General features: G+C 40.8%; 8 protein-coding genes across 14 annotated transcripts; 5 read left to right on the top strand and 3 right to left on the bottom strand.

Annotated features, from left to right (window-relative positions):
- Positions 1-2,261: 2,261 nt before the first annotated feature.
- LOC115665277 (uncharacterized) lies at positions 2,262-3,924 on the top strand. The gene has a single exon (XM_030587147.2). The coding sequence runs from the start codon at positions 2,483-2,485 to the stop codon at positions 3,617-3,619; it is 1,137 nt and encodes a 378-aa protein (XP_030443007.1). The 5' UTR covers positions 2,262-2,482; the 3' UTR covers positions 3,620-3,924.
- Positions 3,925-7,637: 3,713 nt separating this feature from the next.
- LOC115668624 (uncharacterized) lies at positions 7,638-9,164 on the top strand. The gene has a single exon (XM_030590049.2). It carries the CDS (start codon positions 7,806-7,808, stop codon positions 8,955-8,957), a length of 1,152 nt encoding a protein of 383 aa, XP_030445909.2. The 5' UTR covers positions 7,638-7,805; the 3' UTR covers positions 8,958-9,164.
- A 3,783-nt stretch (positions 9,165-12,947) lies between these two features.
- Positions 12,948-15,577, top strand: LOC115682838 (transcription termination factor MTEF1, chloroplastic-like). 2 transcript variants are annotated; one of them, XM_056312166.1, is made up of 2 exons: positions 12,948-14,295; positions 14,884-15,577. In XM_056312166.1, the coding sequence occupies exon 1, from the start codon at positions 13,148-13,150 to the stop codon at positions 14,282-14,284; it is 1,137 nt and encodes a 378-aa protein (XP_056168141.1). In that variant the 5' UTR covers positions 12,948-13,147; the 3' UTR covers positions 14,285-14,295; positions 14,884-15,577. The 2 variants fall into 2 exon arrangements, with proteins under 2 accessions (XP_056168141.1, XP_056168140.1); XM_056312165.1 differs by having other exon boundaries at positions 14,603-15,577.
- A 941-nt stretch (positions 15,578-16,518) lies between these two features.
- On the bottom strand, positions 16,519-24,396 carry LOC115682834 (sucrose nonfermenting 4-like protein). 2 transcript variants are annotated; one of them, XM_030607191.2, is made up of 14 exons: positions 24,134-24,396; positions 23,564-23,778; positions 23,339-23,426; positions 22,443-22,619; positions 21,897-22,031; positions 21,745-21,804; positions 21,266-21,355; positions 20,754-20,888; positions 19,947-20,091; positions 19,695-19,868; positions 19,160-19,223; positions 18,967-19,036; positions 17,834-17,948; positions 16,519-17,127 (listed from the first exon to the last, which is right to left on the bottom strand). In XM_030607191.2, the coding sequence occupies exons 2-14, from the start codon at positions 23,671-23,673 to the stop codon at positions 17,036-17,038; spliced, it is 1,455 nt and encodes a 484-aa protein (XP_030463051.2). In that variant the 5' UTR covers positions 23,674-23,778; positions 24,134-24,396; the 3' UTR covers positions 16,519-17,035. The 2 variants fall into 2 exon arrangements, with proteins under 2 accessions (XP_030463051.2, XP_030463050.2); XM_030607190.2 differs by lacking the exons at positions 23,564-23,778; positions 24,134-24,396 and having other exon boundaries at positions 21,897-22,040; positions 23,339-23,497.
- A 10,472-nt stretch (positions 24,397-34,868) lies between these two features.
- On the top strand, positions 34,869-45,169 carry LOC115682832 (cysteine-tryptophan domain-containing zinc finger protein 7-like). Of its 4 annotated transcripts, XM_056312115.1 has the most exons (14): positions 34,870-35,021; positions 36,149-36,221; positions 36,309-36,436; positions 36,548-36,931; positions 37,041-38,401; positions 38,524-38,936; positions 39,039-40,993; positions 41,101-41,258; positions 41,763-41,923; positions 42,709-42,866; positions 43,441-44,240; positions 44,332-44,448; positions 44,559-44,633; positions 44,822-45,169. In XM_056312115.1, the coding sequence occupies exons 1-11, from the start codon at positions 34,914-34,916 to the stop codon at positions 43,657-43,659; spliced, it is 5,118 nt and encodes a 1,705-aa protein (XP_056168090.1). In that variant the 5' UTR covers positions 34,870-34,913; the 3' UTR covers positions 43,660-44,240; positions 44,332-44,448; positions 44,559-44,633; positions 44,822-45,169. The 4 variants fall into 4 exon arrangements, with proteins under 4 accessions (XP_056168091.1, XP_056168090.1, XP_056168089.1 ...); XM_056312116.1 differs by having other exon boundaries at positions 34,869-35,021; positions 37,041-37,653; positions 37,732-38,401; positions 43,441-44,633; XM_056312114.1 differs by having other exon boundaries at positions 43,441-44,448.
- Positions 45,170-46,579: 1,410 nt separating this feature from the next.
- On the bottom strand, positions 46,580-48,547 carry LOC115682833 (pentatricopeptide repeat-containing protein At4g15720). The gene has a single exon (XM_030607189.2). It carries the CDS (start codon positions 48,502-48,504, stop codon positions 46,678-46,680), a length of 1,827 nt encoding a protein of 608 aa, XP_030463049.1. The 5' UTR covers positions 48,505-48,547; the 3' UTR covers positions 46,580-46,677.
- Positions 48,548-52,741: 4,194 nt separating this feature from the next.
- Positions 52,742-54,443, top strand: LOC115682928 (protein SRG1). The gene is made up of 4 exons (XM_030607296.2): positions 52,742-53,080; positions 53,166-53,413; positions 53,496-53,823; positions 53,905-54,443. Exons 1-4 carry the CDS (start codon positions 52,820-52,822, stop codon positions 54,163-54,165), a joined length of 1,098 nt encoding a protein of 365 aa, XP_030463156.2. The 5' UTR covers positions 52,742-52,819; the 3' UTR covers positions 54,166-54,443.
- A 6,696-nt stretch (positions 54,444-61,139) lies between these two features.
- LOC115682890 (cullin-1-like) lies at positions 61,140-68,063 on the bottom strand. Of its 2 annotated transcripts, none has more exons than XM_056312539.1 (20): positions 67,937-68,063; positions 67,285-67,456; positions 67,073-67,172; positions 65,945-66,130; positions 65,727-65,774; positions 65,432-65,635; positions 65,268-65,345; positions 65,061-65,150; positions 64,884-64,964; positions 64,738-64,800; positions 63,784-63,819; positions 63,610-63,696; positions 63,384-63,533; positions 63,243-63,298; positions 63,023-63,143; positions 62,762-62,923; positions 62,444-62,587; positions 62,076-62,294; positions 61,826-61,993; positions 61,140-61,720 (listed from the first exon to the last, which is right to left on the bottom strand). In XM_056312539.1, exons 2-20 carry the CDS (start codon positions 67,416-67,418, stop codon positions 61,619-61,621), a joined length of 2,229 nt encoding a protein of 742 aa, XP_056168514.1. In that variant the 5' UTR covers positions 67,419-67,456; positions 67,937-68,063; the 3' UTR covers positions 61,140-61,618. The 2 variants fall into 2 exon arrangements, with proteins under 2 accessions (XP_056168514.1, XP_056168515.1); XM_056312540.1 differs by lacking the exon at positions 67,937-68,063 and adding an exon at positions 67,880-67,904.
- Positions 68,064-68,881: the final 818 nt, after the last annotated feature.

Raw genomic sequence — 68,881 nt, 5'->3', positions numbered from 1 at the left:
AACGTGGATTTAAGCATTGTTCATCGTCTTTGCCATAGAGTCCTTGTTATTCCCCTTTTTTTTTGTGGCGTTTTCAGGGTTTCTTGTAATCTTGAGGAGCTGATTTAGGAGCCACGCTTGACCAAGAGAATCAAATTAGTTCTATTTTCCCCTTTGATTCTGTTTTCAATGCTTCACTTCACGATCTTTTGGTTATCCTCCATGGGTTTTGAGGTAGTCAAGCCCCCATGAACTCTATATGAGGTCGTCGTGCATGGCCACTCGACCTTAAATTCAAGGTCGATGAAGCCTCACAACCTCGATCCGAGGTCGTGGAAGCCATGGACAACCTCGACCGAGGTCGTCATGCATGGCAGCTCGGCCTTTTCTTGTGAAGCTCATAGGCCGAAAGTGTTGTTCATGAAGATATGCCACGTGCTCGCCCCTTCAGCTTTGCTCGTGGAGATTTCCCTTCATTTCGAAAAAGAAATAGACAAAAGAAGAAGAAAATGAACAGTAGGCGCAAAAGGGCAAAAAAAGAAGCTATGGAGAGGTCGAAGAGTGGAAATGAGCAGTACTTAAATTCATGTCGGCTTGCTGGATTTATCGTTAACGTGGAAATGCTACGTCGGATGCGTTTGGACTGAAGTTTTATGTCGGGGTAGATTTGATATATGAGTAAAAGTTTGAGATTTTTTTTATACAAAAAAAAGCATAGGGTAAAATTAAAATTGAAATTAAAAATTTGGGGCTTTTTAAGATTTCGGCATGCAACTCAATTAGAGACACATTGAATTACCATCTAGTTAATGCACTCTAGAAGCAGAGAAAATTCGTTGGTGATCCAAATTTAACATGAAATCTGTTCTATCAAAGTTAAAACTAGTCTTGAATTTTTCGTGATTTTTTAGAAAGATATGGAATTTATTGCTTCATGTCCATATCTGTCTTTGCAAAAAATAACAATGATAATTTGCTATTGAGGTGGTATGAGTGTGTACATCAATTAAAAACACTTAAACGTAGTTTTACATCACGGCTTTATTAAAAACACTTAAAACGGAGGTGGTATGAACGTGTACATCAATTAAAAACACTTAAACGGAGTTTTACATCACGGCTTTATTAGTGAGAGACGATGAAAATAACAATTTTTTTTTATTTGAGTACGCAACAAGTATACCAGATTTACCTGTTAATAAAATCCTTATATTAATTTAGTGATTTGTGATTATTAAATATTGGCTGTGGAATCTTTCCGCGACTGATAATATCCGTATTGTGCTATAAATGATAAACTGAATTCATGAATTAGCTTTTGAATTCGCAAAATATATATATTTTTCGTTTGTGTACATCATATTTCGGCCTAATACCCTAAAAAACCTCAAACTTTAGTTTTTGTCCCAATTTTACCTTTTATCTCATAAAAAAAAACCCCAAACTTTAGGTCATGTCCCAATTCTACCTTAAGTTTTTTTCTATCCTATAGAAAATCCCAAACTTTGGATCCAATCTCAATTATACCTTAAACCTTTTTTGTATAGTAAAAAACCCTCAATTTTGGGTTCAGTACCAATTCTACCATAAATTTTTTTGTCTCATAAAAATTCCCAGCTTTAGGTATAGTTTTAATTTCACTTTAATTATTTTTTTCTTATAAAAGATCATTAACAATTACTTGAGTCCCAAATTTGCTCTCCATTAACTCTTCATCAAAATAGCTCTTAGTGATTTGGCACTTATCGATCTCTCATGCTTAGGAATGTTTCATCTTTGGCGATTGGAGAGCTCGCACTCGGAATGCTCAAACAGCTCGTGCTCGGGACACTTGAATAACTCGTGCTCAGGAGTTTTCCATCTCTTGGTATCCAACGAGAAATTTTGGAAGAAGGGTTAATGTGTGCAGATTTGTGACTCAAGTATGTTTGTGGTATTTTACAAGACTATAAAAATTTTAGGGTAAAATCGGGACAAGACCTAAAGTCAGAGGTTTTTCATAGGACAAAAAAAAGTATATGGTAGAATTGGGACATAACCTAAAGTTTAGGGTTTTTTATGAGACAAAAAAAAGTTTATGGCAGAATTGGGACATGACCTAAATTTTGAGATTTTTTATGAAATAAAAAATAAAATTGGGACAAAAGCTAAAGTTTGAGGTTTTTTAGGGTTTTAGGCCATCATTTTTCGGTTCGTAACTTTTTATAAATCCAAAAAATATTTCTTAAAATTTTTTTATCTGTTTTGAATTATCTTTATATGGATTGCCAATTTCCTCAGCAGAGGTGAAAATTTCCAGATGCTGTAGAAGGACCCTTTACTTGGTCAGTCTTCTCAAGAAGCTCTGGAGCCTTTTGATGGTTCGTGACCGGAAGTTCTCTGTTCAACGAAGGTCAATCTGCGAGGGAGGGAGCGCAGGAAGAAGAGAGAGGTCAGTCGAGTCGAACGTGTGCCTTGAGATTGTGATTTGTACTCGCCGTCGTGTGTCGGTCTTGTAAGTCCCATGTTCAGTTCGCTCTCCAGAACCCTACTTCGCCGCCCCCTGTTCTTGCCCACCACCACTCTCAGATTGATCTCCACCACCGCCTCCGCCTCGAACCGACCCTCTTTCGCAGTCTCTTACCTCGTCAATTCATGTGGGTTGTCCCCGGAATCGGCGTTGTTCGTTTCCGAGCGCGTCAACTTCGAAACCTCGGCCAGGCCCGACGCGGTCGTTGACGTCTTCAAGAACCATGGCTTCTCTCAATCCCAGATTTCGGGCATCTTTAGGAAGTGGCCTCGGCTGATAGTGGCGAGTCCTGAGAAGACCCTCTTGCCCAAATTGAAGTATCTGCGCTCTGTCGGCTTTTCCGGCCCTGATCTGGCGAAATTGATCACTGTTGTTCCCTACATATTGACTAGGAGCTTAGAGAAGCACATCATCCCCACTTTCGGTAGGCTTCGGGACTTTCTTCGGTCCGATAAGAGTGCGGTTGAAGCTATTAGAGGCAGTCCGAGAATATTGTCACAAGGTTTCGATGCCACAGTTGATGCTTTCGTCAAGACTTTGAGAGATAATGGAGTGCGTGAATCAAGCATTGTGTATTTAGTTAAGTGTCAGTCGAGGATGATGATAAAGTGGTACGATCGCCTCGAGGAAATTGTGGAGAAAACCAAGGGGATGGGCTTTGATGATCCTTCTGCGGCAAAGTTTGCTGTGGCTATGTTAGCGGTCCTGGCAATGAGCGAATCGACTTGGGAGAGGAAATTCGATGCTTATAGCAGGTGGGGTTGGTCTAGAGATGATGCCATGAGTGCTTTTGTGAAGAGTCCTTGGTGCATGACATTGTCCGAGGAAAAAATAATGGCAGTGATGGGATTCTTTGTCAAGGAAATGGGGTTTGAATCTTCATTTCTTCTGCGACATCCTCGGTTGATGTCGCTGAGCTTAAAAAAACGGATTCGTCCTCGATGTTTGGTTTTTAAACATCTGTCGTCACATGGTTTGATGAAGACGAAGATTGGTTTGACTACCCTGTTGACGATTTCGGAAGAAGGTTTCCTGGAGAAGTTTGTGGCCCCTCATATCGGGGTTGCTCCGGAATTGCTTGATATATATTGGGAGAAGAAGCATATAACTAAGGGGACACTGGTTCCATGAAATGGCACAGGGTACCAAATAATTCGTTTGTCCCTCTTTCATTTAAGGTTGTCATTCTGTTTTTTGTGTGTCTCAACTTTTAGCTGCTAATTCTTTTGAACTGTATGGTGTATCGATGGAGAATGCCTACCATTTTTTTGTGAAACCATGGGAGAATGTCCATTGTTTCATATTCTCCCTTTAAGTTGGTTCTTTATTCGTAGGCTTCCTGTACACCTTGCCTTGAGGTTTAATGTTTATTTGAAAGCATGGCCTATATGATCCCTGATTGTAGGCTTAATATGATCAAATAGTTAAGTTGCTTATGCTGGTTCATTCTTTATTTGTGCAAAATTTTGCCAAATTGAGAAGCTTGAGGAAAGTGCCCAAAAGAACCATAGCTCAAAAGGCTTGGAAGTCTGAATCTTCTGATTCACAAGCACTCTTCAGAGTGACAGGTTAAAATTTGTATGCTTTGTTACAACTACTGTGACTGTAATGTGCATTGATGTTCTGCATAATGGTTGTACCGCAAAGATAGATCGTAAGTTTGCTCTGGCAAACCCTGCTTCACCGCCCACCATTTTCACCTCTCACACTCAGATTCATCTCCAGCGCCACCACCTCGAATCAACCCTCTTTCACGGTCTCTTATTTCATGAATTTGAGTGGGTTGTCTCCTGAACCGGTGTTGTTCGTGTCCAATCGTGTCAACTTCAAGGCCGCGAGACCCAACTTGGTCATTCATTTCTTCAAGAACAATAATGACCCGCTATCGATCCCAGACCTGAAAGATCATTAGGGACACTTCCTCAGCTGATTGTGGCCAGTCCTGGGATGACCCTCTTGCCCAAATTCAATTATTTGTGCTCTCTCGGCTTTTCCCGCTATAATTTGACCAAAATCATCACTGCTCTTCAGGTATGTTGATGAGATCTTGGAGAAGGGCCTCATCGCTCTCCGCTCTTTATGGAACAATTCTTATCAGAGTTTCATTTTTTTCATAACTCTCCATGCTGCACTCACACCGTAAGGATGGACGATGCTACCCAAAAAGGCAAATGGTTCAACATAATTGGTATTTTGCAGAATGTATTTTGTAGAACAGAGCTCTTTATATAAGCTAGAGTAAGTAGGACATGGGCATTAAGCGAATGAGCGAAAGCTTTACTGTCCCTTGATGTAGCAATTGGAACGTCCAGATCCAAGATAGGTCTTGTTGTAGAGACGAATGTCGTCTTCACGTAGCTCAGGAAAACAAAGGGGACCGCCACGAGGGAAGACTACCATCTATCAACACTACCCGCATCCATTAATAAATTCAGAGCGTATGGACATGTGCCAACTGATAAGGTGGTTAAATAATAGCCAAGATTACACTTAGCAATCAGAGGTCGTAGCCCATCAGGGTTGCGTCCTATGGACTCCTTCGTATCCACTGAACTCCAAGGAAAACATGGATTCGAGTTGGCGGACACGAATCGATTGGGAAATGTTGGAGATTCCTTGATATCTGTCTTCTAGAGTGATATTCTTAAGAAAGAAAGTAATGTCAAATTGGTCTATGGGGATGAGCTTGATATCGGTACTATAGGCTTCATGAGGATCAGTGGTAATGAGAAATCAAGTGAGAAAAAGGGGAAAATTACCAAAAAAGTCATAAATCTATTGTAATTGTGTCAATTTAGGCATAATTTTTTTTTTTGCTAATTGAGTCATGAACCTTTTACATCTATGCCAATTCAGTCTATCCGGACAATTTTGACTGAAAATCGCAGACATGGATGTTGGCCGTCCTATGTACATGGACAATTTTAATAATATTTTACTTTGTTTTTCAAATTTTTTATTAATTTTCCCCTTTTTTTTCTTTTCTTCATTTTTCATTCTTTACTTTTTGTTTTGCTTTATTTTCTTTCTTTTTCCCCTTTGCCACCCATCACTGGGCCTCGTCGATGGCCACCAGAGGTCCCCGACCTCAAGCAAGGGCAGCCCTTGCCGGCCCTAGCAAGGGCCGCCCTCGCCAACCTCGGGCAAGGGCTTCCTTCACCTAACATCGACGAGGCCCAACGATGGGCGGAGGAGGGAAAAAAGAAAAAACAAAGGAAAGAAAAGAAGAGAAAATAAATAAATAAATAAAGGAAAAATGCAAAGAAGAAAAAGAGAAGAAAAGAAAAAAATGGAAAAAATAAATAAATGATAACTCTATAAACATAGAGTTATTTTATCTACTTTAGGCAATAAATAATGCAATATTTGTTAGAATATATTTGGATTTCCTTTTATTTACTTAATTTTTCCTTATTTATGCAGAATATTGAGATATGGTGAAAATAAGGAAAATATGGCAAAAAGAAGGAAAGGAATATGCTACCCAGAGAAGAGTTAGAAGGTGGATATCACATCGTAAATTTTGCGATTTATTTCCTAATTTTATGCGAAAAAAAAGCAATTGCCTTATGAGAGGAGTCTTGGATGTTATCATATAAATAGGATAATTTGAGGGAATAGCTAGTTTTTTTTATATCATTTTTGTTTTCAGTGTTCTAGGAGTTTTTCAAGTATTTTGAAAAGAAGACAAAAGTGGTAACAGAATTCTTATTCTTTGATTCAAGATGTTTAGTTTAATTTATATTTTCATTTCTTCTTCTATTATATTTTAATTTTCTTTGTTAGAGCTACGACGTAACCTAACCATGATGATATGAATTTCATGTTTTTTATGCTTTGCAAGTAATTTCATTCATATGAGTTATATATTATTATGCTTAATGCCTTTAAGTGACTGGCCATCACTTGAATGATCTGATGTGCATGTTTGAGATTGAGAAGTGATAATATGTAATTGCTCATTATAATATATAACCATGAATTAAATGTAGATAGAAATATACTATGTTATTTATGTAACTTTCGGTGATAAGGTGGTCTAAAAGATTTATTGTAAACTGGGAATATTTACAGATTTTAATGCACTTATGTTTATTTAAATTCACATAAAGATATAGTGAATTGATAAACTGAGTAGGTTTGTTATACCTAAAAATATGATAGTAAATAGACTAGGAAATTTCGCTATCACATGTTTGATATTGTTCTTGTATGCATAAAATCTAAAATTCATATATAGTGGTTATGGTGAAATCGGATGCTCTAACATATTTTATCTGATTGATTATCTACCTTTAATTTCGAAAATTTCGTCTTTTAAAAATTGTCAATTTTTATTTACTCTCAATTCTATTTTGATTTGTTAGATAAATTTTAGAATTAGTCTATTTTTAATATTTAATTGATTTATTATCATCAATCTCTGTGGGACAATACTCTTCTTATCATTGTATTACTTGTTCAACACGTTCGTTGATACATGCAGAATTTTACGAACAATAAATATTTCGAAAAATATTTAAATATTATTAAAAATTATCCACGTTAGTGCCAACTGTACCACATAGGACAGCCGGTGTTCACGTCAACGATTTTTGGCTAAAATTGGCCAGATAGACTTAATTGACACAAATACAAAAGGTTTAGAATTCAATTGACAAAAAAAAAGTTTATAACTAAATTAGCATAAAATTTTTTTGGTAATTTTTCCTGAGAAAAGCACTAGAGACAGGCACTTCAGAATGGATCATACAAGGATCCCCTCAAGTTGCTAATCCTTTCTCGCTCCTAATAATTTACTTTGAGACAACAATAAATGCAATACCCTCTAGTTAATGCACTCTAGATTAGAGAAAATTCGTTTTTTTTTTATCTGTCATATCTTTAATTCTCTTCGCTCTTTGACTTTTGTTCTGTCTTTTACAAAGCGTGAAAGTCAAACCCGGTATTTGTTATACTAGCGTCTCTACTCCCTAATTCTTTTATCAGTGGGGCGCATGCCTATTGGCAAATTTGTTAATGATATAGATTTAACGCGAAATATGCTTTTTCAAAGTTAAACTAATCTTGAATTTTTTTGTGGTTTTTAGAAGATATGGAATTAAGTTGCTTCATTTCCATTTCTATCTCTCTCTCTCTCTTTTCAGGAAGCTCTGGAGCGAGTCTTTGATGGTTCGTGACCGGAAGTTCTCTGCTCAGCAAAGGCGAATCTGCGAGGGAGAGAAGGAAGAAGAGAGAGGTCAGTCGAATCGAACGTGATCTTGATTGTGATCTTGACTTGTCATTGTATTCGCCATTGTCTCAGTCTCTAAGCCCCATGTTCGGTTCGCTCTCTAAAACCCTCCTTCGCCGCCCCCTGTTCTTGCCCACCACCACTCTCAGATTGATCTCCACCGCCGCCGCCGCCGCCGCCGCCGCCACCTCGAGTCGACCCTCTTTCGCGGTCTCTTACCTCGTGAATTCATGTGGGTTGTCGCCGGAATCGGCGTTGTTCGTTTCCGAACGCGTCAACTTCGAAACCTCGGCGAGACCCGACGCGGTCATTGACGTCTTCAAGAACCATGGTTTCTCTCAATTCCAGATTTCGGGTATCATTAGGAGGTGGCCTTGGCTGATTTTGGCGAGTCCTGAGAGGACCCTCTTGCCCAAATTGAAGTATCTGCGCTCTGTCGGCTTTTCCGGCTCTGACCTGGCCAAATCGATCACTGCTGCTCCCTGCATATTGACTAGGAGCTTAGAGAAGCACCTCATCCCCAATTTCGGTAGGCTTCGGGACTTCCTTCGGGGCGATAAGTATGCGGTTACAGCTATTAGACACAGTCCGAGAATATTGTCACAAGGTCTCGAGGCTACAGTTGATCCTTTTGTCAAGATTTTGAGAGATAAGGGAGTGCGTGAATCGAGCATTGTGTGGTTAGTTAAGAATCAATCTAGGACGATGATAGCGTTGTGTGGTCACCTCGATGAAATTGTGGAGAAAACCAAGGGGATGGGCTTTGATGATCCTTCTGCGGCAAAGTTTGCTGTGGCTATGTTAGCGGTCGTGGGGATGAGCGAATCGACGTGGGAGAGGAAATTCGATGCTTATGGCAGGTGGGGTTGGTCTAGAGATGATACCATGAGAGCTTTTGTGAAGTGTCCTTGGTGCATGGCCACGTCCGAGGAAAAAATAATGGCAATGATAGGATTCTTTGTCAAGGAAATGGGGTTTGAATCTTCATTTCTTCTGCGACATCCTTCGTTGATGTCGCTGAGCTTAGAAAGACGGATTCGTCCTCGATGTTTGGTTTTTAAACATCTGTCGTTGCATGGTTTGATGAAGACGAAGATTGGCTTGACTTCCCTGTTGACGTTTTCGGAAGTAGATTTCCTGGAGAAGTTTTTGACCCCTCACATCGAGGAAGCTCCGGAATTGCTGGATATATATCGGGAGAAGAAGCATATGGCGACGGGGACACTGGTTCCATGAAATGGCACGGGCTACCAACTAATTCGTTTGTCCCTCTTCCCTTAAAGGTTGTCATTCTGTTTATTTTGTGGCTCGAGTTTTGGCTGTCGATTCTTTAAAGCTGTATTGTGTATCGATGGAGAACAGCTGCCTGCCATTTTTCTTGTGCAACCATGGGACAATGTCCATTGTTTCGCATTCTCCCTTTAAGTTGGTTCTTTATTCGTAGGCTTCCTGTATACCTTGCCTTAAGGTTTAATGTTCATTGGAAAGCATGGCCTATATGATCCCTGATTGTAGGCTTAATAAGATAAAAAAGTTGCTCATGTATGCTGGTTGGTTCATTCTTTATTTGCACAAATTTTTCCAAATTGAGAAGCTTGTAGAAAGCGCGAAAAAGAACGAGGAAACCATAGCTCTAAATGCTTGGAAGCCTGAATGTTCTGATTCACAAGAACTCTTCAGAGTGACAGGTTAAAATTTGTGTGCTTTGTTACGACTACTGTGGCTGTAATGTGCATTGATGTTGTGCATAATGGTTGTACAGCAAAGATAGATTGAAAGTTTGCTCTGGCAAACCCTGCTTCACAGCCCATCATTTTCACCTCCTGCACTCTGATTCGTCCCCAGCGCCGCCGCCGCCTCGAATCAACCCTCTTTCACGGTCTCTTATTTCGTGAGTTCGTGTGGGTTGTCTCCTGAATCGGCGTTGTTCGTGTCCAACCGTATCAACTTCAAGGCCGCGAGACCCAACTTGGTCATTCACTTCTTCCAGAACAATAATGGCCTACTATCGATCCCAGATCTGAAAGATCATTAGGGACACTTCCTCAGCTGATTGTGGCCAGTCCTGGGAGGACCCTCTTGCCCAAATTCAATTATTTGTGCTCTCTCGGCTTTTCCCACTATAAACCTGGCCAGAGTCATCACTGCTCTTCAGGTATGTTGATGGGAGCTTAGAGAAGGGCCTCATCGCTCTCCGCTCTTTATGGAACAATTGTTATCAGAGTTTCATTTTTTTCATAATTCTCCATGCTGCAGTCACATCATAAGGAAGGACAGTACTACCCAAAAATGCAAATGGTTCAAGATAATTGGTACTTTGCAGAATGTATTTAGTAGAACAGAGCTCTTTATATAAGCTAGAGTGAGTAGGAAGTGGGCATTATGCGAATTAGTTAAAGCTTTACTGCTCGTTGGATTCGTCATGAGATGATGAATAGGAATTAGATTCGCAGTCCGGCAGGTCCACTTCATGTATTCTCTAGAAGGCGACGGATAGGCGCACTGCGCTTTCCGTTGCCCAAATGTTCGCCTTTCTAAGTCAAGTAATGGTGACCCACCGAAGGCTAGAACCTCGTAACATGTTGACGAAGACCTCCGAACTGAGCTGACGAAGACCTCCGAACTGAGCGAGCAAAAACATGAAGCGTATTCGATCTTTAAAAATATCCTTGCTCAGCATCCTGCCTAGGAAAAGAATGCTGCTTATAATCCGGAAGAAGCCTTCGTGGAATTTTTAAGCGCCAAGCGAGATGAACATGACCAGACTGATTGGAGGGGTTTGAGGGGGAAGGCTTTAGCAGTTGTCGGTAATGTTGCTGGCGGAATCTTGCCTTCTTTCGTGAATGCATAAATAAAGATTTACCAAGCCACACCTTGATAAAATAAAGAGTGTTCTCTATTTTTTTTGTCCTTTCTTTTTAAGTTGAAACACAGTACAATCTTTTCAACAGGCTAGGCATCGGCTTAAACTGCAATCAAAGGTTAGCGCTAACGAGCAAGAAAAGGCCCCTTAGCCTATCTATCTAAGGGGCCTTTAATAATATTATATAATAAGAGTTGGCCCGACGATATTGATCGTGACCTTGATACGGAGCTGGAGCTTCTAACTAGGATGAATGCGCTAACTATGGATATGAAATCTGATTTTGAAACTGTCTTTCGTTTAGTAGTACATGTAGACTAGTAATTGACACGGAAGCATCTCCATCTCGATCCAAATTCGCCCCCCGCGGGGAGGCAGCGTGTAATCTTGAATAAGTATATGTCGGTGTAGATTCTAGAACGTATGAATCCCATCTCTCAAAAGCGCTACGCACCTGTTAAAAGGCTAAGGCAAGGAAGTGATTTAGAACCATTTTTGATGTTAACAATGGAAATTTCTCTTTTTGAATCATTTGTATAAAGGCTTCTGCCTCTTCATTTCATTGACATATTACATATATATTACTCACTGCCCAAAGCCCAAGCCAAATATCCCGGCTACGTAATTATTTTGTTCGCTCCTCACCCAATACATGTCGTAGTTGTCTAGGCCGTGACCAACCACGGTGATGGAGATCCTTCGGGAGATCCCCTATCGTGCTCGAAGGTGAACGGGTTTGACCCGGCTTATCCCCTGCTGTAGCAATTGGAACATCCAGATCCAAGGTACGTCTTGCTGTAGAGATGAATGTCGTCTTTACATAGCTTACGAATACAAAGGGGACCGCCACAAGAGAAGGACCTGTATGATTTTCATTGATTTTCTGCTGAAGCTAACTTGCCTTATATAGAAGCAACAGGTGCATCATTCACATAACAACCATGTATCGACACTACCTGCATCCATCAATAAGTTCTAAGCATATGGATAGGTGCCAATTGACGGCCATTAAAGAATAGATGAGATTCCACCTAGGAATCAGAGGTTGTAGCCCCTCGGGGTTGCATCCTATGGACTCCTTCCTATCCTATCCATAGAACTCAAGGAAACCATGGATGGGCGAACACGAACTTGATTGGGAAATTTTGGAGATTCTTTGATATCCTTCTTCTAGAGCGAGATTCTTAAGAAAGAGAATAATGTTAAATCGGTCTATTGGGATGAGCTTGATGCCGAAACTATAGCCTTTTTTTTTATTGTTTCCAGTTTATTGGTGGTGTTTGTATGCACTTCAGAATGGATCATATAAGAATCCCTCGCGTTGCTAATCCTTTCTCGCTCCTAATAGATTAAGTTGGGGAAACATTAAATGCAATAGCTCACGCACACATGTTAGAAATACATGAAATTTCCTTCTAGTTAGTGCACTCTAGAAGTAGAGAAAATTTGTTAAATGATCTAGATTTAACATGAAATCTGCCTTTCTAAAGTCAAACTAATCTTGAAATTTTTGGGATTTTTAAAAGATATGGAATTTATTGCTTCGTGCTCATATCTCTCTGCAAAGACATGACAATTCTAGTACGGCTATGTTAGCATGTGTTTGCTAGGATGGTGGCTAATCATACTCATGAGAGAGACAATACGTGCAACAAATTTTTAGTACTCTTAAATCGACTCGCTAGCAAACTACTTATATCAATTTCGAGATTTGCGTCCATCACATATCGACTTTAGAATTTTTTATTGTTTGACTTGCAACCGCTGATAATACTCTTAGTTTATTATAAATGGTAAATCGAATTCATAAGTCAGCTTTTGGATTCTCAAAATAATTTTTTTATTGGTGCACATCATATTTCGGTTTTGAAACTATTCATGAAGGCAAAAATAAAATTTTTTAGGGATAATGACACAAGCAGTCCCTGAACTTTAATCCAATGTACAATTTGGTTCATGAACTTTTAATTTATCCAATGCAGTCCCTGAACTTTATTCTAACGTTCAATATGGTCCATGAGCTTTTAATTTGTTTAATGTGATCTCAGTATTTTTTGTACATGTTCAATTTAGTCCCTGAACTATATGAAAATATTCAATGTAGTCCTTCTATTAATTCAAGTTCAGGAACTACATTGAACATTTTCATATAGTTCAGGGACTAATGTATCAAAAGTTCAGGGATAATATTGAATAAATTAAAAGTTCAAGAACCACATTGAACATTAGAATAAAGTTCAAGGAATGCATTGAATAAATTAAAAATTTGGAATTTAAATTATATATTAAGTCAAAGTTCAGAGATTATTTATGTCATGTTCTCGACTTTTTACTTGGTTAGTGTAATTTTTACCATTCGCTGTTTCTTCCTTCTCTTTTTCAGGAAGAACCTCGCGAACGCTCGCAAAGAACCTGCGAAGTTTTGATCGTTCGGGACTGGAAGTCGTCTCTTCAACGAAGGTGCATCTGCGAGGGAGAGAAGGAAGAAGAGAGGTCAGTCAAATCGAACGTGTGCCTTGACATTGTGATTGTACTCGCCGTTGTGTGTCAGTCTAAAAGTCCCATGTTCAGTTCGCTCTCTAGAACCCTACTTCGCCGCCCGCTGTTCTTGCTCACCACCACTCTCAGATTGATCTCCACTACCACCTCCACCTCGAACCGACCCTCTTTTGCGGTCTCTTACCTCGTCAATTCATGTGGGTTGTCCCCGGAATCGGCGTTGTTCGTTTCCGAACGCGTCAACTTCGAAACCTCGGCAAGACCCGACGCGGTCATTGACGTCTTCAAGAACCATGGCTTCTCTCAATCCCAGATTTCGGGTATCTTTAGGAAGTGGCCTCGATTGATCTTGGCGAGTCCTGAGAGGACCCTCTTGCCCAAATTGAAGTATCTGCGCTCCGTCGGCTTTTCCGGCCCTGACCTGGCGCAAATGATCACTGCTGCTCCCTACGTATTGACTAGGAGCTTAGAGAAGCACCTCATCCCCAATTTCAGTAGGCTTCGGGACTTTCTTCGTGGCGATAAGTATGCAGTTACAGCTATTAGGCGCAGTCCGAGAATATTGTTACAAGGTTTCGAGACTACAGTTGATCCTTTCGTCAAGATTTTGAGAGATAAGGGAGTGCGTGAATCGAGCATTGTGTGGTTAGTTAAGTGTCAGTCTAGGACGATGATAACGTCGTGCGATCACCTCGAGGAAATTGTGGAGAAAACCAAGGAGATGGGCTTTGATGATCCTTCTGCGGCAAAGTTTGCTGTGGCTATGTTAGCGGTCGTGGGGATGAGCGAATCGACGTGGGAGAGGAAATTCAATGCTTATGGCAGGTGGGGTTGGTCTAGAGATGATGCCATGAGAGCTTTTGTGAAGATTCCTTGGTGCATGACGTTGTCCGAGGAAAAAATAATGGCAGTGATGGGATTCTTTGTCAAGGAAATGGAGTTTGAATCTTCATTTCTTCTGCGACATCCTAGGTTGATGTCGCTGAGCTTAAGAAAACGGATTCGTCCTCGATGTATGGTGTTTAAACATCTATCGTCGCATGGTTTGATGAAGACAAAGATTGGCTTGACTACCCTGTTGACGATTTCGGAAGAAGATTTCCTGGAGAAGTTCTTGACCCCTCATATCGAGGAAGCTCCGGAATTGCTGGATATATATCGAGAGAAGAAGCATATGGCGATGGGAACACTGGTTCCATGAAATGGCACAGGGTACCAAATAATTAGTTTGTCCCTCTTTCCTTAAAGGTTGTCATTCTGTTTATTTGTGGCTAGAGTTTTGGCTGTTGATTCTTTTAAACTGTATTGTGTATCAATGGAGAACAGCCGTCTACCATTTTTCTTGTGCAACCATGGGACAATGTCCATTGTTTCGTATTCTCCCTTGAAGTTGGTTCTTTATTCGTAGGCTTCCTGTATACCTTGCCTTGAGGTTTAATGTTCGTTTGAAAGCATGGCCTATATGATCCCTGATTTTAGGCTTAATAAGATCAAGAAGTTAAGTTACTCATGTCTGCAGGTTCATTCTTTATTTGCGCAAAATTTTTCCAAATTGAGAAGATTGAGGAAAGTGCCAAAATAATTTTAGGAAACCATAGCTCCAAAGGCTTGGAAGTCTGAATCTTCTGATACACAAGTACTCTTCAGAGTGACAGGTTAAAGTTTGCGTGCTTTGTTACAACTACTGTGACTATAACGTGCACTGATGTTCTGCATAATGGTTGTAAAGCAAAGATAGATTGTATGTCCGCTCTGGCAAGCCCTGCTTCACCGCCCACCATTTTCACCTTCCGCACTCAGATTAATCTTCAGCGCCACCACCTCGGATCAACCCTCTTTCACGGTCTCTTATTTCGTGTGGGTCTGTCTCCTGAATCGGCGTTGTTCGTGTCCAACCGTGTCAACTTCAAGACTGCAAGACCCGACTTGGTCATTCACTTCTTCAAGAACAATAATGGCCTTCTGTCGATCCCTGATCTCAAAGATCATTAGGGACACTTCCTCAGCTGATTGTGGCCAGTCCTGGGATGACTCTTTTGCCCAAATTCAATTGTTTGTGCTCTCTCGGCTTTTCCAACTATAACCTGGCCAAAGTCATCACTGCTCTTCAGGTATGTTGATGAGAGCTTGGAGAAGGGCCTCATCACTAATTTGGTGCAGTATGGGATGATCTTCGGTGCCATAAGCAGGCGGTTGTGGCTATTAGCCGCTCTCCGCTGTTATTATATGTAGATTTCGAGACTAGAATTGCTCCTTTTGTCAAGATTTTTAGGAGAGAATGGTTCTAATACTTTCATATGCTATATGGACTGGATTATTGGGGTCTGTCATCCTTTAACTCCCTTTTGAGTCTATGGAAAAAGTGCTTCATGATTTATTCATGGGCAAACTAAAAGCTTTTCGGTATCTTGTTCTTGCGAAATGGTTGTTCAACGACAACATAGGCATTTGTGCTCATTAATACTATCTAGATGGAAAATTTCCAGATTTTTTCTCTTCAAATGCTTGCATGGGCTTGGCATGAATTTGTAAATGCAGAAGCGGCGTTGGAGTGTAGATTTGGTATAAAGTCCCGTTTTGCACGGGGAAAATAGCGCAACCCTTTGCTACACCGCATAGTCAGAGAATCCGAGTGCTCTTCATAGTTCTCGACACGCCATTTGCGGCGGTGGATAATACGGGAAGATCCATCCCCGGGCAATACCGAAGTCGTCATAAGACCCTAGGTTGTTCATAACACGTGAGTTGAGTATTGTGCAATGCAACCACCTATGGTTTGCTTCGTACAAACTGAACAAGGTCTCCTTCAGAAGAAACTTTAAAGGTCGCCTTTCTTGTCGAGCTTCAATCAATAATCGGATGGTCGCTTCGCAACTGCTCTTCATCTGCCATGAAGTGAGAACTGGATTAATCAAATCCTTGCTCACACGAGCTCAGAAGTACAACACATGAACCGCATCAAACCATGAAAACATAAGTTTTCGTTTGACGTCGATGTCGTGCTCGTGCCTTTTAGCTTGGGTGGATTGTAGTACATACTCACGACACGTGCGGAAAACTATCATCACCCACCTTCGATCAGCAGCCGGTCAATCTCGATGGAATTTCTCTTTGGTTTTGTCAATTGCAACTTTGGGCCGACGAAACTCTTATTGCCTCTTTCAGCAAAGTAGGAATAGAAAACACCTACTGTTTACTATTAGCCATCAATTAGACCACGGGGTATCCTCATCTTCAATGTCAATTCGGTCGCTCCATCTAGCCACATCCCGCTTTAACAAGACTATGATTGACTTCGTAATTTAACGTCACATGGAATGCGCGTGCTAGGAACGATTGGATTGACAAATGTATGTTACACATCACAGATCGGAGGTTGTTCCCCAACGCGAAATGCAGACAGAAATCGACTCAAATATGCATATGCATCTTCAGTTCAGTTGTTGAATTGTTTCCTTGGCATATTCAACTGCGACAAGAATATTCACAAACCTGGAACCCACAGACATCAAAAGTATGCACAAATACACAATGACTAATAATTCAATGTCCCTCTCCATATGATTTGCTTTGCAATTTTTTTTCCTTCTCTTTCCTGACTATTACATGCCCCAATGCTCCCAAAACATATACAACCACATAAATAATCAGCACATTGGAGACAGAAAACACCATGGGAGGGTGGAATTACCACAAATCTTGAGAGAGAGAGAGAGAGAGAGATGAATTCTCCAAATTTTCTGAAGGACTTCATCTTAAGCCCGAAATAATTTTGAAAAAGCCAGCTAGCAAGAGGCTGACCCAATTTTAAGGATTGAAGAAGTGTAGTTTGATCGAGTCAGCCGTGGTAAGTCTCCCGTGAAGAATGGCCAGCCGTTGGAGTCTAGACATTGTGATCTCTGCATGGTCGGAACATATACCTTTCCGGATAATTCCACTTGTCGCCTCTCAATTAACCAAGTAAAAACTTGAAAACATCACCAAGTGTAACAATACCTTCCACGCACTTGCTGCCAGCCTCAATAATGACAAGTCGTCTGATACCTGAAGTAATAGCCATCTCCTTTTTAGCACAATGCAGGGTTCATATCTAGATCTCGCTGTAATATCAGCCATGACAATTACATGCTTCCATGTCATTCTACATCCTTCCATGTAAATATATATAATTGTCCAAGAAGCAGCCCAAGGTTTTCTAAGTACAAAAAATAGAGTGGAGGAGAAAAGACAAAGCAGAAAACTACATCTCCAGGACACGACCCAAAACCGATCCGGTGAACACGCTGATCAATTTGGAAGCCAAATTTTCACTTTGTCTAAAACACAGGCATGAAAAAACAAGAACAGCTTATCTGGCTATCCCAACCGAGGACAACCACAACATGGGAACCATGAGCACGTTCCAAACTTACTGCAGAACCCAAGTAGACCAAAACAGTAGACACGCAAAATGAATTTTCCAGAAGATGTGACATATATTTCCTTCTTTGAAAATTCAACCAAAAAAGCATGTCCAATCATGTCACAAGCAAAAGCTAAGATTAGTCTTCCTATATTAGGAAGACTTGAGCACTACATGAGGCCGCTCCACACATGTCAAATTTGTGTTTGTGCACTAACGTGTGTTAATAAATCGATGCATATTAGTAAAGCAACGAGTAGCTCAACAGACCCTGAACTCACTTCTCAACTATGTGTACAGCAGTGAGAGCAAGGACAATACGTGATATGACTGACAAAACACACATACCTGGGTTTGACAATCGCTCCATCACTTTGTGCAGTGAATCAGAGGGCAGACACATTTGACATCTTTGGCTTCTGAGATCATAAGGAGCATACGAATCTTGTCCCAACTGCAGTGCCTAATAATGAAAAAGAAGCAAGTCGCTGCAGATGAATATTTTCAAACAAAAAGTCTCATGTTTGGACAGATTCAAAAGAGAACTTCTAAATGCATTGATAAGAGAACTTCACAATCCAACAATAGAACTATTCCATGTACCCCACTCAACATGGCAAACAGAGTACTCGAGCTGTGCTGCAAACTGGAAATAGATTCATGTAGTTGCACATCCTATTGTGCTTCACATTTCAATGGTAGCTGTCATACTGAATTCCGTCTATAGATATCTACTGAATATATTCAGCTCAAGAAAACCAGCTGCAACAACCTAGTTCCTAAACATTCCATCAAAACCCTAACCCCAGAGCTACAAGAAGTTTGATTTATGAATGAAGAGAGAATGCAGGGGGTTTCACATAGCTCACTTTGTCGCCAGTACAAACTCTTCAAGCATGATCAAAAAATGGAACATAGAACAGAAATCATCATTGATATGGGGATATAACCATCACTTGTATGCATATTAAACACGTCCTACCATGGTACAATTAACCACGCAATCAAATGTAATGAAATCCTTCATCAGATACTCTTTCCTTCAAAGAAAAACTAGTTTGGTTTTTTCAATAAAAAACCAGACATCAGAAGTGGTTCTCTGTTTAACAGGAAGAGGCACAAATCAAGCAGCGATTAGTATTCCAACTGGCATGGCCACCTTAAGCATGTGTAACATTCCAAAAATAACCAAAGTAGATGATGTAACTACCCAAATCCAGGGCTCATACAAGGATAATAACCTTAGAAGACGATCAAACTACTCAAAGCCAGGGCTCGCACAAGGAAAATAAAACTTAAATGACAATCTGCTTCCTTCTAGACAGAAAACAATCGCCATTCAATTGGAACAAGTTTTTTTCTGTTAATATCATCGAAAATATACCAACTCTGAGCATACACAAGATCGGTTTATTCTTTGCTAAAAAATTGACAGGTTAGGAACTTATGAGAGCTAAATAGAAGACAAACAAAAGAAATACCTGATGTATGGTCATTTCGTTGAGATTAATGTGGGTATAAGCTTTGTCCTTTGCCAAAGCAGTGATATCACTGCCAAAGTCAAAGCTAAATGTTTAACATAAAAGCAAAAGAGGAATATGATTCCAGGAAATGCTAATGTCATTCTCTATATAGAAGGAAATCATGTACTCCTGGTGGAAAGAAATGACATACCTCCGTGAGTAAATGTCCAACAAAGAGTCATTGTCATCCACTATGGGAATTGAACTAACTTGTGCTGTCAAAGCATACAGTTACATAGCATAAGAACCAAAATCTAAAAGCACCTAATTAATATTTTTTTGCCCTAGAACATCCACATTACATCAGCAACCAAAACAAGAACTTACGGACGCAAAACACTTTTCCAAGGGTCTTACAATAGTTTCTGCTTTCAAAAAGTTAAAAACAAATAAAATACAACAAGCATGGCTTAAAGTACTCTGTTAACCTTTTTGCATTTTACCATAGGCTGGGCTTTTCCACCTTCAAGTACCTTCCACAGGTGAAGGGAGAAAGTCCACCTCTTAGCAACAGCTTTGAACAATTAAGTAGAACGAAAGTTTCGAGAAGCATATATCACAGTGAAACTTTTTTATCATGAGAATGCAGAAAAGTATGTATCCATAATTAACTGGCAGTAGAAAGCACATACTTTCCAAATTGAAACAACCAGGGCAGTCAAAACTACTTAAAACTAAGGTAATACCTTGAATTAACAAATTGAGGGCCGAACTAAGTGAATCACTAGGTCTCAACATGGCTAAAGGCCGTCGATTAGGTTCACCAATTTTCGGAATCCAAGTGCCGATTCGAATTGCATATATTGGCAACTGAAGCACAGGCAATGAACTAGAACAATGTCTGAAATAACGGCAAAGACCTGTACAAAGAAACAAACATTTCCATCAGTAAACGAATGGAATTATTATGGCCATACTCACTAACAGATGCAGCTTACATTTTAGAATCCCAGAAAGAGAAGCCATATGCAGTAGCTGCGAAAATGAACCATCTTCTGAAGAAGAATGAATAACTGGAACTGAGGCCACGTCATTTTGCAAAATTTTCAAAGTGACATCTTTCAAGTTATCAAATGGCCCAGCCTACACATCAGAAAAGAAAAATCCTATCAAACAAGAAAACACAACAAAAAAGTCGGCAAAGATGTAGAAGACACAAGGTTTGAATCCATGCGAGCTGTCAGTCAAACTCACTCTACAAGCCAAATGAAAAGGTCAATGACACATGAACTCAAGCAAGAGACAAGGTAGTTCATGAACATCATATTCAACAAAAATACACTCGTCCACCAACCATCAGTGGACAAGTGTATTTTTGCAAACGAAAAACTGACAAGATAAGGATATCATACACCGGCCACTATTTCTGGATGAGTTCAGGCAAACTATAAAGATGGGCTGCTGGTAAGTATCACATGCAGTTCACATCAACCTTTTTTGGTAGGAAGCAACACTCCAGCCACTATTTTTTCAAGTGTTCAGGCTAACTTTCAAGATGGCCCGCTTGTAGGTTTCACATGCAGTTCAATTTCAGACGCATTATTTCATCTACCTTTTCCATATAAGAGAAATCCCTTCTCAAAGGGGGGGCTCTGGAAAGGCTCCGCAAAATATAACATTATACAAGAGCGATTCATTGCCAACCAACTTGATTTAACATATGTATATCCAGGAAGAACATAATCAAATTGCAAAGAACTATAGTCCAGACCAAGACTGATGATCCAAGATGTTGAAGAACTCACATAGACAAGAGGCCTTGAAAATGCTCTTCCATGCCCATCAACTTGTCTGCTTAAATATGCTTTCCCCTCTTTCCATGCGGCTATTGTGTGTGTTTCAAGCTCCTCCTCTGTCAGATTTGATCCATGATTTCCAAGCTGAAAAAGCAGGACAATCTTATGGAAACTATAAAAATTGAGGCAAAACTTAATCAAAAGGAAGAAAGTGAGACTAACATTCAACAGGGGCTAACAACTTTCAATGCCCATCTAATATTTGAAAATCGTTACTATCCTAAAAACTCAACGGTGGAAAGAAGATTTATAGAATCCCCTTATTGATCAATACATATATAATGTCACATGGCTGGTTCTGATGAAACGAGAAAAATCTTAAGCCAGCTCTCAGGACGTATAAATCTGCATAATGTTTGATTGAAACATTTGGGCTGGAAGAAGAATACTAAAAACGAATATGCTTAGAGAAAAATATGCAAGTTGAGCGAACATCAACTTCAATTCGATTTAGTACTTACCTCTCTTAAAATCAAAATAAAATCCATCGCACTTAAAACTCCAACAAATTGTCCCCGGCGGAAGTCCCAGAGAGGAGCTGTAGGGATCCCCTGCAGACATTGAGCAAAAACAAAGAAATTCCAGATTCTTCATCTTCAACAGAAAGATAAACATGATTTACAGGATGGCGTCAACAAATGGTCATAAAAAGTCTAAGCTATGGATGTTGTCATGAAAAATCTAAACAAAAACTGTCTGAAAAACACAAATGCAATGGCTCTTTGATCCTGCAAGACATCACCAAAAAAGAGCACTTTAAGAACGCTGTGAGGGCTACAATCTTTATTAAAATACTCTACTAACTCAGGTGAGGACAATCTTTGTGGGATCCTCACGGACAACATTTACATACCCTTAGTCAATTAGTCCAAGATATGTAAAGTCTAACTAGAACAGCACCCAAAAAAACGAAGAAGAAAATTAATGTGGAAAAGAATACCTGCTCGTATAAAATATGAAATGCTTGCTTCACGGGTAAATCAATGTCCAAGGCAACTACCTGTCACGCATGTATATATTTGGAGAAAGTCTGACTAAGAAAGCTCAAATGGCAATTGAAGTTGCATATAGCCAGAGATCAAGCATCCAAACCTTGCCTGACTCCGGAAGTAACTCATATGCAGTGTGGCTAGTCAAGAATGCAGTAACGCGGTGACGAGAAACCACTAAGTCAGTGTCTGAGATCCTTGGTACAGCCTCCATTAATGTGCAATCCGTTACGCGGACCTGAGTTTTCTTTAATCAAAAAGCTAATTAGTCTACTTGTAGACCAGATATATTAGAAAAAAAAACCTGTAGGCAGATGTAAAAACAAGCAAAAGGAAAATTGGAGCAGCCTTTCGGCCATGAATTAAGACAGAGGGAGAACCGGTAGTGTCGAATACTTTTGAAATTCTTAAGGGACATCTGAAAGACATAATGCACATATCAACTGAAAATTAAACAAACACAAAGTGCAACGCACACACTCAATTTAATCATCGGATTGAATACAAGAACCTAGCTCTCTATGGAAGAATCTCCATAGAGAGTTTCCCCCCGACACAAGATGTGCCCCTACAGCCAGTTAACTTCAATCAAATCACATAAAACAGAAGCCGGGAGGTATAACAATTGCTGTTGGTCACAAGCTCTCACCAAACGCCGTGCCTGTTCATCAACCTCCATGTTCGAACCCGGGGGGGTATCTGGGCTGGGAGTCCCTGGAATATAATTAGCCTCTGTCAAAAAGATAGTGTTCACTATCCCGTAGTCGCTAGTTGCATAAGGTTGGTGTTCATCATGTCTCCATTCTCCATCAACAAAAAATTTATACTGCGCCAAAGATGTGCAAGATGTTTAGTCTGTTGAAATTGCATCTTTGAACCATAGAGAAACGAACTATGCTGATGCAGCAAGCCCCGCATGCACCACATCTCAAATTTAACACGTCCATAGGCATCACATACTTGACTATCTTATCGCCAGTCACATGACACTAGCATAATCGAAAATGCTTCCAATAATGAGCAAAGAAAGGAAATCCACTTCTCAAACACCGCGAACTTATTGCTAGTGCTAGTGGAGAGAAGTTCCCAAATCAACCTCATTCCCCTCACATTTTACACCTCTACGTCTCCCTTCAGAATATCTAAATCTGCTGCAAACAAAAGATTTGCAAGCTCAAAAAGGAGATGTCCAAGTGGAAGTATTCATGGATCTTTCAGGTGTTCTCTTCCAGAAAATCTAAATCTCATGAATCTAACACTTCCTATAGAAACAAAACCTCCAATAATCATCATTACATGACAACAGATCAAAATCACATGTTGAGAGCCTAACACAATGTCCACTATCAAACTTCACTACAGTACTTTGGCTCTACACTAATCTTCGAACGTGTGGTGCAGAAAATTCAGAGCACATATGCATTCACAAGCTATGAAAAAATGCATATCTTCTTCCATTCATCTCACGAAGGTACAAACAGCCAGAATGTAAATACGCGTTCCAGATAACAAGAAGGAGAAGCAAGCATAGTATAGCAATCTGACCTGGTGGTACCCAGGAGGTATGCTGCAAAGAACCTGAAAGACTGTGGGACAACCCTCAACTGGAGTCATCGGCATCAACTCAGACCATCTTCACATAATTAACAAGGACAAAAGAAACAGACAACCAATTCATCAAATTCAGCAGCAGAGAAATACAACCCCATCAAGCCACTCGAAGTAATTCTTCTCTTCAGATTCGAAATCAAAGATTTTTTTCAGCCTTGCCTGTAAAAGGAACCGCACAGAAACACGCTCGCACCGCCGTAAGGCCACACGAACCTCATCGGAATCAGAACCACGCCCCCGATTCCCCCGGATTCCCTCGCGGTGTCCATGCCCGGACCCTCGAATCGACCTCCAATCGGGCAATAGATTTTCGATCAGCACGCTCCACCCCGCGGCGGCGAGAGCTCGCGCCTCATACCACCACCTCCTCTTCGCTGCAAGACAGAGAATCGAAAACAAGCTCAAAAAGACCCCGCGAACCCCGCCAGCGAGAAAGGAGGAAGAAAAAAAAAACCCAGACCCGAATTCCCACCGATACCCAACAGCTCCAGCTCCAAATTCACCGCCACAGAAGCGAAACGCGCCCCTACCCAGCATTCTTTCCCCCAGACCCAGATAAAAAAAACCCATCTTTAAGGCCATTCCGCACCCGGCCAATCGCGAAACGTACGAAAGCCGCCCAATTTCTCACGACCCAGTACGCACTACATCCCCCAGAACAGCAGCGCGCATGCGCGAGCTCGAAAGACACCCGCAAAAAAAACAAACAAGACGACGACAACAACTCACCCGCGGCAGAATCACGAGCAAGAGAGGGGGGGCCCCGTCCGCTGCGAAGAAGAAGGACAAGAACAACAAGAACAAGAACAAGAATCCGCGAGAATGCGAGGTGGGTGTGGTGGGGGGAGAACGGGAGGAATCAGCTCGTGAATCAATGGAAACTCCTGAAGCGATTGGGACGATAGAGAGAGAGAGAGAGGGAGCGCGAGAGCGAGAGGGAGGAAGGGGAAGGAAGGGGGGGAGACGTGAAGATCGAGAGACGCAGAGAGTGAGAGAGAGGGAGAGGGAGAGGGAGAGGGGAAAAAGACCCAGCTGCGATTACGATCGAATCTGAATTTTTCGAGCCCTAAAATGCAAAAAAAAAAAAAAAAAAAAAAAAGAAGGACGAATTTTTTTTGCCTTTTTTTTGTTTTTTCTTCTTCCTTCTTCTTCTTCCTCCTCCTCCTCCTCCTCCTCGTCCTCTTGCTCTTTCGATAGGCTCGAGTATTTCGGGGTTGCGAAGCGGAGGATTGAATAAGTGTTTGCTGTAATGTTGTTCTTCTTGTTGGGTCGTCAGGTTAGAGAGAGAGAGAGAGAGAAGGAGAATGGGAAGGAGGGGTATTTAACCCTAGCTTTTTTTTTCGCCATTTTTTTTTCTCTCGGGAAAAGGGGGAATAATGATTAAAAAAAAGGGGGGGCAGGAAAAATAAATTAATAGTTAGACAAATTGGGGGAAATTAGGGGACGGGGGGGGGGATTTGTGTGCGCGCGCTTGTGTGGCGTGCGCGCGCGCCCGCGCGTGTCCTGCGATCGGAGGAGCTGCGGAAAGCGCAAAAAAAAAAAAAAAAAGAAAAGAAGAGAAAGAGAGGGGGGGGAAAAAAAGCGAAAAGAGATGATTGTGTTTTGTTCTGTTGCGAGGGGCCACCCTCCCCCCCTCCCCTCCCCCGGTCCGTCCTGTGTTCGCCGCACCTGCGGATGTGCCTTTCGGAGACAATTGAGGGAAAACAAAAGGGGGGTGAAAAAAACAAGAGAGATATGTTCCTAAATACTTATGATTTAATATCACGAAAAATCTCAAATCGATACGCCCGTAATAATTTTATCTCGTATTAATTTTTTGATCACCGAAAACCCAAAACTGATACTATCGTGACAGATTTAATCTCAGTTTGGTTCTGTTAAATTTTACTGTCGAATTGATCTGTTAAATGACACGCGACGGTTAACTGATGTACCGGTTTTATGTTTTACCCTCCATTTGTCACGAGTGTATCAGTTTGTGATTTTTTATGGTATTAATTCAATTTGACGGAAACTAACGGAGGGTAAATTTGTCACGGGTGTACACGTTTGGAGTTTTTAGTTGTCAAAATATTAGTTTTGGATAAATTTATCACAGGTGTACCTGTTTGAGATTTTTTGTGGTAAAAAAATAGTTTTGGGTAAAATTGTCACAGGCGTACCATTTTGGGGTTTTCCGTGGTATTAACCCTAAAACTTATCGAGTCAAAAATTATAATTGAGTTCTAAAACTTGTCAAATTGGTTCAATCGAGTCTTAAAGTTAACATCGTCAATTTAGCTAACGGAAAATGTTGACGTGACAATTTTTAATCATTTTCTCTCTCCTATGTGGTGATTTAATATTATTTTCTCTTCTAAATTGAACTAATTTTTTTTACCAACAAAAACCCCAAACCGGTATACCCGTGATAAATTTACCCCAAACTAATTTTTTGACCACCAAAAATCCCAAACCGATACACTTGTGACAAATTTACCCTGTGTAAAATTAGATTAATATCGCGAAAAATCACAAACTGGTAAACCTGAGACAAACCAATGGTTAAAATCTCAAAAATAGTACATTCGTCAACTATCATGTGTCATTTAACTCAGCAATTTGACGGTAAAATTTAACGGAAACTAACGGAGGGTAAATTTGTCACGGGTGTACACGTTTGGAGTTTTTAGTTGTCAAAATATTAGTTTTGGATAAATTTATCACAGGTGTACCTGTTTGAGATTTTTTGTGGTAAAAAAATAGTTTTGGGTAAAATTGTCACAGGCGTACCATTTTGGGGTTTTCCGTGGTATTAACCCTAAAACTTATCGAGTCAAAAATTATAATTGAGTTCTAAAACTTGTCAAATTGGTTCAATCGAGTCTTAAAGTTAACGTCGTCGATTTAGCTAACGGAAAATGTTGACGTGGCAATTTTTAATCATTTTCTCTCTTCTATGTGATGATTTTTTATTATTTTTTCTTATAAATCGAACTAATTTTTTGACCACTAAAAACCCCAAACTGGTATACCCGTGACAAATTTACCCTAAACTAATTTTTTGACAACCAAAAATCCCAAACCGGTACACTTGTGACAAATTTACCCTGTGTAAAATTAGATTAATACCATGAAAAATCACAAACTTGTAAACCTGAGACAAACCAATGGTTAAAATCTCAAAAATAGTACATTCGTCAACTATCATGTGTCATTTAACTCAGCAATTTGACGGTAAAATTTAACGGAAACTAACGGAGGGTAAATTTGTCACGGGTGTACACGTTTGGAGTTTTTAGTTGTCAAAATATTAGTTTTGGATAAATTTATCACAGGTGTACCTGTTTGAGATTTTTTGTGGTAAAAAAAATAGTTTTGGGTAAAATTGTCACAGGCGTACCATTTTGGGGTTTTCCGTGGTATTAACCCTAAAACTTATCAAGTCAAAAATTATAATCGAGTCTTAAAACTTATCAAATTGGTTCAATCGAGTCCTAAAGTTAACATCGTCGATTTAGCTAACGGAAAATGTTGACGTGGCAATTTTTAATCATTTTCTCTCTTCTATGTGATGATTTTTTATTATTTTTTCTTATAAATCGAACTAATTTTTTGACCACTAAAAATCCCAAACTGGTATACCCGTGACAAATTTACCCTAAACTAATTTTTTGACAACCAAAAATCCCAAACCGGTACACTTGTGACAAATTTACCCTGTGTAAAATTAGATTAATACCATGAAAAATCACAAACTTGTAAACCTGAGACAAACCAATGGTTAAAATCTCAAAAATAGTACATCCGTCAACTATCATGTGTCATTTAACTCAGCAATTTGATGGTAAAATTTAACGGAAACTAACGGAGGGTAAATATGTCACATGTATACCAGCTGGGGGTTTTAGCTGTTAAAAAATTAGTTTTAGATAAATTTATCACGGGTATACCAGTTTGGAGTTTTTCATGGTATTAACCCAAATAAAAAAAAATAGGGGTTTGAACTGGAGTCTCGAAGTTAAAGGTAGTAGACCATTGAGAGCCACTATAGTTACGATGGTCAGCCCAATGACCACCACCAACTCAATCGTGACCACCGCAACGAATGGCAACCACCACCACCTATTTAAGTGGCAACAATCGCGAGGGTGGTCTCAACAGCAAGTGTGACGATCGACCATCCACAACATAGAGAGCACTGTGGTCGCCAACAATTTTTTTTTTGGTCGCCAGCAATTAGGTCGTGAACATTTTGACGATTTGTCAATGTAGTTCATCCAATCAATTTTGGTCGGAAATCATTGACATAGACACTAATCGTCCTATGTGGCACCGCTGGCACTAACGTAGACAATTTTTGCAATTTTCCCTTGCTGGGCTTTGGCGAAGGTCCTGGCCCTCGTTGACCACGGGCACGGGCGGCCTTGTCTAGGCCCTCACCAATTGTGGGTGAGGCAAACCTCGCCCAGCCCTTGTTGGCCATCACCTAAGACTGGCCACCAATGTAACGAAAAGAAAAAAAAACAAAATAAGGAAAAAAAATTAAAAATTGTCCACGTCAAAGCCAACCACACCACAAAGGATGGTCGGTGTTAACTAAACCACCACGTCAACAATTTCCGATCGAAATTGGCCGAATGAACTACATTGTAGGGGTGAGCAGTTATTAAAACCTGGAACCTACCCGTTGTAATAAGTTCCTTATTTTTTAAATTTTGGAATCTATCCTGCATATTCTGGAACCTATAATCTACCTTGTCATAGGTTCCACATGTATTATTAATTGAAATATTTTATAATCATCACTTACTGCTATAATCAACCGACCACAACTTATATATAGACACATGAAAAGTATGAAACATTAACAAAATAAAATTCTTAGTCATATAAAGGAAGCTTATACTTATGGTTCCATATTATACACTAATCGTCGAACACCGAAAAATACCGCAAAAACGCTTGAAGACATTGATCAAGAAAAGAACAAGTTACAGATTCCACCTACCTAGAACTTGGAATCTACCAGTCGAAATAGGTTCCTACCAGTTTGGTTCTCAAGTTCCAACCCTACTATATTGGCAAATCGTCAAAAAGTTTAGTACTCAATTTACACACTTGAAAAGTTTATAACTGAATTAGTATAAGTTCAACAGCTTTAAGATTTTTTTTATACTTTTCACAAAAATCACATGACGTGGTAACTTTATTCATCAGAGGCTTCACATCGAATCAAATTTGAAAGATTGAGGTATTTAATAGAAAAGAAAATTTTAGGTACTTGATTGTAAAACGGACAAAAATTTGAGCTCTTGATTATCCCTCCTGCGTATTGATTGAGTACCCAAGACATATGGTTCATATGCCAAGTCTATCATACTATAGTAAGAGCTCCTAACTATCATCTCTCCTTTTGAAATAGATGAAAAAGTAATTGGGAAAGATCTAATCGACCATCGATCCTAAGTAAGATCGAAAAATGCTTCATTCTGGGTTTTGCCCGAACTTCGGGATCCTCGAGATGTAAAGCAACAAGAGGTTATTTTCACTTACTAGGGAAGACAAATATTTGAGGGGAATGTGGGGGGAGAGGGGAAGGCGTGCAGATACCAGTATATTAAAATAATAAATATATTTGTGGAGCCCGCCGTTACTACAAAGCAAACGGATAGGCTGTAGAGGCCCCGATCGGAGCTTCGGTTCCCTCTCTTTGGTGAGGTTACACTTAACCAAATATCAAGGATCATTAGCTATGTAATTAAGTGAATATTTATCTTTATATAATCTATACAATGATAGACATTAATCAAAGGTCTATCCACGCATCAAATGTTCCGATTTTGTTTTTTGATAGGTGAGATATGCTTTTTCAATGATTCAAAGTGAGAAATGTGGGTGATAAACCCCATTACATGCCTCAAGAAAACCCAGCCAACAAAATTAACAGTCTCAGAAACCGAACCACAGGACCAAATTTACACAAACCCTCGAAGCAGGGTAGTACAGATGGCATAATCTCTAGGACAGCTGCATATGCTTGTCGGTTGTCGCCTTTTTCTTGATTCGTTGAAGACTCTCGAATCTGTTCTTTATGACAGATCGAACGGCCGTGATGGCGCTGCCAAATGGACGAAGAGCTTCGAGAACGTAACTTCCCTTTTCTGGCTTTCCCTACTCTGGCTTTCCCTTACACAATAACAGCAAGCATTCTAGCCAAGCTTAATAAGACGTTTCTTCAAATCTTTCCCCTTGACCCAACTGCATCAATCTCCAGTTGGATCTTCTCAGAATGGCAAAGTTTTAGCACCTCGGACCGGCTTCGAGAAGAAACGTGGCGTTCGAAGAACAAACGTGACCTTCGTTCAGGACACGTGTTACACAAAAAAACGCGGAGAATCGACAGCGGCAAACCCGTCGCCAATCCTATCGAATGTAGGCAATCTGTTCAGCATTGACAACCGAGAGATATAAAGCAATATGGAGGCGAGCTGGGGGAGAACCTGATAACCAAGAAACTAGCACAACTCTGTTCCTGCCCGCATTCCAAGGATCTACTTGGAAAACGACCCGTTGGAGGAAGATGTACAAACCACCCCAATCAGACTTGAGTATTGTCACGTAGAATGACTCCACGGATTGGTTCTTGAATAGCCACCAAATCCTCTGATCTTGCTCCTAGCCGTCTCCATTCACTACCTTCGATATTTAACTAACGAGTATTTAGCTAATGATGAGCTTGTATAATATGTCTAGATAAGCTTGTATGAAACTCAGATTTTGCAAGCGTTTTTATTTGTTCTTCAGACTTTTATTAGGTCCCCTTCCGGCATACAAAATTATTAGTATATTCATCGTTGGATGATTAGCGGGGAAAATTAACCAATCGGTCATAAGTCTATTGTGCAGATGTCAATCTGGTCCTAAACTTTCCAATCTTGCCAATTTAGTCCTAAACCTTTGAAATTCCAATGTAATCCGTCAGACCAATTTTCTCAAAGAAATCGTTGACGTGGTTAGTGTGCCACATGAGACGGCCGGCGATGACTGGACCATCACGTCAGCAATTTCTAGTGAAATTTGACCGGAAGAATTACATTGCAATTTCGCGTAAAGATTTACGACTAAATTGGCAAAATTAGAAAGTTTATGATCGAATTGACATCCGTGTAATAGGTTTATGACTGATCGGGTAATCTTTCCTCGATTAACATGTGAAAGAATTCAGTTACAGACTCAACTCTAATTACACATGCCACTCGTCCATCAGTAAATATGTAAAAATACTTTACATTGGCGATGGACTTATTTTTCTGGTTGAGGGCCTAGATCCCAAATGAATGTGATCTAATCTGGTCACGAATGTGCCCACTTGGTCTCTTGATAATAAAGACATCAAAATCGAGGGTACACTGCTAGCTTCAGAAGCTCTAGGAAATAAAAAAGCAAAATCTGCCAATCAATCAGCAGCACACGTGTTACCTTCTTGAAAACATGTCCTAATTAAGCGGTCCTATGATATTTCAAAAATATGATTGTTGATTTCAATCTTCAATCGTGTGATCCCTCTCTTTCTTTAAAACCTAAGAAAATATAAATAAGTCTCGTGATATTTCATAATAGCGTAATTCACATCGATTCGCCGAAATCAAGATAGGATAGGGGATATTTATCATATACTAATTAACAAGACTGAAAATCCCCTAGTGGCTATCCTTCCTACTTGGGAGGGGGAGGTGGGGAGTTCAAATCCTCACCTTCTTAAGAGGGTTAGAGGTGGGGACGTGTGGTTTTAGATGTGGATGGGTTTTACTCTCACGCCCTGCAAGAGATAGGGCAAAAGTATGAGAGTGAGTTGAGAGTTAGAGTAGAAAAAAAAAAAGACTAAAAATCTGTATCTTCCATTATTTCAACTATAGTAGACCTTTCTTAATGTGGGTCAAGTCGGGTAAAAAATACATCAACTCGAACCGAACTCAGAAATTTTGAGTTAGGGATTGAACAAATCTTTCTTTGTTCGAGTTGGAAAAGGTCCATCCGTACCCTATTTTTCCGAGAGGGTTTGGGCAGGCTTGCGAGCCCGGTTCAATTTTTTAAGCCGGGTCTACTCGAAGCTTATAATTTGATTTCGAGTTTATTAATTTATAACATTAAATTGACATGAGAAATGCAAATATAAGGCCATTTAAAACATTGTGTTTGCAATGGAGAGCATTAAGATATTTGAGAGTCTGCTTCATTCTCATATGCTCGGAACGTGTTTTGTGAGTTTTGATATATTAAGGGAGTCAATGGAATTATTTGTCAGAAGTTAGGTTAGAGGAAAAATTATTTAAATTGTTCGGGCCCTATTTGTTTGGACTTACTTTCCCCAAAATTTAAAATATAAAAAATCATGGAAAAAAATATTTGTGAATTCGCTTGCGAAAAGTGGGTGTTTCGCGAGATTCAGATTAAATACATAGAAGAAGTAATAATTAATTTAGACAAATTACATATCCGTCCAAATGGGAAATCAAACCATGGCAAAGCTCTTCCTAAATGTTAGAGATCACAAGCCTACATAAGAAGGACTCAAACGTAAACTCGTCAAACGAGTGGATTGGGTTAGATTGAATTTGGATTGGGTCGAAAATGGTCTCATCCAAATTGCCCCATTTAACCCATTTCGATCAATTTCTATGCAATACAAATTTAGCTACATATTCTGATTCAACTCATACTCAATCCAATCTATATTATTAAAACACTTCCATATTTAATCAAATTTAGGAAAACTCATACATAAATGAGAATACGGAGTGAGTAAGAGTGAGATTAAGTGAGGGTGAGAATGAGTTACAAAGGTAAGTTAGATCCTAAGTAAGTTGAGAATCCATTTAACAACCATATTATATTGGGTTTTGCTATTCTAAACCTATTTACGACCCGTTTGCTGAATACAACTAACTCATATAGCAATTTAGCCTATTATGCATGGGTTAAGAAATGGGTCTATGACCCATTATGACATATCTATTTAAATGCGAATTTGCCACATCAACAGCCGCATCAGCCGGTTGTAGCCTAGTCTACCCACATCAAACCCAAATGTATATCTGCCTCGCATAATCCGTCGACCTTTTCTCTACCATCATTTGATCAGTCTACTGATGTCTTCACTAGAACACATTGACTCGAGTGCTTTGGTCTGAATTTTATCTCCAAACTACTTTTATGTCACCTTATATCTAATGAAAGTTGTTAGAGACATATCTCGGAGATTCTCTGTATCTTTCGTGATCCCCGTATCTCTTGGAGGGATTGTACATGCATCTCGCATGATTGGGTATTTTTTTTTTCGATTGATCTCAATTAATTATAATTGATACCGTAATTTTTTATTACTTTAGATAGTGATCTTACAAAGCCTATAAATACATCCCTCTCCTCCATTTCCTCATCTTTCCGCTTTTTTGAACAGTATTAGAAGATTGACTTCTATCCACAAGCTCTTATTCGTCTCTTCATATTTTACTTTCTCACACCTTCTTCTTTATATAAATATTAAATTACGTGTTCGAAGGTTCTTTTGTTTTACCATGATGGATAAAAAATCTTTCCCATCTATCCTGATTTTGAAACTGCATTTGTGTGGTGCTTGTTGCACTATTGTTTTACCAGTTTACCAGCACACTGAATTTATTTCAACATTTTTCAAGTGTCATCTAATAGTTAAAAAGAAGAAGAAAAAATCAGAAGAATTCCAAATAAAACAATCTCTGTGATGCCTTTAGGGAAGAGAACCATCCTCCTTAATTAGTACAAGCACCGACCAACGTGAATAACTTTTACATTTTTTCAAGCTGGCACATAGTGGGGAAAAAAAGAAAAAAGAAAAAAAGAAAAAAATTGCAAAAATTATCCACATCATCGCGGTCATGCCACGTCAAACAATCAATGTCCATGTCAGGCCGGAAGGACTACATTAGAAAATCATTAAAAAGTTTAGGACTAAAACGGTTAAATTGAAAATTTTAGAATCGAATTGGCATCTTTACAATAAATTTAGGGATTTTTTTTTGTAATTATCTCTATAATTTCTAGCTTATTAACCATTCTTAACTTTCAATTTGCTATCACAAACTCCTGACTGCGTAACTCCTCACCGTGTCGTGGCTAAATGAAACCGATGACGAACGGCTTAACTTCAGTAACCGACGAACATGCACGAGTGCAAGATCCTACCACGTTAGGAAAAAAATCTCCCCGGGTCCGTCTTCCGAAGTAGATCGGATCTGATTTATTCTAAAGATGCAATGAGATCTACGAGTTTTTTTAACGGCGAATCCATACCATTTAAGACTCGGGTATTTAACGGCTCAATCATTTCACACGGATAAAAAACTTGGCTGGTTAACCTCTTTTTTTTTTTTCACTTATTCAAACCGGCAATACGCACGGCAAATATTAAAAAAAAAACCGATATTTTCCGTCCGTTTCGCGCCGAAAACAATATATTATTCCCCGACCAGAGCAGCACCAGCAGCAGCCAAAAATAACTGGTAACGCCAAATCCTGCCCGAAACGCCGGCGTTTCGCCAGCAAAACCACCAACTTCCACCTTCCCCCCCCCTCCCTCCTCCCCCCCCACCACCACGCGCCGCTTCCCACGCGCCGTCTTCGACCCGCCCCCCCCACGTCCACCGCCCACCGCCGCCGTCCCCCGAAGCAGGAGCGGAGCGAGGCGCACGCACGAGCCGCCGCACGCGCGCGCCCGCAGAAATAAAAAAACGGATTTTATAAAAAAAAAAACGATCGAAATTTTCCCCTTTTTCGCTGCCCCCAGAAAGGGGAAAAAAAAAGAGGAAAATGGGGAAGGAAAATGAATGGAATAAAAAGCAAGAAAATTAAGGGGTAGGGGGTTGCAAAAAAAAATAAAAGGAGGCAATTAAATAAATTATAGTAATTAATTTGTGCCCGAAAAAGAAAAAAAAATAGGCACAGCTCCTCCCCTGCTGTTTGTTCGAAAACCGGAAGAGAGAGAGAGAGAGAGAGAGAGAAGAAATTCGAAGAGATTTTTCGAAGTCTCGCCAATCGCGAGCTTGGCTCTCGAAACCTCCCTCCTCAATTCCGAACCATCGCCGCCGATCGGCGCCCCCTCCGATCCTCTCCGGCGACGAGCCTCTCCGGATTCCGGCCAATCCGCCGCTGCCCGATAATCTCGCCGGTCGCTTGTCCGGTCGCGTGGTTTTTGGTTTTTTTTCTCTTTTTTTTTTTTGGTGTACGCCCCTTCCGTCCGTGTTTGTCGGAGCTGCCGCCGGCGGGCGGTGAATGAGGGTTTCGGGTGGGGGGCGGTGGAATTGGGGCGGCGGAGGCATTGGCGGCGGCGAGCTCTGGCGGTTCTCCTCCTGAGGGTTGGAAAAGTTTTCCGTCCCGGGGCGGGGGGGGGTGTGAGTGATGTTGGATTTCAGGGAGGGGGGGATTAGGGTTAGGGTTTTGGGGGTAGCTTGGCTTTTTTAGGGCGGGTCGCGGGGGGGTTGCGTGCGAGATGGATGAGAGCAATACCGAGGTCGAGGAAGGAGAAGCTTGCTATTACGGCGCCGGGGGCGCCGGCGTGGACAGCAACATTGACCCTGATATTGACCTCTCTTACATTGTAAGAGCCCTTTCGCCTTTTGATGTGCCTGCTGGAGTAAAGTTTGAATTTTTTTTTTTTGGCTTGATTGGAATTCTGGTTGATGCTGGAACTTTCGGTTAGTGGAGATTATGAGGGAAGTTGGTTTGGTTGATCAGGTGTTGTTTTTGTGCTTGATCAGTCGAGCGTCACCGGCAATTGGGGGGGTGAAGTTCTTTGATTGTCTTAAAGGAACAGGGGAGGCCGGCAATAGGGTGTGAATTGTTTGGCTCTTAATTTAAGCGGAATCTGGCGAACTGAACTTTCACTTTAAATGAGACTCGTTGAATTGGTTTTGTGGGAAGTGAAAATCATTTGCAAAGTGAGGGACAGGAAAAGTCGACTGTAGAAAGTGCCTATGAGATAGTGAGAACTCTGGATTCTCTTCTGCTGGCTTCATCATTGGTCTCGAATTATAGGCTTTTCAACACGAAATAAGGCTAAAAAATTTCACAAATCACTATTGTAAGGAACTTTTTTGGCAAGTGCTGTCATGAAGCATTCTTTTGGACGAGCTCTTGGTAACTGCAAAATTCTTTGATGATCTTTTCTCTCACGAGTTTGTAATGCAAATACAAGTGAGCCTCGAACATAATTTAAACCCAGAAGTGGAGACTTTCGGAGTACTGGGATTGTAATGCACGGTTCAGATATCTCTTCGGTCATTTCAGTTTAATAGCCATATAACGGGAATCATGCTCTTTAGGTTGTTCACGTCTGTGAGGGTTGACAGTCCTTGCAGTTGGTAGCCATTTCAATGACAATCATGCCATTTACTTTGTTCACCCAAATGAGACAACAATGAATACACCCGCTTCTGTAAGCCTGAGTAGACTCCCCAGAGAGTTCTATCTTAATCAAGAAGTGAGAACTTGGCTGATCTTCTGTTGGTTTGACAGCCAAGTTGCGCTAGCCTCATTTTACTGTGTACCAGTTAACCAATTTAATTTTCTGACAAGAAAGCTTTTGTAATGAAGAGGATATGTCTTGAGATGCCTGTAGCAATTCTCGTCATTTTAGAAAATTATAGAGTCCTCATCTTGATTCTTGCTTTTAATTTTGCTCTTAACATCTGGCAAAACTGATGAGAATGATATTTTTCACCAAAGGACGAGAAAATTCAAAATGTTCTGGGTCATTTCCAGAAAGATTTTGAAGGTGGGGTTACTGCAGAGAATTTGGGTAAGTGATGTTGATGGTTATAATCGTAGAAGCAGCAAAGCAGTCAATGACTGAAAGTAATGGCTTGACATGTATTTAATTTGACAGGGGCAAAGTTTGGTGGGTATGGCTCTTTTCTGCCTGCCTACGAGCGTTCAAATCCTATCCGGTCGCATCCAAGGACTCCATCAAGAAACAAGATCATGGCTAAATCACCAAATCATTCTTCCACAGAGGTTTGCGGACATTTAGCTCCTAATTTATCATCTTTGGTTGGAAGATGGAACGCATGTGCTCACCTTGGAAATAGTGTGCTAAATAGTGTTATGGATTCTGTTGCCATGCAGGGTGTGCATTTTAAAGCTCAAGCAGCTGTATCCCCCTTAGGGAAACCTGGAACTGCATCTGGTGCACCAACTTTACATAATTCAAAGGTTCCACCAAATGATCCTTTGAAGCAAGACTTGGCGTATTGCTCTGAGCTGGTTACTAACTGTATAATGAAAGAAGAAATTTCAAACAAGCCGGGCAATCAGTCTGATCAACGAACTCTAAAGGTTCGAATTAAAGTGGGTTGTGATCGGAATGCCCAGAAAAATGCTGCAATTTACAGTGGTCTTGGGCTGGATAATTCTCCATCTTCATCATCGGAAAGCAGCTCTGGAGAAAGCGAGGACCTGTCAGCATCATCTGGAGAGATTAGTGAGGTGTCTCCTGCTAGCATTCTTCAGGTGAAGGTTCCTTTTGCTCTGGTGTTCTTTTATCTAAGTGGGTTGACGGATGATGTATTGTTATGGACTTATGTATTGTCTATTTTGGTTACACTTATTTCTGGGACAGGTCATGACGTCCTTTCCATTTGCTGATGTCGGCTTGATATCTCCTCTTCATGAGAATTTGCTTTCCTTGACAAGAAAGGAAAAATTCTTTGAGGCTAGTAAACCTTTTCAATCCCTTACGGGCAGCAGAAAAGATGTCGCTATTTTGGAGGATCATTCAGTCATCCTTCCGGTTGATAAAGAGTTGTCTAAGGGGATTAAGACAATATTAGACAACAGGAACGAAAGTTTAATGCAACAGAGGTATGAAGTGGGAATTGATTTTGATGCTAATAAGACGATATCAGTGAAGAAAAAACTGAAGAATGGGATGGTAGATGGCAAGCAGACGTTCAGTGGCAATGTCAAAAAGATGCCTTTGGCTGATTCTAGCAATGCTGGCGACGTTGAGAGGCCGGCTTCTAAGCCATCTGAAAATCTTCAATTAAACAGAAAGGATAAGGCGAAAGGCAGATCAATAACAGTTTCGGCAAAGGATTTATCATTGAAGCCAATTACTAGCCAGGAGAATGGTGCACAGATGCAGAATGGAAGGAACAGTTTGACTGAGAAGTCGCAAGAATGTGGGCCCGTGAACTCCCTAAATGAGGTTTCGGGTCAACCCAAGGTCAATGGTGAGTGGAAAGGTGAAAAAATTGTTCTTTCAAAAGGTCGTCCTCATTTAACTGAACATAGGGATGATTTTGAGGCAGGGGCTGTGGAGCGTGCAAGATGGGATGCTGTGCAGGATGCTGCATTTGATAAGCAGACCGACACTGACATTTCTCATCATAAGGAAATGCCAGTAATGGAAGTGAAGAAAAACTCAAAGGATCTTGAGAGCAATGGCAGGGCAGCTGATCTTACGTCGACAGAAAGACCAAAGGTTGCTGATGGTGCTGGAGTAAAAGATAAAAAGGGAACTAGTAATGCTAGCCGTCCCGCTAAAAAGAAAAAGTTTAAGTTAAAGCCAGATAAGCATATTATTAAGTCTTTTGCTACTCCAAAAGATCCACTAGGGAGCATAAATATGGGACAGGCGGAGAAACCGATGGAATCTGTAACTGTGCCTTCCACTGAAAGGCAGAAGGCAACCAACTCTAGCAATCTTCCTGTGGCGCATGATATTCTCTTGAATAAATCCAAGGAAAGATTTAGTGGTGGAAATACATCTGTATCTGGGGTATCAGTAAAAGATGGTCCTGCACGTCTCAGTACAGAAAATGGACTCAATGTTGAAACTACGCCAGCTGTGGTTCAACCATATATGGAAGATTGGGTTTGGGTTGGTTGTGATCTTTGTCAGAAATGGCGGCTTCTACCCTTTGGTAGGAGACCTGATGACCTACCTGAGAAGTGGGTCTGCAGCATGCTCGACTGGCTGTAAGTTCTCTATACAGCTCTTGGATTGTCGACAATCATGAAAAAATTAGTATGTCTACTGGTATGACTAATTCTTTTATTCATAAACCCCAGTACTTTGTTCAACTTCTATCATCTTGCAGGCCAGGAATGAATCACTGCGACATTAGTGAGGATGAGACCACGAGGGCCCTTAATGCTCCAGTTCCCGAGATTCAAAGTCATTTGAATGGATCTGCACCTGCAGTCATTCCTATGAACGATCAAGCCCTTGGCAAGAGCAACCAGAATCTCGGTGGTCAAGCCACGGATGGTCTAGGAAAGACTAAACATAGTCTGAAGGATGCTCTGCATTCAGGCAAAAGGACCATTCAGCTTCCCAACCCCAAGAAGAACCAGTTCTCAGAGCCTGGCAGAAGCAGAAGCTTGAGTGACATGAGTGGGCGTCCTTCTGATTCAACATTGAAGAGATGTGATTTGCCTCAGTCAGGCAAGTCAAGTGTTGTGGTCGTGGAGAAACAGTTACCTACATCGAAAAAAAAGAGTGCAGATGGAGGTATTGATGTAAACAGTGGCAGTCTTTTTACGGGTCTCACTCAGGATTTTTCTGTCAAAGTATGTAATTTACTCATTCCCTTGTGTAATTTATGATGTGCAGGTGTTGCCAAACTAATAAAGGTGAAGGGTAAGAGGATGCCCGATCAATATGAGTCTGGACACTCTAAAAGAATTAAGCCAGATAAATCCATTTGTGCTGCTGAACGAGAACATTCGGCTGCTGAACTTGGGAGAATGGATCTTAGTTTGAGGACTCCAGGATCATCTACAGATATTAAGAAGAATAAGCATCTTCAATCCTTTCCTCCTAGGGAGGCAAAGCAAGATTCAAGAAAAAGAATATTGGTCTCCATAAGGACTCTTGGAGATCAACCTCAGGTTTCTGCAGGTAGTGCATCGGTAGATTCGAGAGGTGAAGGTAGCAACTCCCGTAGGAAGCGGAAATTTAGCGATAGCTTGGATGATGAGAATCGTGATGGGACATTTCATCACTCAGCTCAGAACTTGAAGGTTTTACCTGATGAGATCAGTGATCACATGCTTAGAAAGGAAAAGAAGCTGCGGATATCGGAGACTGCCCTAAAGGAGTCTGGTAGCAGCGATGGTAACAATAAGTCCAAAAAAGAAATTAGGGTCATGAGAGATTTGTTTGGAAGTGATTTCGCTGATTGTGCAGAGGATTTCAATGTGGATAAGGACCAGAAACGGAGAAAAGCCAGAAAGAAGCTTCAATCTGCACATGATTTGACAAGAGGCAATGGAAGACATGAAGAGGTTCCACTTGCTGCAGCTTCTAGCTCTTCAAAAGTATCGGGTTCTCAGAAGATGAAAGGAAACAATGAAGAAGTGAAAGGTTCGCCTGTAGAATCTGTTTCCTCATCCCCTATGAGGGTGTCCAGCTCAGTGAAGTTTAGATCTGTAGGAAGTGATGTCAGAGGTAAAGGTAATGCTGCAACTGGTGATTTTCTAGCGATGGAAGCTGCCAAAAAAAGCGGGGAGGAGAAAGCTAGTAGTGGTAACAAAATTCCTGTGAAGATAAAGAAAGAGAAAGTTTCAGGGGGCTATAATTCCGAGTCTGTAAGGTGTGGTACAGAAGATTACAGAGACAGAGGTGCTAACTACAATTTTACTGAAGATGCTAAGCCAACATCTGGATTGGGAACTGGTCATCTAGATAGAAAAGGTGATTATTCACAGAATGGTGAGTTTCACATGGAAAAGCGTGGTTCAAGTCCTAACTCTTACGAGAACAGGGCGCGCAAGAAGTATGCTGGCAGCACTTTGTTTCCTCAGAAGCAAAGGAATGGTTCTATCTTGCGAACTAAGGATAGTGACATGGATTCTGCTTCTGACTTTGACAGAGACAAGGTAAAGGCCATAGATTTCTCATCGAAGAAGGAGCCTGTGTATCAAACTAAGGAGCAAAGGCATGACTCGGTGGTCGTTCTGGACCATGTTGCAGTCAGCCATGAAGCAATGCATGTTGATAGATGTAGTTCTGTTGAGAGGAATGATAAGAACTGTATTAGCAGGAGGGGATCTTTAGGAAACCTATCAAATGGCAGTATAAGGGATGATCTTCTAAAGCAAAACGAGTGTGACTTGTCAGATGGGAGATTAAATGCTGAATATGGGACAAACATATTGTCTTCTCCACCGCCGAAGCTGGTCCAGGATTCTACAATAGGAAATAAAGCTGATTCCCTGCAGTTAGAGATGAGAAGTGGGAAGTCAATGTCATTTTTACGTCGTAATGATGATGGCAAACAACAAATATCCACTCATGATTCCTTACCGGAGGGACTGCAGCAAGGTTTATGCATTGAATCTCCACCTGATGCTTCTGGCCATAGTGGTCCATTGAAGGCAATGAGCAAATTGGGTATTGCTGGTAAAAAGAAAGGAGCCTACAATAGTTCTGGGTGTGCTACACCTGAACACCATGAACTCAAAGATGTTGCTTCAAGTCCATTGAGAGCTAATTTTTCCATTCAGACTGCTGCTAGTGTGCTGAAAGAAGCAAAAGATCTTAGAAATTATGGTGATCGTCTTAAGGTTGTGTTTATGATTGGTCTAGTTTTTTTAGTTTTCAGAAACAGATATGGCTATCTGTTTATTGTTGTCAGAAGACTCTTTAATAGATGTTCTACTATTTCCTGTAGAGCTCTGGATTTGGCTTTGAAAGTAACGAGGCGTGCTTCCAGGCTGCCCTGAAGTTTCTTCAGGGAGCTTCACTTCTAGAAACTTGCAATGGTGACGGTGGCAAACATGGTGAAATGACTCTAATGCAAGTGTACAATGCTACCGCCAAACTTTGCGAGTAAGTGGAAGTGAAAAGCAGTGAATGTTGAGCTCTTGGAATAGCAGAAGTCTTGATTTATGCCAGTCCGCATTTTCTTCACGAGACATTTTATTGTGTGAGGCACTTCTGATGTTTGTGTATAAACAGATCACACCTAATATAATTTCATTTATTGTCTCCATTGCTTACTTAAATTGGGCTAAACTCTTTATGGGGAATTTTTGCTCATAATCTGCTGTATATTATGTTAATACCCCCAAGAAATGCTTTTTACTAATAATCTGCTGTATGTTATGCTAGTACCCAAGAAAATGCTTGCACGGAGCATCTTTGCCTGTTTCATTCATTATATCTATGTAAATGTTTTGAAGCCCCCATTTCTCATCTGGGGTTAATTCGAACATGCAGCCGTGTGTTGCTAGTTTAAATTATCAGGGCAGGTTGTAGGGTTGAGAATGGGATGGTCCTCTTATGTATGGTGCATGAGTTTTTCAGCCTTTTGCTGAAACTTTTGGTTTGCAGATCATCTGCTTGTGAATTTGAGAAAAGCCGAGAAATGGGTGCTGCTGCATTGGCCTACAAGTGCATGGAGGTGGCGTACATGAGGGTCGTCTATTGTAAATATTCAAGTTTGAGCCGAGATCGGCATGAGTTGCAAGCCACACTGCAAATGGTTCCTCAAGGTATTCAAGCTGAGAATTCTCATGTTTGTTGTCTCTTTTTTTGCCCCCTTCTACCTTGCGTTCTTTTAAGCTTTTTGACTTGCTGTCTTGGTTCCAGTCTCTACTAACTTTTAAGTGGACGGGAAGGTGGAAATGTCAAATCTTGATGCTGTCTTGTTCATGGTCTTATCAGGAAATTAACCTAGTGGAGAGAATATATTAAAAACTAACAAGTTCCAAAAAAAAATAGCTTATCTAATGTACTTTAGTTATCCGTATGGAATAATCGAAGATGCACTGGTATATAATTTTTTAAAATCTGGGCAAAAGTTCAAGTTTGAGTGGTTATATATGCTCTTTTTGGGAGTAAAATCTGGTTGCATACTATCACGTTTTTTCTTGATGCTGTCAACATTTAAGCTAATTATATATTCATGGAAGATATGCTATTTAGAAATTCTGACTGCTGCTCTTCCCTCTGTGGATTGGGGGATAAATGAGACATTTGCTTCATAATTGAAAGTGGTAATTTCATCTCGAAGGGATTAAAAATCTCATCCTCATTTGCCGTTTCTTACACTTTGCTTGTTAACAGCGGGAAGGGGGGCAATGAATGGTGGGTGTGGAAAAAATGGGTTTGAACTTGAAGTGCTCCTCCCTCCCTCCCCACAACATGTCAAATTTAATCCTATTTTCAACTCCTACCTCTCGTTTCAACATCTTAGCAAACATAGCCTAGTGTGATTTTAGGAGATGGAACTGGAATGCGATAATCCTCTTTATACTCATTATTTTTTACTTTTTAGGTGAATCACCATCATCTTCGGCATCAGATGTCGATAACTTGAACAATCAAGCTGCACTTGACAAGCCTAATTTATTGAAGGGCGCTGCATCACATGCCGTAGGAAATCAAATTGTTGCTGCTCGGAACCGTCCCACTATTACTCGGCTGCTTGATTTTGTAAGTTCACTAAAAATTCCTTGCATTTCCTTGGTCGTACTATCGAACTTGCAGCCACTCTCTTCTGCCCTATTTAGGTTGGAATTTTTGTGGCATGTTAAGACTCCGGAAGCTGCTAATAATTTGCTGTCCAATTCTAACACTGGATACAGAAAGTAACTAACATCCTTATTGGAATAGAAGATGTCAGTCTATTTGCATACACATAGTTGTATTTAGAATGAGTAGTTGCCATACTAGGGTCATGCTTTGTTGCCGAGGAAATGTTTTGGCCGCTTACCTTTTCGGAGACTGCTATGTGCTTTTCATGATAATTATGAATTGCAGGGATATTCAAGGAATTGTGATGCTCTTAGTTTTCTTCTTTTCTGGATGCTGTCACAGAGTTTACTGGCTGGATCATGTACACTCATCTTTAACCACCATGAGTATTGTTAGGATTGTAAATGATTTTGTCCATCTCTGATGGAGCCTGGGTTTCTCCCATCACACGATTTAGATATCCCACCCCATGGGGATGAAATTCTAGGTACATTGTTGGAAATAAATGGGTGACATGCTAGTGTTTTTGCAGACATTTGACGTTAATTGTGCGATGGAAGCCTCAAGAAAATCACAAGTTGCTTTGGCAGCTGCTACTGCCAACCTGGAAGAGGCACAAAACATTGAGCAAGTAACTTGCATTAAAAGGGTAATTGACTTCAGCTTCCAAGATATAGATGAACTATTACGACTGGTTCAGCTCGCAAGGGAGGCCATAAGCCGGTCAGGTATCAATGGTGCTAGGGATTAAGTCAACTCTGTAGATACGTGTTTATTGCCCTTGGTGAGCAAGGATTGAGATGGGTAAAATGCTGCCATAAGCACATGGCAACTTGCAGGAAGGCAGGTCACCTAGAGTTACCTCTCTGTACATGTGTACAAAGTGAGATTGATCTGAAATTTTGTAATGTAATTTTAGTGTTTAGATAATTCTAGACGTGGATAAGGCACACAGTTCTCAACCTTAAGTTTCAGTGGTTGGGATAAGAGGAATGAGTTTTTTGCTTTTCTGGCGGTACGATTCAGAATCATGTAACATATCTTTATTGTTTTTTTGGCTCCACCGACTGGGAGCAGGAAAGGTGAATTATTGTTGAGATCAAAACCAAGTCCACTTTTTTAAGGAGGTTCCCTACTGTCTTGGTGAAATTAGCCATTTATACAAGATTCTGACAATTGGTGGCTGTTCTATTGTTTATTTTTTGGTTCAAATTATAAAGCAGTTTGATGGAAATAGAATATACAATTCTTGGAGACAACGAACTGTGTATGTTGATGCTGTTTCGGCCTTTCTCTTTAGTAACTCCGACTTTCCAGTCATTCTAGCTGCGGGTAAGTAGTTTCTTTAATATGGCGGCACCTCTTTAATCTATTTCTACTATTCTTTTTTAAGACAAGTTTTGAACCTTTTACTTCTGTGAAGGTTGGTTATAGAGCTTTGCACTTTTATTCTTGCAATTCGATTTTTCCATGTGAAGGGAAGAAACCTGCAGATCTTCTCCAGATGACACTACATCTTCCATGAGATGTTCTGTGGCGCGTAATTCATTTGACTCTTGATATTCTTTTGTTTTCCATGTTTATATGGTCTCTCTGTTAGTGTACTTCTTTTATTATTAACCTGCGTTGGTCCTCTTTAAATTTTCTCAGGGAAAGTAAGATCTGCCGTGCCTGCATGGATGAAGTAAGCTGATTTTGTCCAACGTCATCAGCGTCTATGCGGAGGTAAACTAACAGCATCTTCTGCGGAATAGAGCTGTCTCTTTGGTTCTTGGAAGGTGTTGGCCTCAGTCGGCTATTTACCGAGATGAGGGGAATTACTTTATGATGAATTTTATTTAATATAATCCTTACCCTTCTTTGTGCACATTCTTCGTCAGTTTAATTCCTACTGTTTGTCTTGTTGCACGCAGGTTCAACTGTATCTGAGAAAGTGTTTTCTACATGGTGCCGAGTTAGTTCACTGTAATTCATGCATTCTACTATGAGATGTTGACATGAGTCACCTGAATAAATGTCTACAAACATGGAATTTTATGAGACTACTATGTTTGGAAGATGGAGCCAGAAGTTGGTGAGAGCTTTGGTTGATAGCAATGCGATGTCAGGTCCTCCAAAAGTTGTTATATACATTACCAGGCAATTGTTCAATGGTGTAACTTTTTGAGCAGAAAAAACTCACTAGCACTTTCAGCCGATAATCTATACATTATACGCGTTGTTCTGATTATGGAAAAAAAGGTGCCGTGGGCATTGATTTACATGTTTCCATACTTGAAATGGATCATCAAGAAAGTGCAGATAGTGGGAATCATGATATCATGAGGCAGGTTATAAGTTTGTGGTGTTAGCAGCTGTTCTCTGGGGTTTGGGTTATTATGCTAGAAAATACCTCTCGAAGTCAAATTGAGTTCTCTTCTTCTTCACTCAGCATGACTGTATTTAGACGGCAAATTTGGCATAACAAGATAGCAATTGAAATTCCTTCTGTTCTTTCTCTCCCCCTGGTGATTTATTTATTTGACTATGTAATCTGGGCTGTATCTCATGTTCAGCCTCTTGCCATTGCCTCTTGATTGCATGTGCTGGCAGGTGTTCGGTCAAGACGATTACATTTAGTTGTTCTCGTGATGTTTTCAGCGACGAAGAGAACTTTTTACTTGAAATTATCTACCCCAAATTTCCTATTAACTGTACACGGAATAAATTTCAACCCCGAGTGGTTCACCGGATGAACTGACCCGAAATGGCCATTTTGGTAATGTTGCAAGTCATGCACACAGGCACGAGTACTAAGCATGTATTGCATGTCACGGTACCATTCAACATACCTGCATGTTCATTCCTGCATTTCCATTAGATTTATTCCATTAAATGCTTGTTGGATTTACTGTCTTGGTCGCTGGTGACTGAATGATCAATGTGCATGGTGCGCTTGGACGAATTCGCAGTTGCTTTTGTCATCAGCAAGGGATTGATTCTGTGACAGCAGAAATAAAACGTGATTCCGTGGTCAGACATCTCTGTACCTATGCAACTCGTGCGGCCTAATGGAGTTGCAAAAGTTATTGTCCGAGATTCTGAATTCTAGAGTGACGAGCGATATTTATGACATTGATTATGGAGCGAAGAGGATTGAGAGATGCTTCGTAGGAAGAAGGTTCTCATCGTTCTTAATGACATTGATAATAGCAAACAAATAGAATCTCATGAAAAAGCATGCTTTGTGTTTAGGAACAAGGATTATTATTACAACAAGGAATTCAAGTGTGTTGCAACTGAAGGGATATAAGCATGAAATTTTGGACTACGAAATGAAGGAGATGAGTCCTAATCACACGCTTCGGCTTTTCGCTAGGCATGCATTTGGGATGGACTCTCCTCCAGATGATTATGACGCCCTTTCATGAGACATGGTCTATACTACGGGAAGACTTCCTTTGGCTATCGAAGTAATAGGCTCGTTACTTAACGGAAAAGGATACCAACATGGAAAGAGAAGCTGGACAAAGTGAGGTAGATGCCTCGCGAGGATGTCTTGGCAAAGTTGAAGGTTAGCTACAATGCCTTGAGTACAAATCTTTCTCGTAAAGCTATGATAGAGGACCTAATTGATTAGTTGCGTATATAGAGCCATAATTCTTTGTTCAAATTCGTCCTTGTGCAATGGGTATGCAATACGCAGTCTGTTATCAACAAGCCCTCAAGGTCAGTCATTTACAATTTTAGTGATCCATGAAATATGTAACAAATCAAACAACTTCAGACATCACCAAAAATCCCTGCATGTGCAGGATCCATTTTTAAAATGATGAAATCTGTTCACATCCCTAACAATAAATTCTCTTTCCACAATCTCACTAATGATCTTGAAGGCCTCATGACAAGCCCCACACATTCTCAAGTTCTTCATTATTCTTATGGTAACCCATTTTGGTGTGCTTATCAGGCCAAAAGCCAATGCCAGTCTTTCACTGTGCAAGCTCACCATTTCCTCTTGGCCCTCCTCTTCCACTTCCACAAACACCAATCCCTCAATCCCACCCGTATATCCCTTCACCTTCATCTTTCCCTCCAATTCCTTCAGCAAACTCACTACCTCGTCGCGCCTTGGACACCATAGATCTCCGGCATAGAATGTATAGGTTGTATTCTTAATCTCGATCCAACTGCAACCGCGTGCCTTATGAACTCCCGCGTGCTTCATACGAAATCTAAGACCATGAACATTTTTCCAATCTCCAACCATTGCATAAGCATTAGAGAGCATAATATATGCACCGGATAGTTGTTGATTGGACTCTATTAACCAGTTACTTGCTTCCGTGGCAATCTTGACCCGTCCGTGAAGCCTGCTTGCGGATAGAAGAGTTCCCCACAAGAGAGCTCCCTCTTCGGGCCTCACCTGGATAGATTTCGCCAACTCATAAGCCTTGTCAAGTCGGCCTGTTCGACCAAGCATATCAACTACACATGTATAATGCCTTGCGTCTGGGATTATTCCATGTTTTTTATGCATGGACTCCAACATCTCAAAGCCATTATCAACGAGTCCCGAGTGGCTACATGCATGCAGTATCCCGAGAAAGGTCACATCGTTGGGTTTTACACCTCTATCAACCATCTCTTCCAACAGACCTAAGGACAAAATGCCGAGTCCATACTTTGCAGCACCCACAATCATGGAGGTGTAGGGAATGACAGATGGATTTTCTATCCTCCTGAAAACTTTCTCGCAGTAATTGAAGTACCCGCACTTGGCATACATGTCCACCAATGCACTCGCAATAACGTCATTAGTATCGTGACCGTAGCGAATCACCGCTCCATGAGCGATCCTTCCCGAGGCTAGCGAGCCTGAGCATGAACAAGCATTCACAACACTAGCCAGCATGAAATGATTCGGCAAGCCACATCTCGAATAATTGAACTCCCAAAATAGATGAAGCGCCTCTTTGCCTTCTCCGCTCTGTGCATATGCCACGATCATCGACGTCCAAGAGACAATATTCTTGTCGACCATCGAGTCGAAAACCCGTCTAGCTTCGTCAACTTCATTGCACTTCCCATACATGTCCACCAGCGAAGAACACACCACGAGATTACCACGTAGTCCAAACACCTCGACGTGGGCATGAATTCTTCTACCCATTCCAAGGTTGGCGAGGACCGAGCAAGCATTGGCCGCGGTCGCAAGAGTAAACTCATTAGGCGACACGTTGCTTCCCCGCATCCTCCCGTACAACCAAAGGGCCGTCGCGGGTCGGCCCACGGCGACGTGCCCGGCCATGAGCGAAGTCCACGACACGACGTCCGGTTCGGGCAATTCGTCGAACAGCCGGCGGGCGTGCTCGATTTCCCGCAGTTTGACATAGCGGGTGACGAGGCGATTCGCGGCGGCGCGGTCGCGCAGGAGGCCGGATTTGAGGAGGCGGGTGTGTGTCGAGAATGCAGAGCAAAGATCGTTGCTTTTGGGGTGTTTCCGAGCGTGGAGGAGGGCGTTGCTGCTGTGGAGCTTGGACAGTTGAAATTGGCGCCAATGGCGCGGGTTCTTCAGGGCAAAGAGGAGTTTCCCTGCGAACGACGTCGTCTTCATATGCGACAGGGCGCCTCCGAAGCTCAGCTCGTTTTACACTTCTTATAATGGCGTCGCGGCAAAAACGGACGTGACTGATACGACGTCGTTATGTGTTTAACATGATTCGCCGACTTTATTCGACATATATGTAATTACACTCATATTTTTTTTTACCTTTTTTAAGGAAAGCGCTTTCATGAAATTAAGGTTTGCTAATATCGCCTTACTAAGAAAATTACCCATCACTTATTTGACTTTATTGACTATGCTCAACTCGTGATCTGGGTCGCGTGGACAGACTTATAAAACTCTACCCATTTTAGTGGTCGTGCTTATGTCTTATTTTCTCGAATCGCGAGATCACAACTTTAAAGCAGGAGACAAAACGAGAGAGAAAAAAACATAAACAGTCTTTGAACTTTGGCCTAATATGCTATTTGGTCCATAAATTTTTAATTCGTTCGATGTTATTCCTGAACTTTATTTATATGTTCGATGTGGTCCCTAAACTTTTAATTTATTCAATACAGTCCCTGAATTTTTGGTACATGTTCAATTTAGTTCTTGAACTATATGAAAATGTTCAATGTAGTCCTTTCATATAGTTCAGGGACTAAATTGAACATGTACCAAAAGTTCAGGGACCACATTGAACAAATTAAAAGTTGAGAGACTACATCGAACATTAGGCTAAAGTTCAGGGGACTAAATTGAACAAATTAAAAGTTTAGAGATTAAATTGCATATTGGGCTGAAGTTCAGGGACTGATTGTGTCATTATAAAAATAAAAAAAAGATCATTGACAATACGGTCGGTCGAATAAGAACTATCTCTTTATTCAATCAGAAAGAAATTTTGGATGATACGGTCGGTCGAATCATTAAAGCTGTCCCAGAACTTTATTCTTATGTTCGATGTGGTCCTTAAACTTTTAATTTGTTTAATGCCGTCACTGAACTTTTGGTACATGTTCAATTTAGTTATCAAACTATATGAAAATATTCAATGTAGTCCTTTCATATAGTTCATGGACTAAATTGAATATGTACCAAAAGTCCAGGGACCGCATTGAACAAATTAAAAGTTGAGAGACTACGTCGAATATTAGGCTAAAGTTGAGGGGTTTAAATTGAACAAATTAAAAGTTTAGGGATCAAATTACAATTGGACTAAAATTCAGAGACTGATTGTGTCATTATATAAAAAAAGATCATTGACAATACGGTCGGTCGAATAAGAACCATCTCTTTATTCAATTAGAAAGAAATTTTGGACGATACGGTCGGTCGAATCATTAAAGCTACAAAACCGCGTGGAATTCTCGCGTTGGATTGTTTCGACGAGAATCGGTCCAGAAGGGAATGTCACAAACTGGAAAAAAAAATGGGCAAAGGCAAAGCCAAAAATATAAAAAAGAGGCAAAAGATGGGAAGACCACAAAGTTAGGTCAAAGGCAGGACCTAAACTTAGGTTAATCATGCAAAAACCCCAATAGCCTCCAAAGGTCATCGTAAACCATTACAAAAGAAAAAAGTCAGAGAGGGCAGTCCATCCCCAGGAACTGAAAGAGGCCAATGAGAATAATTTTGTTGGTTACAAACTCAAATGCACCCAGACCCCTCTTCCGAGATCATATAGCTATAATTTCGTGCATGTGTGATACAGAGAGAGAGAGGGGGGAGGGTCCTTTAGCCGTAATCATACTCTTTAGTTCTGCATCTCGAATCCTGATTGTCCAACAAATATTCTGGAAATTGTTGTGAGCCCTATTCAAATTGAGTTTATTGAGATGCATGTGTGAATTGTGTTAAAAAAGTCCCATATCGGATAATTAATGTGGTATGTAGCAGTTATTATATCCAAACTGGCTTATAACTCATTAATTTAAGTTTTTGAGCGAATGTATTTGATGGATTCGGAATTGGGCTTCTCCTTGGCAATTTCTCTGGACGAAAGGTATTAGGTTTCTGCTGTGTCTTCCCAACAAGTTCAAGAGCAGACATGGATTCTGCTTTAACTTAGGACCAGGGCTTGCAATTCAATCATGCAAGTTGGCCAAGTTATGCACATTAGAAGACAAAATGAAGGGGGGGTGGTGGTGGGGGTGGTGGTGGTGGGGGAATAAAAAAGGAACAAAAAGACAAGAGAGAGTGAGCCCCATTAGTGCAGAGTCCAATAATATACGACTTCACTGCAAGACAGCCTCTTTTATTCCTCTGTACTGATCAGAAAAGGAGCCAGAACAGTCTTTCATGGTTTTCTTGAATGCTAAGATTTTCAGTAATGTCGCTTGTAGGCGTACCCCTCAACATTTCTTCACTCACTCTCTTTTTTCCCACATTCACCGGCCCACTGCATTTTAAATAAGAGGAATCTACGACCATCATGCATACAGGAAAACTTTTGCATTCCACATCATTGTGTCTACAACTTGTCATTATTCTATACATTTAATGAAAGGAGGAGCAAGCGCAATCGTCATCGTTGCTCAAGGTTGGAGTACGAATCACGGCACTTATGCATCCTCTAGGGACCGCCCCTGGTAACATGGACTTGTGTGCTACTGCAAATTGTCCGATGTGTGTCGGCTGATGAGATGGTCACATCGAGTGAGAGACTAGTCGGTTGCCTACTGATATTGGAAGCCACATATAATGACATGCAGACAATGCAAAATTTCTCCGGGCAAAAGCATGTGTCCTGAATTTCTGTTTGCTCAGTCTTGCTCCCATGAGAATTATGCATCAGGATTAAAGAGATTTTGATTATATACATCTGCTTAGCTCAATAATTGCCTTTGGAGTCCCAACGAGAAGTTCCTGAAAAAGGGACAAAAAAGATAGAGGGGCCCTGAACTGGGGAGGTAGTACTAGTGCTAGACTGCTAGTAATGGTACACTCATTGTAGAGCAAAAGAGAACGGCATGATGATAGTAACACTAGATTTGGTCTTCCAGTGATGGAGGTGCCTGCTAATTGCTCAAGAAGGGCCCTTCCTTTTATCACACCACTCGTAAGAGGAAAAGATAAAAGAGTCTGTCACAAGAGACAAGTGAAAGCCACGCGCTCACTTGTACCAATAGATTCCATTTTCAAGAGGGCGTGGACTTTCTCAATTCTTGACCATGTTCATTCACACGTTGGGAAAGATTACAATACAAGAGAGAGAGAGAGAGAGAGAGAGAGAGAGAGAGAGAGAGAGAGAGAGAGAGAGAGAGAGACAAACGAGGCAAGAATGTTGTAAGTTGGTACATGTGATGAGATACCAAGAATGATTGATGATGCTGTGAAATATCTCACGCATGGTGTTAGTGTTGTCATAATGAACCAGACCTGCATTAGAACAGCCCCTTGTTGGTTGATTAGCAGGTTTCTCCTTAGTCTGAGGATAGAAAGGGTCTAATGTCCACATGATCTACACATGGAGAACAACAATTGAGGAGATCAAAAGATTGATCCAGGAATGCATGAGACCAGCAGTGTCCAAGCAACTGTGCAAATTGAGGTCGAGTGGTCTGAAGCAGTCTGTTTTGCCGATGTTTACCCATCGGCCAAAAGCAAAACAAAGTAGCGGTGGTCGCTGCAGTCGCGGTATTGTGGTATAGTCAATGGTTGGGTCAGTGCCCCCAGTGGAGTGAGAGCAGTACCACTAAGACGAGCTTTGGTCACTATTCATAAAAGTTAAGAGAATCTTGCCTACATCTCTTGGTGGATCCTGCAATCCAAATGGAATTATGCAGCATAGTTCCTTGGTTCAAGGACAACCAAGCATCATGACTGACATCATCACAGCAAGAGCTATGTAACATACGTGACCAGACTATGCTAAAGTGCTATCAAATTGGTCCCACACACCATGAATAAACAAAGCCTCAACAAATTAATATCTTAAGGCAACAAGAGTTGCGGCTAAAGGCATCTATATATTGTGTTTTAATAATATTTTTGTACATCGCTAATGAAAGGTACATGTGCCTATTTATAGGCTTTAAATGTTAACTATCTAAAGTAACAAATAACAAATATCAATTACAGCAAATCAAAATCAAGACAAAATCTCCTAAATATATTTATATCTCTAATACAGAAAAATAATCATGGAGGAAATCTCTAAATTAAGACAAAATCTCCTAAATATATCTATATCTCTAATAAAGGAAAATAATCATGGAGGAAATCTCATTGCCATGAATAAACAAAGCCCATAAAGTGCAAACATGTTTCATTTCCCTCCATCTATAAATTCAGACCCTTCATGGTTTAGACCTTCATACCCAGAGCTTTAAAAAAAGAAAAGTTGAACAAAACTCATTGCCATCTCTATAACCGTGCGATGTCTCCCGTACCCATTACTCCGATTAGGGTCGGTCATATAGACGATGTTCAAGAACTCAGAAGGTCTAAGCCTATGAAAATCCCCACGAGATTTGTCCGGGATATGGATGAGAGGCCGACTCTAGAGACTGTCGCTCTGCCTCCACCTTGTGCAGTTCCGGTCGTTGATTTGTCTAAGCTTATGAGTGGAAAAAAAGATATGAGCAACGCTGAAATTTCACAACTCGGAGCTGCCTGCCAGGAGTGGGGATTTTTTCAGGTACAAATGGAAATAATTTTTTCCCCTTCTTTAGCACTTGAAAGATAGTTTATAGATAGTCTCAACATTTTTGTTGCTCTGCTAGGTGGTGAATCACAGTATTGATTTGGGTTTGCTCGAGAGAATGGAGGAGGTGGCGAAGGATTTCTTCATGCTGCCTCTGAAGGAAAAGCAGAAATACCCAATGGCTCCAGGAACTGTTCAGGGGTATGGTCAGGCCTTCGTGTTCTCCGAAGACCAGAAGCTCGATTGGTGCAACATGTTCGCTCTTGGCATCGAACCGAAGCTCATTCGGGATCCAAAGTTATGGCCTAAGAGTCCACCTGAATTTAGGTAATGATGTTAGTACTAATGTGTCAGTCAGTCCATACTTTTATGCTTGCGAGTTTATTGACGGTTGAAGCTTATTTTTCAGTGAACTTGTGGAGACTTATTCGATGGAAGTAAGGAAGCTGTGCCAGAGTCTGTTGAAATACATAGCTATGAGCCTTGGGTTGAGAGGTGACGTGTTCGAGGAGATGTTCCGGGTAGCCGTGCAAGCCATCAGGATGAATTACTACCCTCCCTGTCCAAGGCCTGATCTTGTTCTTGGTTTGAGTCCTCATTCGGATGGAAGTGCTCTGACTGTGCTGCAGCAAGGAAAAGGTAGCTCGGTAGGACTACAAATACTCAAGGACAATAAATGGGTACCGGTTCATCCTTTTCCGAATGCTTTTGTGATCAACATTGGCGATACGATTGAAGTAAGAAACTCGGACCTCATTTTCATGTTAATCCTGATCTAGGCATCGGGATAGTCTTTCTGACCGAAATATCATATGCAGGTCCTCACGAACGGAAAGTACAAGAGTGTGGAGCATAGAGCCGTGACACATATGGAAAAGGACCGTTTATCAATTGTTACGTTCTACGCCCCTAGCTATGACGTAGAGCTCGGCCCGATGGCAGAATTTGTCGACAAGAGCAACCCATGCAGGTACAGGAGATACAATCATGGTGAGTACAGCAAGCACTATGTGACCAACAAGCTGCAAGGGAAAAAGACCCTCGAGTTCGCGAAGGTTCAAATCGAGAACTCGATTTGAAAGCGGTCCCATCTTAGTTCGCCACCTTAGGGTTTCCAATAATTGGCGGAGGCATAGACTAGTACCTTGAAAATTACCATGTGTCTGTATTGCTTCAGTTAGTCACTGTGTATGACATAGGCAACAGCTCAAGCTGGACGGCGTATTGTCGAAGAAGCAGAAGTAATCATTTGCGGACAATATCGTTAGTGGGAGTTATTGCCGGTTCGTAAAGCGAGTACCATTAATGCTGAAACTATGTAAGGTCCTATAGTAAAAAACTTTCGCCTTTGAGATTCTCCATATAGTCCATGAGGTGATCCACTCGCAGCATTGAGGGAGAAACACAATTAAAACACGAAATGCCACTGTTGCTTTTTGGCCTACCAGATTGCCAATATGGAAAAAAGCATCAAACGACAACGGTACCTCAGACAACAAGGCAAAACGTTATTGTCAAGGGTAATTACATTAAGAATCATGCCCTGGAGGAAAACTGAGCTCCGTGAGTACTCGTCTAGTTTACAGAAAAAAATCATACAGAGGCTGCAATAAGAGCTATGTAGCACCGACATGCGGTCAACGCCCCGGACACGTCTCCGACACGCGAGTCCAAAATCCCGACACACGATTCCAACATGTACGGGGTCAATTTTATAAATTTTCAAAAAATTAGGAGTCAAAATGTAAATTTATAAGAAAATAAAAACAGAAAAAAATAAAGGTGGAAGAAAAAGGCTAAAACACGCTAGGTCTTTATTTTCTCTATCTTCTTCGCTCGACCGACACCTCCCCATCTCAAATTCTCATCTTTCTTTTTTCCGTCGACCACTGGTCCATCGCAAGGCTCTCTCCACGCCGGTCGCTGGCCACTGCTCGCCGCTGCAGCCAGGTAGCAGGTACACCTCTCTATGTTTCTGCCGAGTGCCCCGGTCATGGGTTCTGGTTTTTCTATCGATTGTCTTGGTGTTGGATTTGATGGTATAATTAGGGGTGTGCAAAGGAATCAGGAACCGCTCGGATCGCCCGGAACCGGACCGGACTGGCACGGAACCGGCGGTTCCAGTTCCCGGTTCTAATTTACTAGAACTGCTGAGTACCGGTTCGGTTCCCAGTTCTATACGTGGAACCGTCCACCCGGACCGGACCGGTAATATATATATATATGTATATATACATATATAATTTTTTAGAAAAATTTCAACGAAAACCATAAAATCCCTAATCTAAAGCTCGACTCTCAATTCTCATCAACTCACACCGCACGTTTAGCAGTTAATCCCCTCCCTTTTCACTCTCGGTCACCTCCATTTGCGTGAAATTTGATGGGACTGGTTCCATGGATCTACCCAGGAATCGGACCGGATCGGCGGTCCGGTTCCCGGGTTGATTCATGGAACCAACGGGTAGTTTCCGGTTTCAATTTCTAGAAACCGGTCCTTAGTGGGCGGTTCCCGGTTCCATTCCATGTCAGGAACTGCTCCTCCGGATCACGCTCACCCGAAGGTGTAATGGTAGCTTGATGAAGGAAGAAGTCGTGGTGGGTGGGTTGGGGGGAAGAAGGAAGAAGTCGTGGGGAAGGGGGGGGCCCGGTGTGGGTGGGTTGTGGGGGAGGGGGGCCGTGTTGGTGGTTGGGGGGAAGAAGGAAGGAGTCGTGGGGGGGGCCGTGTGGGTGGGTTGGGGGAAGAAGGAAGAAGTCGTGTATATTTATTTGTAGATTTGAATTAAAAATGATAATTTATCATGTATATATAAAAATATATATTTAATATACGTGTTCCAACGAGTTGGGATTCTCTATTTTTTGAGAAATGACGTGTCGCGTGTCGTGTCGTGTCGTGTCGTGTCGTGTCGTGCCGCGTCGTGTGCCGCGTGTCAGTGCTACATAAAATAAGAGAACCCATCTGAGCATAAGAGTTAAGTTGACCAGAAACAGAAGCAAATTGACACAAGCCAACTCCAGTTAATTATGGAGTTCTTTCATTAGATTATGCCAAAGTTGGAGATTCTGCACAGATTCCATATGAAGCTATGAGAGACCTCGAGAGAGGTCACGGGGGAATTCCGATATACACTTCATGATCAAGAATGATTGTGTGGAGCTAATGTAGATTCTATGGTTAAAAAGATTGACACCATTAACCCAAGTGAAGACTCTTTTTGTCAGCATCCAATTCGCCTAGTTGAAGTTCGAGTCGAAATTTCTCTGTTCAGCCAGATTCTAGCATCGAAAGTTCAGGGACGATGAAATAAATGACTGCAACTGACCCTAATGTGATTAAGCCAGCAACCACTCGTTATACCCTGTAGTAACTCAGGAGTCGAATACTCGGGGCCATTGGCAAAAAAATAAGTGATTGATGCATAAAAGTATAAGGCAAGAACATGTCGGAAACATCATTGACTAATTTTAGGAACATCGAATTCAACTAATTAAGGACGGGAACTTTAATGGAACAATGTGAAGAAAGATTAATGGGATTATGAGAAGCAAAGGAATCCGATGCGCCGTTTAAGTTGTGTTTGACGTTGCTATACCGCAAGCAGAATTTAAATGGCTTTCTACAATTATATATACCAACTGATCTGGTATATTATAGGAGCTGTAATAAAACTAAATAGAGATTGGCTGCCTCAATTTTGTTCCATCGTACATTCCTCACAGTATCTCGTATTTTATGTCTTTTCTCGGTTTGCTTCTGTCATCGCCTCGGCGCGTTTCCAGTCAGTTTGTTCATTCCATGAATTTGTTTTTTCTTTTCCACCCAAATGGCTCAACCAGTTGGGAGTCGACAGCTTTTCCTCAGTGGAACGAAGAAAAGGGAGAGCCCCCAATTATATGTTGCATCTTTAGTTGTTCATATTATTGGTGCTCGGGGAAGCACTGACCGAGCAACTTGAGCGTGGGCTTCGCTGATTCTTAAAGCTGAAATGACGCTAGTGTCGAAGCAAATTGAGCATAAAAACAAACACCGGAGAAGCATCTGACATTGAGATTGCTCATATCAAACTTATTAACAAAGCAAGCTACTATACTCTCAGTGGCAATGTCCCACCTCAGAGCTCAGCTCACACCAAGTTCTTTAAAATATGCACACAGAGATCAATTCAGGAGACATAATGAGCAAATGAAATGATGATGCAATCAGCAAAGTGAGCAGGAATGGAAAAATCAGTGCACTCGAGGAAGAAAGGGGATGATGATGCAATGCAAACAAGAACAAAGTGGAGGAATATAAAAATTGTATTGTTTCACCAAAAACCAAATTGCTTCAAATGATAACCTCACCGCCCATCCTTTCAGCAGAGGCCGTGGGGAACAAGAATGTATACCCCCATTATTTTCCCTGTAAATTATTCGGACATTCACTGAACTACTCTAGACGCAGTTTCATCATCAAAGGTACAGGGGGAAACAATAAATTTTGGAAATAGTTATTTGTGTTAGTCAAATTTCGTTGAGTTGTTAAGCGCTTGTTTTAGATATGAAAAATCCCGTGTTCAAATCATACAGCTTTTATATTTAGAGTAATCTGTCACCTATTACGCAGCCTTATTTGATGGCACTTGGACGGTGCTATTTGTGCATAACGATTATGGAGCAGATCGAGGATAATGCATCCCTAGGAATGTTACCTGAATGAACAAGCTATCGAAAGTATCTTTTTGATTGGTAAAAAGGCGAGAACGAGTGACCAACGCTGCCGACCTGGCTGACTGTCACCGAAAGTATATGTACTGGTCCATCTCCATAATTTCAATCCACAAGAAGGGATTCCACTTGCCGTAGTCAACAGGAAGGGCAAGTAACAAAACAAAAATCCCACTTGGGAACATTAAATTGAAAACTTTAATTGTCACAGTTTGATCTTGATAGGACCACAAGGGAGTTAGAAACTCTGGAACCCGTGTTTGAGGAACAGAGAAGATTTTCTAAGCCAAAGAAGTTGACTCATGTTGATGTGACTATGACAAGCACTGAAATTACTTTTTTATGTTAAACAAGCATGTTCAAAGCAAGGTGTCGGTTGTCAATAACTTGCCAATGCATCTGGGAACTTCATCCCCCCGTCCATTTCTCACCTTCGCTTTTCCTATTCTCCATCGTGTTTTTGGGGGTGAGATCATCAATTGGTTCCCAAGTTCCATGCTCAAGAAAGGAACTTTTCACGAGTTACAAATGCCTAACCTTGCATTTAAATGTCAGTCTTGCTCAAGATCCCTCCAGAGTACTTGCTAAGCATGCTAAAGCAGTGCGTCAAAAACTGCAAATGCTTCTCATATAGTTGTTTGAGAAGTGTTTCGAGAGCAGTCATTAACGAAAAACCTTTGAAAGTTTAGGTTTTATTCGGAGCGGAGAAATCTTTGGAAACTGGAAGCAGTACCTGTTGTTGTAGGAGACAAAAAGAGCTCTAGGAGTAAGAAATTGCTGCTGGTCTTTTTCTTTATGGGATGAAACGAGTGACTAATGATCTTGTCATACAGAAAAACATGTGAGGATGGCCGTCTATGTTGCTTTGTTCACTACCTTTGGCACTTGCACACACGCAATAAATAAAGAAAACACTTCTTTTTTGCACGTCGTTCACGCATATTCATTGAATCTTGTGGTAGCAACCGAACCCCATTTTCCAAGCACAGAATCTCCTCCATACTGCAAGAAAATGAGGACAAAATAGCTGACAAAAACTTTTGATTGCCCTCTAGTTATTTGATGTAAGGCGTGTTAGGCTTGGACCACCCGGGTTTCTTGTTCATGTCAAACTCCAATGCTGTCGAGATCATGACATGAGATCATAACAACGAACAAAAGAAAGAGGGAAACTTTTATGTTAGTAAATGAGAAGAGGCTCACAACTGTTTATTGAATGACTATACTCCTAATTTATCAAATTAACGACGATAATAACCGCGAAAGAATTAACTAATTATAATAACAAAGGGAAGGGTGAAAGTTGCTAATTATTGAAAAACAAAAGCCGTATATTGTCATGAAAGTAGAAGACCGTCCATATTAATCGAGGCAATGGTGCTTTATTCCACCACCTTATATATTTTCTTGTTCATTTGTGTACAAATTTCATTTCCTCTCTTCTACTTACTAATGTGCTCAAACTGATTTCTATAAGTGATCTTTTCTAATGAGTTTAAATTTTGTTGGTAATCTCTGTTAAGTTACATATCTTAAATATAACTCATAATCATAAAGAGTTCACAACTTTAATCGAAAAATTCCCCTAAAAAAGCTTGAACCGAAGAATTGTATATCACAAAGAGTTATTAGAGATTGAACTTCATAGAGACTTTGTAGATAGATGTACTTTATTAATATTTGTTTAAATTAGAATTCTCATCATTAAATTTATAGAAATACTCAAGTCTTAGATGATTCACGTAAAAAAGGAGCGAAGGAAAGGTTGATAAAGATCAACATATCAACCGATCTATACTAAAGGTATATTTTTTTCACTTTCATCAATCTTACGATTAAAGAGGTTCCAGCGAGAGCTATTGGACCACGTCAATTTTAGGGCGTGTCTAGATCTATTTTAGGGGTGGAAATAGGGTGAGCCACGAGAAAATAATAGAAAAAATCAAGGGTTACTACCACAAAAAAACGTAAACTAATATGTCTGTGACAAATTTACCCCAAATTAATTTTTTGATCACTAAAAATTCAAAATTGGTACACCTGTGACAAATTTACCATCCGTTTGATAACATGTGACAGTTGATGGGTGTACCGGTTTGGGGTTTTACCCTCCGTTTATCATAAATGTACCAGTTTATGATTTTTCATGGTATTAATCCAATTCAACGAAAATTAACGAAGGGTAAGGTTGTCACAAATATACCAGTTAAAGATTTTTTGAGGTAAAAAAACTAGTTTAGAGTATATTTGTGACAGGTTTACCAGTTTGGGATTTTTGGTGGTCAAAAAATTAATTTGGGATAAATTTATCACAGGTGTACCAGTTTGGGATTTTTCATGATATTAATCCTAAAATCAAAGGCGATATGTAATAGTTAGCTGTATTTATGACCGAAAGATTTACGAGAGACTGTTTTGCAAATCAATAAAAAGTTTATGATTAAATTGATACAATTGAAATGCTTATGATTAAATTGGCAAAATTGAAAGATTTAGGACTGAATTGGCTGCCGTACAACAACGAAACAAAAGGCTCACAATTTGCTCGCTCCTCCTGATCTTCTGCCTCTATTTTCTTCTCTCTAGTTTCACCCAAAAGCAAAGGAATTGAAAAACACTAGAAAAGAGACAAAAGAGGGGGCCGGTTTCACGTCCTCCCTAGAACGACAGTTTTTCCCTTCTCCCTCTCCAAGAAGCAACGGTGGAAAATCCCACAAGCAACTTCATGGAGCTTGCTTGCTGGTCATCGCCCAACAATCGTTAGTGGCATGAACATGATAAGTGATCCCAACGATTAGAAAAGATGGCACCTTCCTCAGTTCCAATCTCTCGTCTCTCTGCCCAAAAAGAAAAAAGCCCTTTTCTTTCCTTTTTGGCAGCTAGTCAGTGTATTTGAGCTCGTGGTTCTGGCCACAGTTGACTAATCACGATCTTCATTTTGACAATTTGTAGCCCAGAGTTGACTAATTACGATCTTCATTTTGACAATTTGTAGCCCAGAGAGAGAGAGAGAGAGAGCGTGCCGTGTGGGCAAGCTCATTCCCCAAACACTCGAGAAAAGCCGCACCCAAATCTCTCCGAAAGCTATCTCCACACAACGAGATTATCTCCACACACAACGAGAGACATAACCGCACTCTCAGTGCTAATGCCACGGATCTTGCTCTCGAATTCTCAGGATTTCCCGATCGATTCTGTAGTTTTATTGGCGTACAGAAACTTCGCAGGATCAAGTGATTCAGCATGAGTGTGTCAATGCACTAGACCGATTTCTCACCCGACATCATGATCAGACAAGGTTGAAGTTACTTTGGCATCAAACACGTATAGAGAGATGAACTGATTATCATAAAATTACCCTTCCATGAAGAACCAGTATAAAACAAGGCTGTAAAACACCTAAGTGCAGCTCCAGTTTGGAAGATAAGAAAGTTAGAAATTGCAGTGACAACTTGTGTTAAAACAAATAGTCTCATTCTTGAATATTTGGGACTAAGGACAAATCAACCTGAAAACATCAATAATCATTTGGGTGCTCGCATGCCGGCGGAAGATGCTGGTTGGTCCCACTCTAAGTATTGGACCAAATCAATCACGACCTCATATCTTCCAGGACGGGCGCATATTCTTTAACCATTCGTACTTGGCTCTCAAGGCAAAATATACAGGCATTTTTCGGCTCGTGCGCTCCCAATTAATCAAGCGGAAGAGGTACAGCTGAACATAGGTCCTCCAAAACCTTTGGTAGGGAAGTGATTGAACCCCTCCGCCATTCCCTTATCTGCAGCAACTTCTATAGCTGGACGGTCAACTAGCAGATTTTCAAGCAAGATATCTGAACAAATTAGGATTATCTTTGTCCCTCTCCAGATAATCCCGAGTGATCAAATCTTCTATTCGCTTTTTGATCGCCTTGAAATCAGGCTGCAATGGACAAGTTCTCAGTTAATAAAGATGAGCCAAAATTTGCAAGGGAGATGGGCCAAAAAACATTAACTAAGGGAAAGGATAGAAATCATCATCAGAGACCTTAAACATGCGTCCTAACTGCTCAACACACTCCATAACCAGCTGCTGATGACCTAAAACTTTCCGACTCTTCATGATGCGCACAATTGACGCATCTATGGCATAACGCCGATCCTTATCAACATCTTCAATTACTTTCTTTTTCTCGTCCACAGGAGGGAGTGGAATCTGGTGATTGGAAGATTGCAATCATTTCACTGCATAGAAATTGAAAGCTAAGGAAGGAAAAATGTCAGGCAACAATAGATACCTTGATCCTCCTCATTTTGTCGGTGAATTTCGCATTAAATTCAAAGTGATCAGTCGATAATATTGTCTTTGTATTTGGCTCTTTATTGAGAATTTTGTACTTGGCACATGACAAAGAGTGCAGAAGTCTAACAATGTCATCGTCGCTCAGATTTAACTGGTTCATGATCTCCGAATAACTCAATCTCTCCGAGGTGTTGAAAAGCAGCAAAGCAGATGCCTATCCATAAAAAAGAACAAGGATTAAGCCCATTTGCGTGTGTCGCCTTGTGGTATGTAACCTTTTCTATCTATCCTGGTGACTTTGGAGGGGGGAACAAAAGGAAAAGACAAGGGCGGAAAAGAGGTGAATAATTCCATTCAAGAAACCTGATAAGTTGTGACAATCAGCTCCATGGTTTTTGGTTCAAATTTTCCGATGATGTTACAAGTACCCAAGGAGTATATCCATGTTAGTTTTCTGTGCTTCGTTTTCGTCTGATAGAATTCCTTGAAAACTTCAACGCACCTTACCTACAATAACACAAAAACGAAAAAGTGATATGAGCAACTCCTGCAGAAAGCAATTTTTTGTATGTAAGGCAACGAATGGGGAAGGGGCTACTCATAAATAGACTTGTACGGGCACCGTACAGAATTATTTCCTGAAGAAACAGAAAAAGATAAAAAGGCTGACACCACGCATACCATCTCCGCTGGAAGGTTCAGATCAAAAGATTTGTAGCTTGGCCAGAAGCCAGTTGTCAGAACAGTAACCGTCAAGTCAATCCCAGGATTTGCATTAGGATTGTTGCTGAGATACTCTTCAAAACTGGTTTGGTTTTCCCTTGCCAATGTCAAATCTGTCACCTGAAAGAAGAGTAAATCAGCAAATTGTGGAAAATAGTCGGCCTAGCATCAAATGTAGAGGAAGTCAGTCATTCAGTGGGGACAACTAGGGCAACCAACCATTCCCTCCATCTTTGAGGTGAATTGACCACCACATTGTTGCTTTAGCTTGGTCAAAATACTTCTCTCATGATCATCATTAGCACTCTTATCAAAAAGAAGCCGCCTCGCAAGCTTTTTCCTGCCAGAGTTCACAAAAAATTGATTCTGTCAATATGGTTTGCCCACAGAGAACTTCTGATTGCAGGCAAGTAATAGTGAGAGATGGATAAAGTTTCACCTATAGAACTCAGCAAATAGATCTTTATCACTGATATAGGCAAGCAGCTTCACCACCTGTTCAATGACCAAAGAAAAAGGAATTAGGAGCAGAAGAATGTCATGTGATTAGCTCATTGGGGGTCTAAGTGCCGAATAATACCTTCTCAAGTGTTTCCTCAATAGCTTCATCACTCAACTTCTCACTGCCACCTTTCTTTAGTATGTTGTCACAAAAAGTGGCCAACAGTTCTGCACTTGAGCTTCCACCGACTCCCTTATTGCAGAAGACCTCGAAAGCCTCCTTTAGAGCCTACAGAAGAGCAGAGAACTTGACATTAACCATAAACACGGGATGCCCAGAGGCAGAACCAGCAGCAGCAGCATACCTTATGAAAAAGAGTGTGGTTCTGGAAACAATCGTTGACATATGCTAGGTACTTATCATGTAATTCAATCACTTTCCTCACAAAAACCTGCAAAACGTGCACCTATATAAGCTTCCTGTCAATATTTAGACTCCTTTATCCAAAGTAAGATATGAAAAAACCAGATAAAATTACTTGTTCTTGCAGACCAACCACATCCTTCTTCTCAGCCTGCAAATAAACCAACAGTCATCAGATCACCACTTCAAAGAAACAAGTGTTCAACAGGATCTTGAAGTGAATTGCATCAGAACAACGGAACTATGCAGTGTGTACATCTAACAGTTTTCGGTAATCTCCACGCTTAGCAGCAACAGTCTCTATTCTATTTTTATAGGCCAGAGAGAGAAATTCAGGACACTGGAGTTTCCAAGCTACTAATAAGCAATGGTGCAACAGAATGCTTTGACGGCTAGTTTCAGCGGTCTTAGTTCAAGTCTCGCACTCCAACTTCAGAGGTTCAGATTTAGCAATTATTTGCATGCATGCCCCTTTTAATCCTTCAGTCCCTCGAAACTCACATCACCAAGTGATGAAAAAATAAAAGCAAATGGTGCATTGCACGCACCAGTTAAACATGCCTGCTTATTTAAGAAGTATCGAAACATCGATAGCAAAAATCCTATAGGACGTGCCAAATTTACTACAGAAGTTCGAATAGGAGCATGCATCAGTTGACCTCTAATGACCTCTTAAACTTGCTTTCTCATGACTAATTTAAGACAGTAATTTAAATTGTTCATCATGAAGTGTATTCTGTTTTTCCAAACCAGAGGTCTATCAACACACATACAAATGCATATATGCGTTTGTGATGTGTGTTCCACAAAATATTTACAATTCTGTCACTTCATTGTGTTGACTTGTACACTTCTTATGATTTTACTAAAGATGAAGTGTCTTCTCAAACACTAGAGTCCAAAATCTACAAGTAAAATTCCTTTAAGATAAATGAAACGATATATCCTTCAAAGGAGACACTTTTCGAAGAATTACTAAGATTCTAAACATTATGAAGCCCTATAAAAGCATGTACTTTAGCAGCTTGAAAAGCTAAATGAGTACAAGAATCAAAATAAATGTGCATACTTTCTTGTTGCTTGCTGCATCTTCAGCTTGTTTGACCAAGGCTGTACCTTCAGCAGTAACATGCTGCACAATACGATGAACATAAATTTTGAGAAAACGTAAAAAATCTACTTCCTTAGAGAAAGCACAAGTCTACAGTTAATTACCTGTTTAAATATATTTGCAACAGGATCCAAGCCCCTAGGTATTTTAGAAAACAGCCTGAACATTCTAGACAAGTCCTCCACCTGAAAAACAAACATTCAAGTCAGTAATAAAGCATCTCCCTCTAAACAAATTAGAAGTTCCAAATGGAAAATTACTAAGCAAAGCAAAGCAACCACCTTATCATCTCTAAGCAACGCATGACATCCGGAGTGCTCTTTCTCAAGTAGTTGGTTTGCATAGACAGACAGTAATTCATGTTGAACTTTCTGCAGAAAACAGGAAGTAAAAGTTGCAAATTGAGTTGACAGACTGAAAAAAAAAAAAATTGATACACCGCAACTCCATCCAGATTTGACATTCCAAAAGTAACACCAATTACCAACCTCAAGTAACTTCGGCTCACTACTTGAATGCAGGTAATGAGAAACCCTGTCTCTCTCACGTTTTAGACACTCTTCAGCCTGTGATCACCAATAACATGGATTAATAACGGTAGAAACTATCCACCGCAACATCTCAGGCTAATGGTATAGAGTGTAAGCATTGCCTTCAGCATGTAATCTGGACAAGAGTCTTCTAGTATCCAATTCGAAGCTTTCCTAGAATAATAAGCAGCAGTATCTTCAAGCAGTGATGCCTCAAAGTCACTTTCATAACGATCCATTTGCCCCATCCCAATTTCAACAAATATATCCAAAACATTCTTCAGTAAAGCTCGGTCAATTTGCTCTCCCTCACGTTCTTGATCAATCTAATCAAAATTCAAGCCGGCATAAGAACTAACGAGATTTCTTGAATTAAGAAACCTGTCAAGAATAAGAGGGTTTGGAGTACAATCATACCAGAGAGATAACAGCATCCCTCACTTTTGCATATAACTCCTTATATACCTGAAAACATCATCAATGAAGTGCACTGAGATAATTGTCGATAACATACGAAAATAGTCGACATCGTGAAACTGCAGTCAGCATGATTCTGGCACATTTCAACCACGAAATTTTCTGCGGGTGATCAACAGAAAGATGACATCACACACGAGAGGTCACTGAAGACGTACCAGATCACGAAAGCAAGTCAGGCCAACTTCATTAAGAGGCGGCAATGATCTTCGAGCAATGAAGTACCGATCCAGATAATAGAAGAAACGAGATAACCACCTAACCATCACCTTATGGTTTGCCCACCTATTAACAAGTTCTCTCAGCATAAACTCATCATGCTTCTCCCTCAATGAAGGCAATACCTAAATCGAAGGCAGGCCTCGAAATTAATGGAGATAGAATAATCAAGAACCCAAAGGATATGTCGTCCACAGTGCAAAGTAGGTATTCCAACATGGAAAGGTTATTTATGAAATTTCTAAGCCTTATATCATCAGGGAAGGATGTCCATGTCATGAATACTACCATCTCACTTTCAACCATCAGCGTGATTAAGTACCAACAAAATAGTTTCTACCTGAAGATGCAATGATTAAGGGAAAGGGGAGAATGTTTCATATCGCATTTCAAGAGGTCAACAAGGACTTCATAAGTACACTGATTCATTTCTTATCTTCCATCAGAAGAATCAATGAATTAATCGCAGTAACTACATCAGATTTACACCAAAGAACTAATTGGTGTAGTAGAAAACACTTCTTGGTAAGCCATAGTTATTTCCCATGTCGCACGAGGAGACAGCATTCAAATTTGATCTCTGCACTTTATAGCTCAAAGCTTCTTGACAACTCTTCCATATAACTCGAAACTTGTTGTTTATTAGTGTAGTACTTTTCTCAGATCATTTCGAACTGATGATCTTATCTTGGCATAATTTTCCTACTTCAACTACAAAAACGAGATCCAGTTTTTCACTCGAAAAAGGAGTTGCCATTATATCTATGAATCTGACGCCGTTTTGCTATGAAAATTTTTTTGGTCAAAAACTTCTTATCGATCATTCACTATCCCCAAACCTCAATCATTCGAACCAATGCCCACTGGCACCTCAAAACTAGCATTAATTTTGAGGAACATCACCCGGAATTTTTTTTAACAAACATTAATGGCAACTCATAGGCTATACAATAAACGGATGGAACGTCAATTTCCAGAGCAGTTATTAACTATCACTGTATCTTGCATATTTCTCATATGCCCATCATGGGAAAAGAGAACACACAACACGATTTCTAATTCCTCACCATTGATGTGATGTACTCTTCAAAGGATTCTCTGTACTTGTCGTACAGTTGCTGGGAGTAGTCATGAGGAGGCTTTTGAGTACACATATTGTAAATCGTTCTGCGAATAAAATCAGCAGAGTCAAACAACCGTCGACAAAATGCCACGATCGTGCAGCTCGGCGAGCAGGCATGCACGGGGAAAACAGCAGAGAAACAGAGGCTTAAAATACGTGTAGAGCATCATGTAGTCCTCGGAGCTGAATTGGGTCTCGGGAAGCCCCTCGAGGAGGTTCTTCAGCTTTGTGATACCCTTCTGCATGAACTCCCATCCTTGGTCCAGGTCGATCGTCCTCCTGTCGTTCATCCCGCTAGGACCCCACACCCCCTTCGCTCCCAATTCCTCTGCAGGAAGGACAAATTCACAGCTAAGAATCCCGCCAATGCGCGCGCACCCCAAAAACCGCTTTAAAAACCCCCGCAAGGCCCGACAACTAGGAAGCCCCAGCACAACGCGGGCAACAAGCTCCTACTTTCACCGACGATATCCGCAAGCCCTAAGAGGCAACGCAGCTACGTTTCTCCTTGCAACCCCCCCCCCCCCCCCTCCCTCCTCTTCGGGACCAAAAGAACCACCCCACGCGCTCAAGCCCTAAATAGCATCCATCACTCCCAATCACCAACTCCCCCCCAACCGAAACAATCACCCCAAACAGATCACGGCGGCGACGCGACCGAAACCCGGCGGCGCCGGACGAGAACCGGGGACAGCCTCGCGACCGGAAACCTAAGGAACAGGAATCCAAAAGGGAGGGGCAAAGAACGCACACGCGAAGAAGAGAATCGACATACGGACGCCAGGCGTGGACGGGAGGAAAGAGCGACCTGATTCGCGGAGCAGCGACGGGAGGAGGAGGAGGAGGAGGACCGATCGAGGTCGGAGAAGAATCCACAGCTGCTGCTGCTGCTGCTGCTGCTGATAACGAAGACGCAGGTGGAGGAAGGAGGAGGGAGGAGGAGGAGGAGGAGCTCGCAATCGCAGCGAAATCAGTCCGAAGGAGAGAGAGAGAGAGGAGAAAGGGGGACGACGATGAACAGAGAAAAACTTTTGGGGGTCGATATTGATATTGATATTGATATTGATATTGATGTTGATATTTATTTTATATATATGTAGGTATGTCATTCCCCACTCGCTATTCTCCTTGATTCTTTTTATATTGATAAAGAAAGCCGAAAATAAGGAATAAATCGTAGAATGCAATTTTATATATATAATGACAAAGAAAGAGTAAACTCGAAGAACTCAAAAATTGCATTCTACGATTTTATGTATGTATGAAGAAGAGGCTTTTTTTTTAATTGACAATTAAAGAAAGAGATTGAGTCCGCGACTGATTAGGATGTCTCGCGACCCTAGGCCAGGCAATATCGATGTCCCTCGACCTCCTCCGGCAAAGTTTCCCAGCTCTGTCTTTATATAAGAACGCGGATATATAAGTGAGGGTAAGTTTAGAAGGCAAAAAAGAAAATCGTTAATATCTTTGAACAGAAACAACCGAGTTTTGAACGCCGAAGCGTGATCTATGCAAGTATGCGTGATTTAATTTGTGCGCAACTCTTCCAAAGTTTGATGGAGTCTGATAATTCAATTTCAGATCTACTTTAGTTTCGGTTCGAATTCACTTAAAAAAATTATTTATGCTCGAATTTACATAAAGTTTAAGTTCACTCATCAATTGATTCTTTGCATTGCGTTAGACAATCAATGATCAATGGAAACTCTTTTTGACATGGTTATGATAAATTTTGTAAGGGCTTTGAAATTTT

The sequence above is a fragment of the Syzygium oleosum genome, unplaced genomic scaffold (assembly GCF_021117445.2).
Source record: "Syzygium oleosum isolate NSW1041296 unplaced genomic scaffold, Sole_v2.1 Sole_v2.06, whole genome shotgun sequence".
Classification (NCBI taxonomy): Eukaryota; Viridiplantae; Streptophyta; class Magnoliopsida; order Myrtales; family Myrtaceae; genus Syzygium; species Syzygium oleosum.
Note: the sequence above shows the minus strand (reverse complement) of the source record. Positions and strands in the feature narration are given on the sequence as shown.

Coding starts and splice junctions, on each gene's coding strand:
- LOC115682928 (XM_030607296.2), top strand. CDS start 52,820: ATGTCTCCCGTACCCATTACTCCGATTAGGGTCGGTCATATAGACGAT. Junction 53,081..53,165: donor AGGAGTGGGGATTTTTTCAG/GTACAAATGGAA, acceptor TTGCTCTGCTAG/GTGGTGAATCACAGTATTGA. Junction 53,414..53,495: donor AAGAGTCCACCTGAATTTAG/GTAATGATGTTA, acceptor CTTATTTTTCAG/TGAACTTGTGGAGACTTATT.
- LOC115665277 (XM_030587147.2), top strand. CDS start 2,483: ATGTTCAGTTCGCTCTCCAGAACCCTACTTCGCCGCCCCCTGTTCTTG.
- LOC115682838 (XM_056312166.1), top strand. CDS start 13,148: ATGTTCAGTTCGCTCTCTAGAACCCTACTTCGCCGCCCGCTGTTCTTG.
- LOC115682833 (XM_030607189.2), bottom strand. CDS start 48,504: ATGAAGACGACGTCGTTCGCAGGGAAACTCCTCTTTGCCCTGAAGAAC.
- LOC115682832 (XM_056312115.1), top strand. CDS start 34,914: ATGGATGAGAGCAATACCGAGGTCGAGGAAGGAGAAGCTTGCTATTAC. Junction 36,222..36,308: donor GGTTACTGCAGAGAATTTGG/GTAAGTGATGTT, acceptor TTAATTTGACAG/GGGCAAAGTTTGGTGGGTAT. Junction 36,437..36,547: donor CAAATCATTCTTCCACAGAG/GTTTGCGGACAT, acceptor GTTGCCATGCAG/GGTGTGCATTTTAAAGCTCA.
- LOC115682890 (XM_056312539.1), bottom strand. CDS start 67,418: ATGAACGACAGGAGGACGATCGACCTGGACCAAGGATGGGAGTTCATG. Junction 63,697..63,783: donor TGGTTGGTCTGCAAGAACAA/GTAATTTTATCT, acceptor CACGTTTTGCAG/GTTTTTGTGAGGAAAGTGAT. Junction 62,295..62,443: donor TGATTGTCACAACTTATCAG/GTTTCTTGAATG, acceptor TTTTATGGATAG/GCATCTGCTTTGCTGCTTTT.
- LOC115668624 (XM_030590049.2), top strand. CDS start 7,806: ATGTTCGGTTCGCTCTCTAAAACCCTCCTTCGCCGCCCCCTGTTCTTG.
- LOC115682834 (XM_030607191.2), bottom strand. CDS start 23,673: ATGGACACCGCGAGGGAATCCGGGGGAATCGGGGGCGTGGTTCTGATT. Junction 21,805..21,896: donor TACTTCCGGAGTCAGGCAAG/GTTTGGATGCTT, acceptor CATGCGTGACAG/GTAGTTGCCTTGGACATTGA. Junction 21,356..21,744: donor TTCATATTTTATACGAGCAG/GTATTCTTTTCC, acceptor CAATGTCTGCAG/GGGATCCCTACAGCTCCTCT.